Source organism: Cornus florida, unplaced genomic scaffold (genome assembly GCF_030987335.1).
Source record: "Cornus florida cultivar Cherokee Brave unplaced genomic scaffold, ASM3098733v1 CherokeeBrave_3.0.0_Hap2_Chr08, whole genome shotgun sequence".
NCBI lineage: Eukaryota > Viridiplantae > Streptophyta > Magnoliopsida > Cornales > Cornaceae > Cornus > Cornus florida.
The window spans coordinates 57,701,801-57,773,889 of record NW_026775578.1 but is presented as its reverse complement, the minus strand read 5'-3'; the positions used below and the strand labels follow the sequence as shown (position 1 = coordinate 57,773,889).

Here is a 72,089-nt window from a genome sequence, read left to right as displayed (position 1 = left end):
AGTACTTAAAAGATACCGTGAAACAAACCTTGTTCTTAGTTGGGAAAAGAGCCATTTCATGGTTCAAGAGGGAATTGTTTTGGGTCACATCATATCTAGAAGAGGAATTAAGGTAGATAAGGCGAAAGTTGAACTCATCTCTGAACTACCCCCACCTTCAACGGTGAGGGAAGTTCGCTCTTTTCTAGGTCATGCCGGCTTCTATTGCCGCTTCATCAAGGACTTTAGCAAAATCGCTAGACCTTTGTGCAATCTTCTTGCCAAGGATACTCCTTTCGTCTTTGATCAAGCATGCCTAGACACCTTTCATAAATTGCGCACTTCATTGTCATCTGCTCCTATCATGCAACCTCATAATTGGTCTTTGTCCTTTGAAATTATGTGTGATGCTTCTGACTATGCCATGGGGGCAGTTTTAGGCCAACGAGTAGGTAAGCTCCCTTGTGCCATATACTATGCAAGCAAAACCTTCTCAGGAGCTCAATTGAATTACTCCACTACCGAGAAGGAATTACTTGCTGTAGTATATGATCTTGATAAGTTCCGCTCTTATTTGCTAGGATCTAAGGTTGTTGTTTACTCTGATCATGCTGCATTGAGACATCTTTTAACAAAAAGGGAAACAAAACCTAGATTAATTAGATGGATTTTACTCCTCCAGGAATTCGATTTTGAAATCAAGGACAAAAAGGGCACCGAAAATGTGGTTGCTGATCATCTTTCTAGATTACAAATAGAGCCTTTCCCTAGTCCTCCAATTCATGATTCCTTCCCGGATGAACAACTTTTTCAAGTCTCAAATGGAATAATGCCTTGGTTTGCTGATATTGTGAATTATTTGGCAATAGGCAAGCTTCCAACCTCTTGGTCAAAGAACGACAAAAATCGTTTCTTTGCCAACATCCGGAATTACTATTGGGAAGACCCTGTTTTATACCGCTATTGTCCCGATCAAATTGTGAGAAGATGCATTCCGGAGAGTGAAATCCCAAGTGTCCTAGTGTTTTGCCACACACTTGCATGTGGTGGGCATTTTAGTGCAAAGAAGACCGCCCTAAAGGTTCTTCAAAGTGGGCTCTTTTGGCCCACTATTCATAGAGATGCCTACAACTTTTGCAAGTCGTGTGAGAGGTGTCAAAAGATGGGAACAATGTCTAAAAGAGATATGATGCCATTAACCAATATATTGGTTGTTGAAATTTTTGATATTTGGGGCATTGATTTCATGAGTCCATTTCCTATGTCATATGGTTATCAATACATTCTTCTTGCCGTTTATTATGTTTCTAAGTGGGTTGAGGCTTGTGCTACCAAAACAAATGATCACTCCGTGGTCATTCAATTCATTAAATCCAATATCTTTGCTCGTTTTGGTATGCCAAGGGCTATGATAAGTGATGGAAGAAAGCATTTTTGCAATCAATTCTTGAGGCAATTATTTCTTAAGTACTCCGTCACTCACAAAGTAGCCACTCCCTACCATCCTCAAACAAGTGGACAAGTTGAAGTGTCTAACCGGGAAATTAAGCATATCCTTGAGAAAACGGTTAACACCACCCGGAAAGATTGGTCAAGAAAGCTAAATGATGCTTTGTGGGCTTACCGGACGGCATATAAGACTCCCATTGGCATGTCCCCTTATAGAATTGTTTATGGGAAGCCTTGCCATCTTCCGGTTGAGCTAGAACACAAAGCCTTTTGGGTAGTTAAAAAGCTCAATTTTGACCTAGCCAAAGCCGGAGAGAATAGGCTACTTCAATTGAGTGAATTGGAAGAGCTAAGGCATAATGCTTATGATAATGCCAAGCTCTACAAAGAAAGAACCAAAGCCTTCCATGATAAGCATATTGTGAAGAAGTCCTTAGAACCCGGTCAAAAAGCTTGGCTTTTCAACTCTAGGTTAAAACTCTTTCCCGGCAAATTGAGAACCAAGTGGGAAGGTCCCTATGAAATTATCTCGGTTGCACCGCATGGAGCGGTAGAGATACAAGACTTGAAGAAGTGGAACATCTTCAAGGTGAATGGGCAAAGATTGAAACCATACATAGAGGGTCAAGTCTTTCAAAGACATTTAGAGGCTGCAAATCTTATTGACCCGGTGTATGAACATATTGATGACGATTTTGATAAGAACTTAAAAACATCTTTTGAGTTAAATCCAACAAGTTCTTCCAAGAACCATTTGTTGGGTGGAACTCAAAACATTTCTCAACCCAAAAAGGAGGGGATGCATTGCAAGATCTTTGATCCGGGTTAAAAGAACCCTAGGTCTTGCTAGAGACGTTAAAGACTAGCACTGAAACTCGTAGGATGTCAAAACCCTATTCCTCCCTCATTTCTATCTTGCATTTGATTCTTGCGAAGTCTAGATACTGTTTTTGTGGTTCATATACATTGGAAGGAACTGAGTAAGGGATTGCATGAGCATTCAAGTCATTTTGAGCATTTAGGCATAATTTCGATCTCCAAGTTTTGGTTTGATCGATCGAACATTAGTTCGATCGATCCAACTATGGACTCGATCGATCCAGCTCTCATTTTGCACCCAACACTTAGAAAAATTTTGGACCTGCATCCAAATTCCAAAATGCATGCTCTCGGGATCTCCAAATTTTCAAAAGTTCGATCGATCGTAAACCATTTTGATCGATTGAACTACCTTTTGATCGATCCAACATGTGGTTCGATCGATCATGAGTCCCAACACTTAGAAAAATTTTGGACCTGCATCCAAATTCCAAAATGCATGCTCTCGGGATCTTCAAATTTTCAAAAGTTCGATCGATCGATCGTAAACCATTTCGATCGATCGTAAACCATTTCGATCGATCGAACTACCTTTCGATCGATCCAACATGTGGTTCGATCGATCATGAGTCCCAACACTTAGAAAAATTTTCAGGCCTCATCCATTTTTTCAAAAATGTATGCTCTCAGGACTTTTCAAAATTTTTCATGTTCGATCGATCGAATTCCAAATTCGATCGATCCAAGGTTCCAACACGTGTCAACTCTTAAGCCCTTAAACTTGTACATTCTTTATCCTCTTCGATCAATCAAAATCTTTCTTCGATCGATCGAAATTTGCATCTCATTAATTTAATTTCCTTTGATTTTTGATAATTCAAAAAAAAAAAAAAAATTTTAGATTGGAGACCTAGGTTCGATCGATCGAACTCTGCATATCGTGTTTTTAAAATAAGGTCCAGCTTCTATGGGAGGAGTGACTGGAAGAAGAGCTACAATGCTCTTATTCGGAGTCTTCAGGAGTCAGCTATAGAGGTAGCAGCTGAACTAGAGGAGGACGTAGCAGCCATGCGAGCCGACATCACTGCCCACCGAGCTGAGTTCACCTCTTTCAGGGCAGATGTCATGGCTTGCTTTGCCGATCTCTCCAGCCGACTCCCTGCACCTGCATCCGTACCTGCACCTCCAGCCACTGCAGATCTTCACGATCAGGCCTTCTGAGACTCCACTTCCAGTTGTTCTATGCTTTCATTTCTTTTATTCTGGATCTGTATTATACTGTCACTGTTACTGTATTATACTTTGCGGTCGGTCTGTCGGCTTTATTATTTTATTGATGTACCTGCACTTTATATTCTCTATATATTACTTTTTGATTATGGATGTCTCTTAGTATCTCATATTTGTATGTTTAACTCTATCAGGTACATCACAGTGACTTCAGTGAGAGAGTGCTGCCCAATTTTTCAGGACCACTCTTACACCTCTCTCTCTATTCTCTATTTATCCCATTTTACACTTGCATGTCCACTGTGCACTGATTATCCTACTTTGTTATCTAATGAGTTTATCTGAGTGCAAACTTTTCAGGACCACAGTTTATCCCAAGTTTGGGGGGGCCATGCCACCCACTTTGCATACTTCTATCCCGATCATTCATGTCTAAAGCACTGGTATACTCTTTCCTTTGTTCTCTTCACACATTGAGGACAATGTGCAGTTTAAGTTTGGGGGTATTGGTGTATATTTCAATGTTGCTTTAAAATTCAAATTTTGAGCATGTCTTGTGTATTTGAGAGATATTTCTATACTTGGTCCATTTCTAGCTATGATTTTGGTCTTTTGAGGACTATATTGCTTAAAATTTAAAAATTGCTTGACTTGAGAGTCTAATACTCCTTGTATGCCTTGAGGATGCCATTTAGGAGTAAATTTTTCAAAAAATTGATATCTTGCTTACATTTGTGGTCCACATCATCCTGAATTTGTGATTGTTTTGAGATTCATTCTAGAATTCTACACTAGCACCAGCGCACGCTAGCATTCAATTGTGGGGTACATGCTTTGTTGATTATTGAAGTGGTTATATCCCAATTGGGTTAGTAGTGCATTGAAAGCTTTCATTCTTGATAAAGGTGAATAACAACCCCTTTTCATTGAGTAGCTGGGATTCTTGCCTTATTAAGCAGTGAACTTCTCACGCCGAAAGGTGGAGGGCCCAAACTCTAGGTTAATAATTGAAAAAAAAAAAAAAAAAAAAAAAAAGAGAAGTTGCAAAAGCAATAAAAGTGAGGACTTCTCCCAAAAGGTGAGAAGTGGGAAATGATTAGATGGTTGTTGTCTTGATTTGTAGCCTAGTTGATTTGAGTTTGTAAGTCCGTTAGGGTGTCTTAACACCTAATGCCCTAAAGCCATCTAGTTTGGGAGTCATTGACCTAAAGCTCGCTACATGAATCTTCTAGAAAGCTTAAGAGATCAACACATTGCACAATATTTCCATCTTTGATCCTCAATGAAAAAAAAAAAAGAAAAAAAAAGAAAAAGAAAATGAGTGAAAAGAATAAGCGCACTTAGAACAATAAAGTTTTAATAAAAGGTCCACTCTCTTATCTTGATGATCGGTACTAGATTTGTGTGCTAGTTTGAGGATAAGGATGTGATTAGTTCTCTAGTTGGCTAAGATAGCAACACACTTGATGCCGGACCTCTCACATGGATTCTAGACTTGTTTCGATTTTCATGATCATTTTCTTGATATGTGGAGGACCATACTTGCTTGCTTGATATTGAAATTTTGGGAGATTGCTTAGAAACGGTTGAAAAATTGCATACTTGAGGTAGTTTTCTCCCAATGCTTGTTTGCAATATTGGTGCCTCTTTTGAAAGAATGAGCTTAATGTTTGTGGGTACCATTTTTGGAAACCCTCACGAGACTTTACTCGTCCACTAGGGGTAACTTAGGGGTTTAAAAGGCTTGTTGCATATGCCAAATGCAATCGCGTTCCCTACGAAAATGGTGTTATCATTTTACTTGCTTTCCAGTTTATACTTGTATAGTTGTTTATTTCATTCCTTTACTTCTTAGTTCATTGCTAGGGACTAGCAATATTTAAGTTTGGGGGTGTGATGAGCACTGAAAAGTGCGCATTTAAACCCGTTAAGCTTAAGCATTCTAGTACCTTTATCTATCTTACTTTGCCGTTTTAGACTTATTACGTGTTATTTATATTTTCAGGCACTAATCCCAAAATTGAGCTAACTCAGCCAAATAAGAGCTTAATTGAAGCAATCCTGAGATAAACCAAAGGAGGGAGCAAAGTGGAGAAAGAAAGGAGTAAAAAGGAATCAAGTTGTGCAGCTGAAAAGTTCGATCGATCCAACTTAGAGTTCGATAGATCGAACATCTATGATCGATCACAGTACTTCTCGATAGATCCAACCTTGGCCTTTGCTGAAATTCCAAGTTCGATCGATTGAACATCACCTTCGATCGATCGAACCCTATTTTATCCTATTCAAATGATTGATCTTATCCACAGCTGTACGCCTACCAACCACTTTTGTCTTTTTCCCCATAAATATCTTGAAAATATCCCAGCCTTGTCATTATCCGGAGGAGTCAGACCACTTCGATCGATCCAAGATGCAGTTCGATCGATCGAACCCATTTTCGATCGATCCAAGTTAAGGTTCGATCGATCGAACTTCCTTCAGCGAGAAAAAGTTAAAGTCCAGCTCATTTATTCCGTCCTTCATCCAATCATTGGAGAATATGCCTTGCACGACCACAGCTCATCATGGGGTGTATTTGACCTACCTATATAAGGAATATGATACACTTTTTGAGGGGGTCTCTTGTCACACATTGAAAATCATCTTGGAGGCTATTCTTGGAGAGGAAGAAGGGAGAAAGCTAGAGCAACCTTTGGAGGAGACCTTCACCAACAAGGAGCAGATTTTCACCATGGATTTAGCCCTTAAGGGTTGGAGCTTCATCATCATGAGTGGTTAGACATCCTCTTGGGGCTAGAGTTAGCCCCAAACATGCTTTCTTTACCTAATCTTGTGTAATTTTGAGGGATTTGTGTTGTAATGCATATTTTGACTCTTGAACTTATGAAGATCTTGATTATTCATTGAGTTCTATGGACTAATACTTCTAATTGATCCTTTTCTCTATCTATATGTCTATGTATGCTAGAGTAGATGCTCACCTCTAGATTTAATGTTATTGATGCATGTCTATATGTATTAATGCCTTTAATCTTGAGATTGTCAAAATATGAAGTTCTTAATGTAATGCTCTTGTTATGTCTCTAGATGGTTCATACTTATTCCTTGATGGATTGTGCTTCTCTTTTAACTAGTGTAGTGTTAGTTGGGGAAACAATTCATGCTTGTTCTTTGATGTTCCATGCTTTTGAATGCAAGAAGCATATGCTCTAATATTGTGGTGCAATGGAATTTTGAGCTTAATGAAGGATTAATGACTAGTTATGATATGTTGTATCTTTCACATGTGTTTAGACAATTTATTCCTCTCCCAATAAATATTTTGTACCTCTCACATGATGTTTAGATAATGCATATTTAACTAAGTCATCCTTATGGATTGCTTGGACTATGAGCTTAATGAAAGGTTCAATGACTTGAATTGTTATTTTGTTATCTTCACATGATATTTAGACAATCTATTCCTCTACCAATAGATGTATTGTGGCCTCACACATGTTGATTGAGACAATTTGCACTTGTTGAGTCACCCTTACCAATTGAATGTCTTTTACACACACAACATTGTTGCAACACATTCATTTCCCTCATTAGTCACTTGATTATGGTTTGGAATAGTATTGTTTGGTGGTGATCTCTACACCCCAAGACCTTTCCTTCTTACTTACTCTTTATCTTATTGCATTGCTTTATTATAGTTTAGCTCATTTAGTATAATCAACCAATCAATCAACAATTGTGTGATCATTCGACCTACTAACCCTAATTATCATAGTTTCACAATTTGATACACCATCTAATCCCTTGGGACGATCCCTACTCGCCCTATCTATATTTTATATAGAGAAAGGTAGTAGTGGCTTTCTATAAATGTAAAACTTGGCCACCTCTTAAATTCACAACTCTTCAAGCTTGACTTGGTATCGCGACCCTTGTAAACGACCGGTCAGTTTTTGATGCAGAGTTTGATCGATCGAACATTAAACCCAAAAATAGACACCAAAAAAATACAATGAGTCAGGAATAACAAATTTTCTCTTAACATTCAATCTAGAGATGCAACATTAGTTTCTACACCCTGCAAATCTTAAGAGTTTGTGAATATAGTATATTAACCATTTTTCAATGCACCAGAAGCAATCGCATATCTATTCAATTTTATAAAACCAGTTTTACTAAATAACAACATAGTTTTTATAAACCACAAGTGAAACAAGAATTAGATAGCGTCTAACTTCTGTGCATAAAGATAGTTCTCTAATACTAATATCCTCATACTCTCTAATTTCAGATGTAATACTCCCACTGACTTAGCTACAACCTTGTCATCCGGTCAAGTACAAATATATTCCATATCATCGAGGCTTCTGGATTCTTGAAATCCTTGCAACGAATTGCAAACATGTTTAGTGGCTCCAGAATCTATTCATCAGGAATTAATAGATACAACCACATAACATGGCTCAATGATTAAATATATATTTTCCTATGCCACGTCATTGCTTAGACAGTTGGTCCTTGAGTGTCATAGTTAGCGGCAAAAGAAACAATTTCCTTCACCCTCAACATACACTGCCTTATTCCCTTTAACCTTTTTGAATACCCATGTTTTGTGCTAGCCTAGTCCTACTATTATCTTTCTTCTTTGCTTTGCCCGTCCACTTGGGCCTAGAAGAAGATGATATAGACTAGGTTAAATTGATAGGAACGCCCATACTCTTGATTATCCCTTCATCTGTTACCAATTCTATAAGAATATCAGCGAGTGTGAACTCAAACTGATTCCTTATTTAGTTCACTCTAACAGAGTCGAACGAGTTTGGTAACAAGGCAATAATCATATCAACTTGAAACTTACCACCCAAGTCAGCCCTATTGATCTCCAGCTAATTTTTAAATTATAAATAATCATTTTCCGAAATTCGATTTCATACTAGAGTTCCTTAGGCTATCTTGATGCTATTCAAGTCTGACATAGTACTTTGGCATACTCTCTATCTAATCTTACCAAAACATCTTATTGAATTTTAACATGATGCTTGAAGAAAATAAAATAATGTAAATGTTAGCTTTGGAGCGTATTCGAGGTAAACTCTAGAATATTGCACCAAGTCATCTCATTTGCCTTATTTCACTTATTCAAAGCATTAATATTCTATTGGGTATCTTAAAGTAAAAGGATTAGGTTTAGGAGTAGTACATACATTTGTACCCTTACATTGTGAATAAAATATCTAAGTTCCTTTCTCAGTCAATATTAATGAGATCCAGTTACATTGAATATGTAAGCAAGCAGATAAACTGGATTAGACATAATTAATCTGAATATAAATGCATTCATACAATATGCAAGGTGAATTATTAATACTGTTATGCATATTTAAAATTAAAATGAGCTTGTTAACCCCATAATACAATAAATCTCAATCGAACAAGAGATCATTATCATTATTGGTGAACAATCCCTTTTAATTAATGCGGGTCCCTCAACTCTGTAGCATAATAAATCAACTAATCAATATGTCAATAACTTATCCTGTTGGAGGAGTTCATTATTACTATTATTGAGATTCATTTACTATTAGGCGAGCACTTCCATTAAAATAGTATGTGGGTCCCTTAACCACTGCATGAAAAATCGAATAACCAATACGCCAATAACTTATTCGGTTGGCGAAGTTCATTATTGCTATTGGCGGACAAATCCCATCATTTTCATATCTCTTAAGACAATGCCTTGTCTATCTATATGAAATGATTCCCTATTGTGTTTAGCCTTTCTAAAATCACCTAGTATAGACCACTCCGTTGGGGAGCTAACACTATTGATTTTAGATTGAGTGTATAACGTTATTAATTCTCTAATGAAAAATAAAACATTAAATATCTTGTCATTATAATCTAGACTCTTTAAATCATGCGTAGGGCCTTATTTTTAAATATCTAATTACAATGAACATTTAATATTATTATTTTCATGAGATAACCATTCTTGTAACATTAAGACTCTTCAAATCATGCGTGGGGCCTTATTTTTGAAGACCTAATTACAATGGTATTAATAACGAAGGCTATGGGGCAATGTATAAAAATCCCCGCTCCCACTCAATTTTTAATCATTCATAATTAGGGTTTTCATTTTATTCATTTACATGATATAATGCATGCAAAACATCTTGATTTTAATCTAATTAAATTTAGAAAATATTTGGACTTTAAACGATTCACTAATATTTAATTTGAAGCACACTTTAAAAATAATTTACAAAAAATAATTTTGCGTTTCCCAATAAGTGCCCTCAAATTAATTAGTAATCAGATCCACTTAATTTTCATAATTTAATTAATATAAATCAAGTCATTTAATTAAATATCATGGATCCAATTCATGAATAATAACTAATTAACAATTATCTATTCCATGCATTTCATACATCGCATAATTAAATAAATGACAAATAAAGCAAATAAAATGGCCAATGGAATCAACTTTTAACATTTAATTGCTCTAAGTATTGTGCGAGGGTCCACCACCGACTTGTAAACACCTGTGTAGAGCTGGTACGCGCTTGCGGAGGCAAAACAGCACTTGGAACGCGCCCGGAGGGCCCCACACGCCCTTACACGCGCCTGGGGCATGCATCAGGTGAAGGCACGCGCCCCCACACGCTGGCATGCGCTTGGGGCGCGTGGGACGCGCCCCCACGCGCAGGCACGCGCCTACACGCGCGTGGAGGTAATACAACTTTGGCTGGCGCGTGCAATGCACGCGCCAACATGTGATGCAAATGCCACCTCCTGGCGCGTGTTCCTCATAAGCCAGGCTCACCCTCTATGCACCATATCTGATTCCAGCCTCCTCCGACGCCTCTTTTCGCCGCCGGCGATGCTCCGGCCATCGGAAAAACGTCGAAAAATTCCAGAAAAATCAGAAGAATTCCCAGAAAATTAAATTAAGCCTCAAAAAATTCCAGAAAAATTTTAGAAAATTACTGAAGCATAATTTAACCCTTTTGGACCTTCTTGAAACTTCATAGCATTCTTTGATGAATATTACATGGCTTTAAAAATATTTACAACTTGAGATATAATGGAAAAAAATTAAATTACATCATTGAACTTTCAAACGGCTAAATCAAAGCCTTAATTACATTCATCCAAAGATAAAATTACATTCAATTATCCTATAAGCTTCATCCATGGCCCAAACACACATCATCATCCATTCACAATTATACATACATCAATATATATCAATATATTAATTCATACATCAACATACATTAATAAATAAATATATATGCATATCAAAATTGGATCCATGAATGATGAATTTTGATAAAAACATGATCTCTAGTAATGAATCAAACCATGCTCTGATACCACTGTTGGAAAACGTGCTAGTTTTAAAAACTTTTTGAAGGATTTTTAATTCATAGATCTTGATTCATCACATAGAGACAAGTTTTATGCAAAAATAAAACATGATGTATCATTCAATTAACAGATTGAATACTTACATCAAAGGTCTGAGTAAACCTTTAAAACTTTCCTCTAACGGTGAATGTTCTCACTTATTGTAGATCCCTTAGCAAGATGCCTTCTCCTTAGATCTCCATCTTCTTGGTAATTGTTTTGCCTTTAGGAATTACTCATATATCTCCATGAATGACCTTAGAAAAATAGGCTTGTGGGAGCCTCCATTAGATGAGAACATAAACCCTAATTTTCTAGAGAGAAAAAATAGCTTCCTTTTTTCCTTCTTCCAAAAATCACAACCCAAATATACATAAACCATGTATATTTATAGGCAATATAAAAATAAAGAAAAGGAAACAACAAATCATTCTCAATCTCTAATTTATATGTCTCAAATCTAATATGATTCCAATATCAAGTTGGGCTATGAGTGAGAATCCATTGGGCCTATTATTTTATTGGCTACAATGAATTAATAATTGGCCCGATCCATAAACCCAATTCAATTAATTCATAAATTAATTTCTACTCCACTATAAAAAATTAATTGAACTCCAATTAAATAATAAATAACCTCTAAGTCAATATTGCACTTTGACCCCTCTATGCTTAATTAGTTATCGGATAAATAAAGCCATCAATCCGACTACTTAACTAATATATTTATTTTGGTACCATTGATTATTTCTGACTCGATCACAATAAAACATTTGTTTGACAAAAATAATAATTTAAATAAATAAATATATAATAAATCATTTTGTCTAAAAACACACGAAGGCCTTCGAATTTACTTTGTGATCAACCATAATCAATACAAAATAAATACAAGTAGTAATGATGCAAATATTGAAAATATAACCCTCTAACTATTAATTACATAACTACCCCAAGTGTCGGCCTAAGGATCCCGAAGAATCCGCCGAACAAATCAAAGTAATTATTAATTAATAAAAGAGTTTATACTTTCTCATGCTTAAGAGTCAAATGCCATGACAGTGATAGGAAGCAATTGCATACGATAGCTTTCGTAATATATCTAAACCTAACGCGGATCCAGTTCAAATCTTAATTAATTATGAATCCATCCATAATTACCGACTATGAACTATTTATGATTACTATTTATATATCATGTATTGATTGCCATCACATACATATATATAAATATCTCTTGTAATCAAATGGACACTATCAATTCTATAATGAATCGAAACATAATACATTGAATTCACCAATTGTATAAAACATAAATATTTCAAAAACTTTAGGAACATATGTCACTTTAATCCAAACAAGAATTTGCTATGACAGGGCATATAAATCCCAACACCATCTTCCAACGAGCCCCTTAACCACCCACTCTTGCCCTGCTTCTCCAACCAAAAGTTCTAGACCAGTCCCATCACTCTAGCCCCTCCACCTACTGATTAAAATTCTCTCCATTTAACTATTCATTAACTTCTGTTAACGTTACATACCAAATTTCCCCAAACCCAAATTCGGTCCCTTCCAAACAACCGCCAAAACCAAATTTCCCCAATTCCCGCCAATTCAAAGTGTTGTGTATTTCAAAATTTTGGATTTATGCTATGTTTTATCTAATTACACTCATCTACAGAGCCATAAGCAAATAAAGATAGGTATTTATTCCCCCGTCTTTTCTTTCACGCTTTCATCCTTAAATATAAACACTAATTTTTTATTCTTAACGTGCTTGATGGGTTGAAAATTACATTCCGTTACTGTAGAGTTACCTGTGGGTTTGTATTGGAAATCCAATGTGTAAAACTGACCATAAATTTGATAGCCCTATGCAATGACATTTTTATGATTTAACAAAGTAAACTATAATGATTATATACCAGGAATAGTGAGATTCGTTGTCATATTGGCCTTTTCTAAAACAATGTTATTCCTACTGCAAAAATCTAAGCTCATGCCAACGTGACATAATTTATTAAAATTATTTAGAAATTATTCAAGTAGAAAATACCCAATGTATATTTTGCATAGTATTTTTACTCCTATTTGAAAAAGTGTACTAAAAATACTCATTTTCCTTTAAAATTGTGCAAAAATACCTTTGAATTAGTAATGTGACAAAGTAATATTATAATACCCGTTTTGTCTTTTTACTTTCAAAAAAATGCGCAACTGGATGTGCATGCTAATAATCTCATAGTATAAGGAATTGTTAGACCTACTCTTTTAATTGCAATGAATTGATAGACCTACTCTTTTAATTGGTCAATTATGCAACAAATAAGGAAATTGAGCCCTCCACTTAGTTAATTTTTGGTATAAATAGCTAATTAAAAATTATTCGATTAAGCAATTCACTCAAGTGTTCGGTGTAAGTATCATTATTCATTATTATAATTGGCTTCACAGGGACAGAGTCAGAAATTTTTTTGAGGGGCACATTGTACACTAAATGCATATAAATTAGTGATTATGAAGTATATATACATAAAGAGACATATGTGGATATATATAGAGATTGGTATTTTTGAGATAAGGTAAATTAATAAATTACCTATATAGAATATAATGGAACAATTTAAGAAAAAATATTTAAGAAAACTTACGGTAGTATAAATTGGAGAGAATTGTTAATTGGCTACAAGAGAAGGAGAAATTTCAAGGGAACATGTTTACATGATTAGTGATACTCACACCTAACACTAGTAGTAAATTGTTAATTGGCTATTTATACAAAATACAATTAAGTGGAGAGTTTTACTTTCTTATTTGTTATATAATTGATCAATTAAAAGAGTATGTCTAGTATTTTTTTTTTTTTCTCCTAGTTGTTACTCACACACACATGCTTCTACTGAGACTCAAACACCTAACCCTCCTTTGAAAAGTAAGGACCTGATACCACTAGGTCCCTGGCGTGTTAATTAAGTTTAACCATTCACTGTAACTATTTGGTAGAAGATTCATTTCCCTTTTACATATTTGCAAAAAATATATATATACATATTATAAGAAATTAAATATATATATATATATAGCTATAATAAGGGAAGAAAAAAAATCCAAGGGGTGGGGGGCATGCCCCTCGTTCCTATACGGCTCGGTCGCAGGGCTTGACAGTGGTGTGGTTGATGGTGTCAATTGATGAACCAGATTCAGTCCTTTCCCTTCTCCTTCTTCCACCAACTAGGCCCACTATTAATTAAGTCATCCCCATTTTGTCTTAAAGAAAAAATGGCTTAATTAAGTCTAACATTTCATATTATTCAATGTTGACCGACTCTAAAGTCTTCTCATGAAAGGGACTCCTTTAAATTTATCTTCTTTTGCTTGACTTTGATTTTTCAGAGGACTAACACTTAAAACCTGCCAGAATATATATATGTACAATAATAATTAAGAATAGGATATTAGCACTCCACTTTTTTCAATTACATTTTTCTTACGTTTGACAAAAAGATCCTTCAATTCATTAATATATCATCCCTTATTTTATAATGTCATAATTATTCTATATAAAATTTTAACCTTATTTTACTTTATTTACTTCCTTTACTATTTTTTTTTTCTGTACTCTACTTTTTTTTTTTTTCCTTTTTTCGTAGGTCCTCTAAAAAAAGATAATTTATTATATATAGATAATTTTATTTTTGACAGTTAAAAGAGATAAGTTATTCAATATTATTATTTTTATATATTTTTTACAATCTATCATTTATTCAACAAAATTAAATATTTTTTAGGTATTTTTTTTTGAGAAGTAACCTTTTTTTTTTAATAATTTTTTATAGATCTTGGCAAAAGAAATAATTTATTCAATAGAATTAACTTCCCTTTTTGTCTAATCAAAAGACATAATTTATTCAAAAAAAGATAATTTTTTTAAAACTTCTTTATTTTCGTACTTTATTATTTTTTTTTTTATCTTGATGAAAGATATAATTTCTTTAATAAAGTTTTTTTTTTGTCCCGTCAAAAGAGACAATTTATTCAACACAATATTTTGGATACCTTTTTTTTTTTTATCATGTAAAAAAAAATGAAAAAAAAAAATTTATTCTTGTAAAAAGAAACTTAAAATATTAAAGATTAGAGATTAAGAGAGCAAATATGAAAGAGGTTGTTGCAGTTAAAAAAAAAAAAAAAAAAAAAAAAAAAAAAAAAAAAAGAATTATTTAAATATTTTTTTTTACAAGGTAAAACGTGTTAAATGTTAAATTAATAAGGGTCAAAGCCTATCACTCTAAAATCACTAAAGGCACTAACCCATCTGCATATTATTTAGTTGTAAAGTTGGTTTTAAAATAACCATTCTTATTAAAATTGGAGTGAAAATTTAGAAAGTAAACTCTCCCTATTAATCATAATAAATAAATACTCATGCTTCTTCCCTCCTTCCTCTGTTTCTTTGTCATTACTGTCTACAGGACTTTTAGTTTTAAGTCATCCTTGTTTGCTTTCAGTACTTTTGATTTTTTTAGGGAACTACTTAGCATACAATGTGTGTGTATATATATATATATATATATATATATATATATATAAACTTATAAATCAAAAGTATATCAATTACCGTGTGGTCCTGTAATAATTTAAAGTAAATCAATTACCGTGTGGTCCTGTAATAATTTAGTTACATGTCAATTACCTTTCCCTCGTGCTTTTTATATCTTTATTAATATTAACCCCACGAACAAGTGATTCCAACTCATTCTAAGATTAATTTATATTTTTCATTAAAAAGGGTAATGTAATTAATGAGGTCTGTTGGTTTGTCTGAATCATTAAGAAAGCATATTTCAAGCTTCAGCTCTACTAATTCGGCAAGTCTAACCAATTTCAAGGCTAAGCTGAAGCTCAACTAGAGCTCCAGATAAAAATTGACAAGGCTATATATTAATTATAATTTATAAGTCAAACGAGGCAAGTTTGCAAGTCTTGACTAGTTGTTTCACCACCATTTTCGCAAGTCTAACCAAACCGTGTTGTTGCCAGATTTTTAAGGTTTGACAACATAATTAAGATCTTTCTTCTAACAACATTAAATTAAACATTTCAAGCAGTCATGGAAACTGACATAAAAAAGAAAAAGAAGAATTATTAAAGATCCACTGGATTGTTACAAAAATACCATACTTATTGACGAATAAAACATATTGTGCACCTAACATTAACCAGAAGAGAGAGATAAAAAAATGTGCTCTTAATTTCATTCTGAAATAATTGCCAACTCTCTATTGAAAGCTCTTGCAGGCTTAATTGAACTTGTGTTCGTTTCTGTTGCAGAAGCGAAAGGATTTGGTGGTATAGTCAAGTTGTTTCTTCTTTTTCCAACATTTAAACCACAATTTTCATGGAAGGCCGATCCACAGTGTACCACTGAATGCACCAGAACCCAACAATAGCTAATTTCTCTACTATCTTAGCATGTTCCTCTTTCTCGATGCTGACCATACCTAGCTCTTCTCCTTGATATAAACGATTATAAATCCACTCTGGAAAGTATGTTTGGCTAGTGTTCTCTACTTTAACATCAATATTTTTCCTCCCACCAACCATTTCAAGCAACAACATTCCAAAGCTATATACATCTAATTTATATGACACATTCCCGAAATTCCTAGAAAAGACTTATGGGGCAATGTACCCTACGGTACCTCTTGCAGCAGTCATAGAGACGACACTTTGTTCCTTGGAACACAACTTTGCTAGGCCAAAATCAAAAACCTTTGGATTGAAATTGTGGTCCAACAATATATTATGAGGTTTAATATCAAAATGAAAGATTCTTTGATCACACCCTTGATGAAGATATTCAATTCCTTTGGCTATGCCTAGAGCGATATCTTAGAGCTTCTCCCAACCGAGGAAATGGTTCTCCTGATCTTCTAAAAAGATGAATTTTTCTAAAGAATCATTAGGGCAAAACTCGTAAACAAGAGCTCGTCTAGATCCATCAGCACAGAATCCCACCAAGCGAACCACATTCACATGGTGGATTCTGCCCATTGTTCCCACTTCATTGATGAACTTTTCTCCATTTCCTATTGAATCCTTGAGGACCTTAATAGCTACAAAAATCTCATTGGAAAGTTTCCTTTGAAAACTGTCCTATAACCGCCTTCCCCAGTTTGTCCTTGAATTGATTTGTGATCTTTTTGATATCAGCATAAGAGTATCTTAAGGGCTTGAGTGCTCTGTAGTCATACAAAAACTTTTCAACCTTTACTTCATCTTCTTTCAACATTTTGTTTGAGCTATAGACACGATAGAGCACAAGAAGTACTAGAGCAAGAATGAAGAGAAGTGGGATCACGATAGCTGCAATAAAACAAACAATTTCAACCAAAAATAGAAAATTCAAAAAACCCTTTTCCAGTCCCTGATAATAATAAACTACCTAAAGGTGATCAATAGACAACTTTACCTGTCACAACTAGTTTTCTTGATGGACCTGTAAATTAGGATCCAAGTATTAGTTTCTCATATATGCTTATGAGATAAGAACATCTGACTAGTATATATATATCTATATATATATATATTTTTTGTTTCAATTTTCCTAATGACGATATGATAAAGAGAAGTACCTTTAGTTGTTTTAGGCATGTGTAAACATTGAATATCATCATGTCCCACGGAATGAGTCTTGCTTTGTGGATCGCATATCCGAGACTTTGGTTCCAACCAATATAATACAAGATCATCTCCCTCAAATATATTATAAGGAAGTGATGAAGTGAAGTTACGAATCTTTGTGCAGGAAGTCGGGGAATAAGTTTTCCCGGAAGTGACAGCATAAATTTGATATCCCGAAATAGTACTAAAGCAAGGAATGGAGTGATATAAATCTCTAACTTGTTTAGAACAATTGTACAAAGCATACTTTATGAAAAAGCTGATTCATTATCATAGTGAAAAGAAGGCAGATAAAGTGAGGTTTATAAGCTGTCTAGGAAGGCAGCCTTCGTACAGCTGAACGGATTGAGACGTGTAATTAATCTTCTTGACAAGCAGATATACTGAATTTGGGAGCTCCAGCACTGTTTGATTTCTCTTGTCGCAAGTTAGCTCAAACTCCAGATAGCGGAGGTGGCCGGGCAGGGACACCGGCTAGCTGCCGTTTTTAAGCCAGAAGGGGAAACAGATGGGTGGACCATTCTCCATACACCTCGAAACCTTGTACTCATCATGACCTTCTCCTTGCCTTGCAAACAATATCAAAAATAGCAAAAGCAAGGGAAATTTGGCCATTTCAGAGTAACCACCTAGGCTTGAGATATATGGTACATGTCTGTATATTAGAGAGAAAAGGAGTACAGAAAAATGTAGGAGGAATGGTAGCGTTTTGAAAGGAAGAGAGAAGGGAAAAAGTGAGGGAATGAGAAATAAGAAGTGTGGATTCAACTCTCTCAAGTACGTGCAATTGAAATTGAAGGTGGTGGCGTCACTTTCCATCTAAAGCCCAAAAGTAGTGTGTGTGACCCAATTGTTATGAGATAGATGATTATGCAATTGGTTCATCACCCCTCTCAACAAAATAAATAAATAAATAATAAAGTAAAACTTAAAATTATTTAAAAATGGAAAAGCTCATGTTAAAGGAAGCTTCCAAGAAAAATTAGAATGGACAAGTAGACAAGAAATGAGAAACGGCCAGTGTTATGTATTTCATCTTTATTTATATGGTAATACAAGGGTATTATTTCAATAATTAAAATGTGTATATATATATATATATATATATATATATATATATATATATATATTATAATACAATAAAATAAAATAAAATAATTTAATAAAATAATAATTCGAAACTTGTTTAAATCCAAATGAAACGCAACCACCTAAAATAAAACATGTTTATACTTCAACTTTATAAGAGTGTATAATGGTAAGAATCATTCTCTAAATTTTCTAGATAATTATTTATTTAGATTTTTTTTTATTATTCTCGAATTTTTTTTTTATTATTTAGAATATTTTCCTTTTACATATTTTAAAATATATATATATACTTATTATAAGAAATTAAATATATATATAATAAGGGAAGAAAAAAAATCCAAGGGGTGGGGGATGTGCCCCTCGTTCCTGTACGGCTCGGTCCCAGGGCTTGACTGTGGTGTGGTTTGATGGTGTCAATAGATGAACCAGATTCAATCCTTTCCCTTCTCCTTCTTCCACCAACTAGGCCCACATTAATTAAGTCATCCCCATTCTGTCTCAAAGAAAAAATGGCTTCCATTTTGAGACGACTTTAAATTACAGTCATTGAATAGAAAAAAAAACTTCCATGTTCATGACAATTCATAGTATTTAATGTTGACTGACTCTAGAGTCTTCATCTTTTGCTTACTTGAATGACTTTGATTTTTTAAAAGATTACTTTAAATGAAGATATCTTAAAATGCCCCACACTCATGAAAAGGACTCCTTTAAATTTATCTCCTTTTGCTTTTAATTTATCTTCTTTTGCTTGACTTTGATTTTTCAGAGGACTACCACTTGGAAGCTGGCAAAATATATATATGTACAATAATAATTAAGAAGAGGATATTAGCACTTCACTTTTTTCAATTGCATTTCACTTATGTTTGACAAAAAGATCCTTCAATTCATTAATATATCATCCCTTATTTTATAATGTCATAATTATTCTATATATAATTTTAACCTTATTTTACTTTATTTACTTCTTTTACTTTTGTCTTTTTTTTTTTTTTTTTCCTTTTTCCGAAGGTCCTCTAAAAAAAGATAATTTATTATATATAGATAATTTTATTTTTGACCGTCAAAAGAGATAAGTTATTCAATATTATTATTTTTATATATTTTTTACAATCTATCATTTATTCAACAAAATTAAATATTTTTAGGTATTTTTTTAGAGAGGTAACCTTTTTTTTTTGTTTTTATAATTTTTTTATAGATCCTGCCAAAAGAAATAATTTATTTAATATAATTAACTTCTCTTTTTGTCTAATCAAAAGACATAATTTATTCAAAAAAGATAATTTTTTTAAAACTTCTTTATTTTCTTACCTTTTTTTTTTTTTTTTTGATCTTGGTGAAAGAGATAATTTTTTTAATAAAGATTTTTTTTTTTGTCCCGTCAAAAGAGGCAATTTATTCAATATAATATTTTTATTATTCTGGATACCTTTTTTTTTATCATGTAAAAAAATATATATATATTCTTGTCAAAAGAAACTTAAAATATTAAAGATCAGAGATTAAGAGAGCAAATATGAAAAAGGTTGTTGCAGTTAAAAAAAAGAAAAAGTATTATTTAAATTATTTTTTTTTACAAGGTAAAAAGTGTTAATAGTTAAATTAGTAAGAGTCAAAGTCTGTCACTCTAAAATCACTAAAGGCTCTAACCCATCTGCATATTATTTAGTTGTAAAGTTAGTTTTAAAATAACCATTTTTATTAAAATTGGAGTGAAAACTTTGAAAAGTAAACTCTCCCTATTAATTATAATAAATAAAAACTCATGCTTCTCCCCTCCTTCCTCTGTTTCTTTGTCAGTACTATCTACCGAACTTTTAGTTTTAAGTCATCCTTGTTTGCTTTCATTACTTTTTGATTTTTTTAGAGAACTACTTAGCATACAATATATATATATATATATATATATATATATATATATATATATATATATATAGCTGAAAGATAAGCAATGAAATATATATAGCGGAATTTCATTGCTTATCTTTCAGAGATATATATATATATATATATATATATATATATGTAAAAAATTATAAGATCTATCTGTCCCATGCACATCTTTAATAAATCAGTTTCGTTCTCTCTGGAATTTCATTGCTTATCTTTCAGCTTTTAAACTGTACCTTTCAAATCAAAATAAACTTATAAGAGCTTGTTGAATGTTGACTCAAGTCTCCGAGACGCGTTTAGGTAATTAGGTACGTAATTGCTTAAGCCCCACAAAGTAAAATAATATATTCCCTCCATCCCAAAATAAGTGTTATGCTTTCAGTTTTTGTCTGTCCCAAAATAAGTGTCCACTTTCCTTTTTCAAACAATATATTTCACATCATTTCAAAAATATCCTTTGAGTTTAAATTTCAAACTTCAATATTCAAAACTTAAAAGGGCAACTTAGCAATTTTTCAGGCAGACAATATATGGTCCCACATGTCCCCTTAAAAATTACCACTCCCCATAAGTGACACTTATATTGGGACGGAGGGTGTATGAATTTAAAACATATATTTTGAAGTTGGCTAAGCTAAGGAATTGAAAAAGTAGCAATAAATTGCCCACATGGAAATTTATTTTCTCGGAAAGGGTCATCAGCCCAAGACTTTACGAGATTGCAGTCTGATTTGCCCATTTCCCTTTTATTTTCTCGACAAGACTTTTTAAAGTCCAAGTCGATGTGTGCATGCAATGAAGTTGTAATGATCCAGTCATTTCCTTCATTTCTTTTTTTTTTTCGGTGATTTCTTTTTTTTGTCCTTTTCCCTATTTTGTCTTTTTCCCGTTTATCGTTTTTCCTTACATAACCTCATTTTTCGTGCTCGGATTTGATTCTAACTTTGCATGCATCCATAATATTTAAATTTCATGATATTGTATTTTTACTTTTGTAAAAAAATACATTCTAGTTGCTTACTTTTTCGTAAAGGATATGGATGCATACCTTTTTGGAATTATTCTTGATTTTGGGGTTTTAGTGTAATTATGTAAAATAATTATTTTTCATCTTGGGGATCATTTTGTAATTTAATTTGGAAGATATTCTGGAAAGAGACCTTTTTGCAATTTTTAAAAAATGTGACAAGTGTCACATTCTCATGGAGTCACTTGTTGGCATTGGGGTAGAGAGATTTGGATGCATCATCTTGTGACATTTAAAGGGTGGAGATTCACCCACTTGTTGGCTTTGAAGGTTGATAAGTGTAGGTTTAGGATTAAGCCCAGGAAAGAGTCATGGATTTGTGACAAGTGTAGGCTCACATTTTAGTCTTGCATTGTGTGTGTGTGTGTGTGAGGTAATGTAAGAGCACATAGTGAGTAGAGGAATACTAGATCCTCCACTCACCATTTTTCACTTTATCCTTTTCATTTCACTTATTCTCAAAACCCTAAACCTGTCCACCATTGATGAAAAGCTTGGTTTAGAGCTTCTTACTTCATTTTGGCTTCCTTCCACTCATCTTAGACCATAAACATTGGGAGACAAAAGTTTCCTCTCACTCTCCTCTTCATAACCTTAGAATTGTTTTCCATTTTAAGCTTGGTTGCTTTAGATTATAGAGATTCAATTCTCTATTGAGGTAGGGGTGGTAGTATGTTTATACTCCAAGTGTTTTAAGTCCTTTGGGGTTTAATATATATTGTGTACATACTTTTTAATATGATAGTCTTGCCTATTATAGAAAACCCTCACTTTTTGATTTAGGGTTTATTGATATAAGCATGTATAATATGTATGTACCTTGTGTAGAAGAGTTATATGATTTAGTAGTATGCTACATTATAGTATTTTCACAACTCTTGTAAAATTATTAATGCTATATACAATTTCTATTGACTTAAATTGTTATATTCATGGTGGTTATAATTCTATGTTATTGTTAAGGACTAATTGTGATTATTTTAAAAGCTTATTGCTAAAATGTTAATAATTAATATATGAAGCTTATTGTTGAGACATGAACTAAATCAATAAGTTAGTGATATTGTTTTGTATATTATATCATGATGAAGACTTGTCATTTATTATTCCATTCTAGACTTGGAACCCTAAGACATGGTTTGTGTAGTTTCAAAATACTTGTGCATGGAAGGTGATATATATATATATATATATATATATATATATATATATACCTTAATATTGTGTATAAGTTTTGAACTTGCTATATTTTGGATTCACTTGGGACATTGTTACAAGTGACATGGCTAAAGTTTGGCTCTAGTACGGGAGGTATGAGTTCTCCCCATTTATAGTGCGCACTAGGGTGGTATTCCCAACGGGTTAATGCCCAGAATAACCGTTTAGTTCTTGGCCTTATCCAAGATTTGATGTCCAAGTATTCCACTAATTGATTTCGCATTCATTTCCAAGTTGGCAACCAATGCTTAATTGTGACTTGTGATTTTGGTTATTGGCGAATTAATGTTGTTAAGTACATTGATATTGTTATTGTGTTATGATGGAATCATTGCATTAGTTTAAGATGATCCCTTAGAATACCTTGAATATAGACGTTAAGTGGAATACTCCCTTGTATTCGTCTATATTGATCTTACAATGATATTGAAACTTTAGGGTATACGCATATGCTTCTTCCTACGAGTAACTTGATTACTCACCCTAGTGGTTTGGGTTGTTTTATAGGTAAAGAGATTATGTTCTTGGATGCTCATTATCCTTAGGGGCTTATGAGCAATTTGAAACATTTTTGTATATTGACATGCAAATGTTTAGTATACTTTACTTTTCATGATATATTTTGTATACCATGGGTGTATGGTATTTTAGAAGCCAATGTAACTTCCTTGATGTGTAATGATACTTAAGTACTCACTTTTGACACTACAATCATGTATGTAATGAGGACAAGGGCCAAACATGTTTACTTTTGCACTTGTGCTCATTTGGCACCATATTTTGCTTTAAAAATGTATTTTAACCAACTTTGGAGGTTTGGCATATGAAATTCTTATAATTGACATGTATAAGGCCATGAGCCATTGTTTTACATTCAAATATTCATATTAGGTTTGTTGACATGTTCACACACTCATATCTCCTTGAAAAATCAGCTTTTAACCTTTGTTGTTGAACCAATTCATGATGAGATTTGAGGCTTGGGTTAAAACTCAATGTTTTTGGTGTTTAGCAGGTCTTATAATAACTTTTCGAGTCATTTCGGCCGACCGAAATGTCATTTCGGTCGACCGATGGCTTTTGGGAATTTCATTGCACAGTAAAACACACATTCTAGTAGCCATTTTCACTATTTGGGTTTATTTCGGTCGACCGATGCCTTATTTCGGTCTACTAAAGTGACCTCCCCTCAAAAAACCAGCTTTCAGGAAAGTTTATGTTCATTTTGGTCGACTGAAATAGCACACATGCACAGTTGCTTCCAGATTTTGTTTCAGCATTGTTGTTACAACTTCAAACGGTCATAACTTCTTCATTTCTAATCCAAATGGTGTGATTCTTGAGCCTAAACTCAAGGATTTTGAGTCAAATTTCCAATGATACCAATATCATTCTTAGATTCAAATCATAGTGGGAGTTATTCATATTTTAGTGAGGTAGTGTCAGTTTTTGCTTAAACCGGGAATGGACGTTTTTGTGGGATTCTTGACCAAAGTTCTTAGAACCTCTTGGAATGTTGTGAAATGATTAGTTTAGGTTGTATAGACCTCATTTGACTTGCTTAGAGTCAAATTTTCCTTCTTAATTATAAATTGACCATTTAGCCCTTTGGCTTACGAATTTTGCCCGTTTTGACTCTCGTTTGGTCTTTTGCTCTCTTTAAGTTCCGTAACCTCATGGAAGGTTACATTGGTGTCTTAGGAATGACTTCTATCTCTAGAGACCTTGATTTATTTTTTGCTTTCGCATTTCGAACCCGTTACCTGGTTAACTTTCCGGTCATCAATGACGTACCGGGTTGAAAAACTTGGGCCGTCACAAAAGTAACACTTTAAACTGATAACTAGACTAATAATAGAGCTTGTTGAATGTTGACTCAAGTCTCCAGGACGCGTTTAAGTAATTAGGTACCTAATTGTTTAAGGCCCATAAAGTAAAATAATATATGAATTTAAAACATATATTTTGAAGTCGGCTAAGTTAAGGAATTGTAATAATAAATTGCCCACACGGAAATTAATTTTCTCGAAAAGGTTCATCAGCCCAAGACTTTCCGAGATTGTAGTCTGATTTGCCCTTTCATTTTCTCGACAAGACTTTTTAAAGCCCAAGTGGAGGTGTGCATGCAACGAAGTACTGGTAACTATGAAAAGAAAGAGAAAGGAAAAAGATTGAGGGGTTTATCAGTTGGCAGCTATGAAAAAGTAGTAAGAAATAAACAAACCACAATACATTGGCATTATTTTAATTCTCAAGCTGTGGACCATTAAAGCTAGTGGGGACAACCCACCGACTCTGCAAGCTGTGGACCATTAATCAAAATTGACTGACTTTTAAGTCTTTCTCTTTGTTTGCGTGCATGACTTTGATTATAATATGTTATTATATAATATAAAGACCAAAATTGACTTACTTTTAAGTCTTCCTTTAAAAGCATGCAAACAAGTATGAGAGACCAAGAAACAGAGGAAAAAGCATACTAACAAGTTCATATTTAAAGTAAAACTAGGTTAAACCAATTTTTGCTAACTTTTCTTTCTTTTTTTTTTTTTCTTTTTTCTTTTATAATATTATGATTTATGAAATACTAGTGTTACATTCATATTTTGTTAAAGTCTTACAAATTAGTGTCAGATTTTGCAATGGCATATAACCTTATAATTGAAAACATCTATTTAAAAAGAGAGATGAACATTTAATAACTTTAAAATTAGATTAGATATAGGCCAAATGAGATACAACATGGGCTACAAGTTTTAGATGTAATAAATGGACAATCTAAGAGGACAAACAGAATTATAAACCCAAGAGGTGTGATGTAAATGTAGTGGTAGTGACATGGGCCTACTGGGCCTAATTCATTGGGTTACCTTTCGTAACTAATTGCTATTAGTTAGATATGGTACAATATAGGCTTGGTTAGCCGACGCCTCATGTTTCTGAGTCTAAACCTTAACATATATGAAGAATGTACATTTTACAATTTTTTTTAATTATTTTAAACATTATACATTTTACAATTTTTTTTTAATTTTTTTTATTATTTTAAACGTTGAGGAAATACACACCAAATTACAACTTTTTGTATGTATACGTCTTTGTGATGTTTAGTAGGTCTTACAGCAGCTTTTCGAATCATTTCGGCCGACCGAAATGTCATTTCGGTCGACCGATGGCTTTTGGGAGTTTCATTGCACAGTAAAACACACATTCCAGTAGCCATTTTCACTGTTTAGGTTCATTTCGGTCGACCGATGCCTTATTTCGGTCTACCGAAGTGACCTCCCCTCAAAAAACTAGCTTTTAGGAAAGTTTCTGTTCATTTTGGTTGTCTGAAATGCCATTTCGGTTGACCGAAATAGCACACATGCACAGCTGCTTCAAGATTTTGTTTCAGCATTGTTGTTCCAACTTCAAATGGTCATAACTTCTTAATTTCTAATCCAAATGGGCTGATTCTTGAGCCTAAACTCAAAGATTTTGAGTCAGATTTCCAATCATATCAATTCCAATCTCAGATTCAAATCACAATGAGAGTTATTTATGTTTTAGTGAGGTAGTGTCAGTTTTTGCTTAAACCCTTAATGGGCGTTTTCGTGGGATTCTTGGCCAAAGTTCTTAGAACCTCTTGGAATGTTGTGAAATGATTAGTTTAGATTGTATAGACCTCATTTGACTTGCTTAGATTTAAATTTTCCTTCTTAATTATAAATTGACCATTTTACCATTTGGCTCACGAATTTTGTCCGTTTTGACTCTCGTTTGGTATTTTGCTCTCTTTAGGTTCCGTAACCTCATGGAAGGTTACATTGGTGTCTTAGGAATGACTTCTATCTCTAGAGACCTTGGTTTATCTTTCGCTTCGGCATTTCGGCCCCGTTACCTGGTCAACTTTTCGGTCATCATTGACGCACCGGGTTGAAAAACTTGGGCCGTCACAGAAGTAACACTTTGAACTGGTAACTAGACTAATAGTAGAACTTGTTGAATGTTGACTCAAGTTTCTGGGACACGTTTAGGTAATTAGGTACCTAATTGCTTAAGCCCTACAAAGTAAAATAATATAAGAATTTAAAACATATATTTTGAAGTTGGCTAAGCTAAGGAATTGAAAAAGTAGTAATAAATTGCCCACACGAAAATTTATTTTCTCGGAAAAGGTCATCAGCCCAAGACTTTCTGAGATTGCAGTCTGATTTGCCCTTTTATTTTCTCGACAAGACTTTTTAAAGCCCAAGTGGACGTGTGCATGCAACGAAGTACTAGTGACTATGAAAAGAAAGAGAAAGGAAAAAGATTGAGGGGTTCGTTAGTTGGCAGCTATGAAAAAGTAGCAAGAAACAAACAAACCAAAATACATCGACATTATTTTCTTTCTCAAGCTGTGGACCATTAAAGCTAGTGGGGACAACCCACTGACTCTGCAAGCGTTGGACCATTAATCAAAATTAACTGACTTTTAAGTTTTTCTCTTTGTTTGCGTGCATGTCTTTGATTATAATATGTTATTATATAATATAAAGACCAAAATTGACTGACTTTTAAGTCTTCCTTTAGAAGCATGCTAACAAGTATGAGAGACCAAGAAACAAAGGAAGAAGCATGCTAGCAAGTTCATATTTCAAGTAAAGCTAGGTTAAACCAATTTTCGCTAACTTTTTTTAAATTTTATTTTATATTATTATGATTTATGAAAGACTAGTGTTACATTCATATTTTGTCAAAGTCTTACAAATTAGTGTTAGATTTTGTAATGGCATATAACTTTATAATTGAAAACATCTATTTAAAAAGAGCGATGAATATTTAATAAATTTAAAATTAGATCAGATATGGGCAAATGAGATACAACATGGGCTACAAGTTTTAGATGTAATAAAAGGACAATTTAAGAGGACAAACAGAATTATAAACACAAGAGGTGTGACGTAAATGTAGTGGTAGTGACATAGGCTTAATGGGCCTAATTCATTGGGTTATCTTTTGTAACTAATTGTTATTAGTTAGATATGGTACAATATGGGCTTGGTTAGCCTACGCCTCATGTTTTTGAGTCCAAACCTTAACATATATGAAGAATGTACATTTTACAATTTTTTTTTTTTTTATTTTTTTATTGTTTTAAACATTGTACATTTTACAATTTTTGTTTTTTAATTGTTTTAAACATTGACCAGATGCATACCAAACTACTACTTTTTGTATGCATATGACTTTTTGGTATTTAGCAGGTCTTATAGCAGCTTTTCGAGTCATTTCGGTCGACCGATGGCTTTTGTGAATTTCATTGCACAATAAAACACACATTTTAGTAGCCATTTTTGCTGTTTGGGTTCATTTCGGTCAACCGATGTCGTACTTCGGTTTACCGAAGTGACCTCCCCTCAAAAAACCAACTTTTAGGTAAGTTTCTGTTCATTTTGGTCGTCCGAAATGCCATTTCGGTCGACCGAAATAGCACACAAGCACAGCTATATCCAGATTTTGTTTCAGCATTGTTGTTCCAACTTCAAATGGTCATAACTTCTTCATTTCTAATCCAAATGGAGTGATTCTTAAGCCTAAACTCATTAATTTTGAGTCAGATTTCCAATGATACAATTTTTATTCCCAGATTCAAATCACAATGGGAGTTATTCATATTTAAGTGAGAAAATGTTAGTTTTTGCTTAAACAAGGAATGGGCGTTTTGTGGGATTCTTGGTCAAATTTCTTAGAATCTCCTGGAATATTGTGAAATGATTATTTTAGGTTGTATAGACCTCATTTGACTTACTTAGAGTCAAATTTCCCTTCTTAATTATAAATTGACCATTTTGCCCTTTGGCTTACAGATTTTGCTCATTTTGACTCTCGTTTGGTCTTTTACTCTCTTTAAGTTCCGTAACCTCATGGAAGGTTACATTGGTGTCTTAAGGATGACTTTTATCTTTAGAGACCTTGGTTTATCTTTCGATTCCAAATTTCAGACCCGTTACCGAGTCAATTTTTCGGTCATCACTGACGCACCGGGTTGAAAAACTTGGGCCGTCACAGAAGCAACACTTTGAACTGGTAACAAGACTAATAATAGAGCTTGTTGAATGTTGACTAAAGTCTCCGAGACGCGTTTAGGTAATTAACTACGTAATTGCTTAAGCCCCACAAAGTAAAATAATATATGAATTTAAAACATATATTTTGAAGTTAGCTAAGATAAGGAATTGAAAAAGTAGCAATAAATTGCCCACACGGTAATTTATTATCTCGAAAAGGGTCATCAGCTCAAGACTTTCCGAGATTGCAGTCTGATTCACCCTTCTATTTTCTCGACAAGTCTTTTTAAAGCCCAAGTGGATGTGTGCATGCAACGAAGTGTTGGTAACTATGAAAAAAAAGAGAAAGGAAAAAGATTGAGGGGTTCATCAATTGGCAGTTATGAAAAAGTAGCAACAAACAAACAAACCACAATACATTGGCATTTTTCTTTCTCAAGCTGTGGACCATTAAAGCTAGCGAGGACAACCAACCGACTCTGCAAGCTGTGGACCATTAATCAAAATTGACCGACTTTTAAGTCTTTCTCTTTGTTTGCGTGCATGACTTTGATTATAATATGTTATTATATAATATAAAGACCAAAATAGACTGACTTTTAAGTCTTCCTTTAGAAGCATGCTAACAAGTATGAGAGACCAAGAAACAAAGGAAAAAGCATGTTAGCAAGTTCATATTTCAAGTAAAACTAGGTTAAACCAATTTTCGCTAACTTTTTTTTTTTTTTCTTTTTTCTTTTATAATATTATGATTTATGAAAGACTAGTGTTACATTCATATTTTGTCAAAGTCTTACAAATTAGTGTCAGATTTTGCAATGGCATATAACCTTATAATTGAAAACATCTATTTAAAAAGAGAGATGAACATTTAATAAATTTAAAATTAGATCAGATATGGGCCAAATGAGATACAACATGGGTTATAAGTTTTAGATGTAATAAATGGACAATTTAAGAGGACAAACAGAATTATAAACCCAAGAAGTGTGACGTAAATGTAGTGGTAGTGACATAGGCCGAATGGGCCTAATTCATTGGGTTACCTTTTGTAACTAATTGCCATTAGTTAGATATGGTACAATATAGGCTTGGTTAGTCCACGCCTCAAGTTTCGGAGTCTAGACCTTAACATATATGAAGAATGTACATTTTACAATATTTTTTTTTTAATTTTTTTTTTTTTGTTTTAAACATTGTACATTTTACAATTTTTTTTATTTTTTTTTTTTAATTAAACATTGACCAGATACACACCAAACTACGACTTTTTGTATGTATATGACTTTTTGGTGTTTAGTAGGTCTTACAACAGCTTTTCGAGTCATTTCGGTCGACCGAAGTGTCATTTCAGTCGACCGATGGCTTTTAGGAATTTCATTGCACAGTAAAAGACATATTCCAGTAGTTATTTTCACTATTTGGGTTCATTCTGGTCGACCGATGCCTTATTTCGGTACTGACCTTCCCTTAAAAAACCAGCTTTTAGGAAAGTTTATGTTCATTTCGGTCGTCTGAAATGCCATTTCGGTCGACCAAAATAGCACACATGCACAGCTGCTTCTAGATTTTGTTTCAGCATTGTTGTTCCAACTTTAAATGGTCATAACTTCTTCATTTCTAATCGAAATGGGGTGATTCTTGAGCCTAAACTCAAGGATTTTGTGTCAGATTTCCAATGATACCAATTCAATTCTCAGATTCAAATCACAGTGGGAGTTATTCATATTTTAGTGAGGTAGTGTCAGTTTTTGCTTAAACCGGGAAGGGAAATTTTTATGGGATTCTTGGCCAAAGTTCTTAGAACCTCTTGGAATGTTGTAAAATGATTAGTTTAGGTTGTATAGACCTCATTTGACTTGCTTAGAGTCAAATTTCCCTTCTTAATAATAAATTGACCATTTTGCCCTTTGGCTAACGAATTTTGCCCGTTTTGACTCTCGTTTAATCTTTTGCTCTCTTTAAATTCTGTAACCTTATGGAAGGTTATATTGGTGTCTTAGGGATGACTTCTATCTCTAGAGACCTTGGTTTATCTTTCGCTTCCGCATTTCAGACCCGTTACCGGGTCAACTTTCCGTTCATCACTGACTCACCGGGTTGAAAAACTTAAGCAGTCACAGAAGTAACACTTTGAACTGGTAATTAGACTAATGATAGAGCTTGTTGAATGTTGGCTCAAGTCTCCGAGACGCGTTTAGGTAATTAGGTACCTAATTGATTAAGCCCCACAAAGTAAAATAGTATATGAATTTAAAACATATATTTTGAAGTTGGCTAAGCTAAGGAATTGAAAAAGTAGTAATAAATTGCCCACACGGAAATTTATTTTCTCGGAAAGGGTCATCAGCACAAAACTTTCCGAGATTGCAGTCTGATTTGCCCTTTTATTTTCTCGACATGACTTTTTAAAGCCCAAGTCGATGTGTGCATGCAACGAAGTACTGGTAACTATGAAAAGAAAGAGAAAGGAAAAAGATTGAGTGGTTCGTTAGTTGGCAGCTATGAAAAAGTAGCAAGAAATAAACAAACCACAATACATTGGCATTATTTTCTTTCTCAAGCTGTGGACCATTAAAGCTAGTGAGGACAACCCACCGACTCTACAAGCTATGGACCATTAATCAAAATTTACTGACTTTTAAGTCTTTCTCTTTGTTTGGGTGCTTGACTTTGATTATAATATGTTATTATATAATATAAAGACCAAAATTTACTGACTTTTAAGTCTTTCTTTAGAAGCATGCTAACAAGTATGAGAAACCAAGAAACAGAGGAAAAAGCATATTAGCAAGTTCATATTTAAAGTAAAACTAGGTTAAACCAATTTTCACTAACTTTTTTTTCTTTTTTCTTTTATAATATTATGATTTATGAAAGACAAGTGTTACATTCATATTTTGTCAAAATCTTATAAATTAGTGTCAGATTTTGCAATGGCATATAACCTTATAATTGAAAACATCTGTTTAAAAAGAGAGATGAGTATTTATTAACTTTAAAATTAGATCCGAAATGGGCCAAATGAGATGCAACATGGGCTACAAGTTTTAGATGTAATAAATGGACATTATAAGAGGACAAACAGAATTATAAACCCAAGAGGTGTGATGTAAATGTAGTGGTAGTGACATGGGCCAAATTCATTGGGTTACCTTTTGTAACTAATTCCCATAAGTTAGATATGGTACAATATGGGCTTGGTTAGCCCACGCCTCATGTTTCTGAGGCCAAACCTTAACATATATGAAGAATGTACATTTTACAATTTTTTTTATAATTTTTTTTTTTTTATTGTTTTAAACATTGTACATTTTACAATTTTTTTTTTCTCAAATTTTTTTTACTGTTTTAAACATTGACCAGATATACACCAAACTACGACTTTTTGTATGTATACGACTTTTTGGTGTTTAGCAGGTCTTATAATAGCTTTTTGAGTCATTTCGACCAACCGAAATGTCATTTCGGTCGACCGATGACTTTTAGGAATTTCATTGCATAGTAAAACACAAATTCCAGTAGCAATTTTCACTGTTTGGGTTCGTTTCGGTCGACCGATGCCTTATTTCGGTTTACCGAAATGACCTCCCCTAAAAAAAACCAACTTTTAGGAAAGTTCCTGTTCATTTCGGTCGTCCGAAATGCCATTTCGGTTGACCGAAATAGCACACATGCACAACTGCTTCCAGATTTTGTTTCAGCATTGTTGTTCCAACTTCAAATGGTCATAACTTCTTCATTTATAATCCAAATGGGTGATTCTTGAGCCTAAACTCAAGGATTTTGAGTCAAATTTCCAATGATACCAATTCCATTCTCAGATTCAAATCATAATGGGAGTTATTCATATTTTAGTGAGGTAGTGTCAGGTTTTGCTTAAACTGGGAATGGGCGTTTTTGTGGGATTCTTGGCCAAAGTTCTTAGAACCTCTTGGAATGTTGTGAAATGTTTAGTTTAGGTTGTATAGACCTCATTTGAATTGCTTAGAGTCAAATTTCCCTTCCTAATTATAAATTGACCATTTTGCCCGTTTTGACTTTCTTTTGGTCTTTTGCTCTCTTTAAGTTCCATAACCTCATGGAAGGTTACATTGGTATCTTAGGGATGACTTCTATCTCTAGAGACCTTGGTTTATTTTTCACTTTCGTATTTCAGACCCATTACCTGGTCAACTTTCCGTTCATCACTGACGCACCGAGTTGAAAAACTTGGGCCGTCACAGAAGTAACACTTTGAACTGGTAACTAGACTAATAATAGAGCTTGTTGAATGTTAACTCAAGTCTCTGGGACGTGTTTAGGTAATTAGGTACCTAATTGCTTAAGTCCCACAAAGTAAAATAATATATGAATTTAAAACATATATTTTGAAGTTGGCTAAGCTAAGGAATTGAAAAAGTAGTAATAAATTGCCTACACAGAAATTTATTTTCTCGGAAAGGGTCATCAGCCCAAGACTTTTTGAGATTGCAGTCTGATTTGCCCTTTTATTTTCTCGACAAGACTTTTTAAAGCCCAAGTGGATGTGTGCATGCAACAAAGTACTAGTAACTATGAAAAGAAAAAGAAAGGAAAAAGATTGAGGGGTTCGTCAGTTGGCAGCTATGAAAAAGTAGCAAGAAACAAACAAACCACAATACATTGGCATTATTTTCTTTCTCAAGCTGTGGACCATTAAAGCTAGTGAGGACAACCCACCGACTCTGCAAGCTGTGGACCATTAATCCAAATTGACTGACTTTTAAGTCTTTCTCTTTGTTTGGGTGCATGACTTTGATTATAATATGTTATTATATAATATAAAGACCAAAATTTACTGACTTTTAAGTCTTTCTTTAGAAGCATGCTAACAAGTATGAGAGACCAAGAAACAAAGGAAGAAGTATGCTAGCAAGTTCATATTTCAAGTAAAACTAGGTTAAACTAATTTTCGCTAATTTTTTTTTCTTTTTTCTTTTTTCTTTTATTATATTATGATTTATGAAAGACTAGTGTTACATTCATATTTTGTCAAAGTCTTACAAATTAGTGTCAGATTTTGCAATGGAATGTAACCTTATAATTGAAAACATCTATTTAAAAAGAGAAGTAAATATTTAATAACTTTAAAATTAGATCAGATATGGGCCAAATGAGATACAACATGGGCTACAAGTTTTAGATGTAATAAATGGACAATCTAAAAGGACAAACAAAATTATAAACCCAAGAGGTGTGATGTAAATGTAGTGGTAGTGACATGGGCCTAATTCGTTAGGTTACCTTTTGTAACTAACTGCCATTAGTGAGATATGGTACAATATGGGCTTAGTTAGCTCAAGCCTCATGTTTCTAAGTCGAGACCCTAGCGTATATGAAGAATGTACATTTTACATTTTTTTTTATAATTTTTTTTATTGTTTTAAACATTGTACATTTTACAGTTTTTTTTTTTTTTTTTTTTAAACATTGACCAGATACACGCCAAACTACGACTTTTGTATGTATACGACTTTTTGGTGTTTAGTAGGTCTTACAACAGCTTTTCGAGTCATTTTGGCCAACCGAAATGTCATTTCGGTCGACTGATGGCTTTTAGGAATTTCATTGCATAGTAAAACTCACATTCTAGTAGCCATTTTCACTGTTTGGGTTCGTTTCGGTCGACCGATGCCTTATTTTGGTCTACCGAAATGACCTCCCCTAAAAAAAAAACCCAACTTTTAGGAAAGTTTCTGTTCATTTCGGTCGACCGAAATAGCACACATGCACAACTGCTTCCAGATTTTGTTTCAGCATTGTTGTTCCAACTTCAAATGGTCATAACTTCTTCATTTATAATCCAAATGGATGATTCTTGAGCCTAAACTCAAGGATTTTGAGTCAGATTTCCAATGATACCAATTCCATTCTTAGATTCAAATCACAGTGGGAGTTATTCATATTTTAGTGAGGTAGTGTCAGTTTTTGCTTAAACTGGGAATGGGCGTTTTTATGGGATTCATGGCCAAAGTTCTTAGAACTTTTTAGAATGTTGTGAAATGATTAGTTTATGTTGTATAGACCTCATTTGACTTGCTTAGAGTCAAATTTCCATTCTTAATTATAAATTGACCATTTTGCCCTTTGGCTCACGAATTTTGCCCATTTTGACTCTCGTTTGGTCTTTTGCTCTCTTTAAGTTCCGTAACCTCATGGAAGGTCACATTGGTGTCTTAGGGATGACTTCTATCTCTAGAGACCTTGGTTTATCTTTCGCTTCCGCATTTTGGACTCGTTATCGAGTCAATTTTTGGGTCATCACTGATGTACTGGGTTGAAAAACTTGGGCCGTCACAAGTGGTATCAGAGCTCCTAGGTTTGAATACCTTGGACGATGGGTTTTGGGTATGTATCATGCTTTTGTTGATCTAATTTGATACATTCACATGCCTTTGGTAACATGTTTTGGTGCTGTAACATTTTTATGTGTTTCTTGATAACACTCTTGGTATTATGACATGTCCTTATGCTTATGTGCCTATGTGGTTAGAAGCATCTTTATTTGACATATATGCTTATTTGCTTAAGTGCTTAACTGATTATACAACTTTCTTTGACTACTTTAGCATGACTGTATGCTGCATACCTTGTCTTGCTTCGTGTTTTTATTCATTCATAGTATGAGTTGCATTCGGTCATAATAACTTGTGTTATTATTGACCTCTTTCCTTTCGTGCGTTTAGCATTATGGTTGTCACGCGTGGAGAGTCTTCACGTCAGGGCATTGAGGAATAGGTGGCTGACACCAAGTTCACGAGGGGTCCGGGAAGGCCCAGGATTCCAGTACGTGGCGTGGATGCTAATCTGCCATGGGCCTCAACTTATGAGGAGTGAGTGGCTCAGGGAATTAATCAAGGAATCGCTGAGTCCCTATAGGAATTGATACGCAGGCAGGTGGTGGGGATACAGATTCTGGCACCGGCACCGGCACCGATAGTCAATTAGGCAATGGAGTATTTCATGCGACTACAGAGGGTTAAGATTGATCCATTTGCTGGGAGTTCAGATCCGCTAGTCTCAAAAGCTTGGTTGGACCTTATAGTTCGCAAGTTAGATGATATAGCGGTACCCACGGACAGGTTGAGGATTTCTCTGACAGCCTCTTATGTTTATGGGAAATACAGATATCTGGTGGAGGTCTATGGCTAATGTCCACAATGTTGAGTTAATGACTTAGAATGAGTTCAGAGATTAATTCTTCGAGCACTTCTTTCCAAGGGCTATGAGGCAGGAGATGAGGATACAGTTCACAGGACTTTACCAGGGCACTATGAGTGTCATTAAGTATGAGACACGATTTACTTCACTCTCCGTTATGCCGAGGATATGGTAGCGACAGATGAGGTAAGGCAATGAAGTTTCAGGATGGGCTACATCTTGACATCAGGCCACGGGTCTCAATTCTAGATTTAAGGACTTACAGAGAGGTGGTCCAGAGGGCTATGCTAGCTGAGGCAGAGGAACGGGATCAGTTACGGATCAGGGGTTCACACAAGTAGCCTCGCGGTGACACTCCATCATCTTCTGGAAGTCAGTGAAAGAAGGCTAAGGCAGGGAATAGTACACACTCATAAGGGGCTCCATAGTAGATTCATTCTGCACCCACTGTTCCTGTATCTTCGGGATCAGCTCGGGGTGTGATTTGTCACCATTGTCAGCAATCGGGGTATATCAAGCCTCGCTGCCAACACCTTCGACCACAGGCCAGTTAGACTCCAGCTTTTACGAAAACAGGGTATGGAGCTTACTTCTATTGTAGGCAACCAAGTCATCTCAAGAAAGATTGTCCAAAGTTATTTAATAAGCCACGTAGTGGTGTAGATTCACATATGGTACCAGCACAGTCTGCAGTGGTTCAGTCTGGTTTCAGAGTTCCTCAGGCACCATAGCCAGTGGTGCTAGTTAGCACTTATCCAGCCAAGGGTTCTACACCTACTACTTTTACACGTTAGTCGGACTATCATGACAATTCACAGCAGGGCTCAGGGACTCAAGGACGAGCCTGCGCTCTTCCACAAGCGGATGCTTCCACAGGCACCTCTTCAGTTCAATGTATCTTTCCAATTTTCAGTTCTTGGGCATGGGTTCTTGTTGACACGGGTGCATCACATTCCTTTATTTCTGCATCATTTGCACATTTATTGGGTCTAGAGGTCACACTTCGGGACAGTCTTCTCTGTATTGACATACCAGTTGGGGGTCCAGTATCTTTGGATTATGTTTATTGGGGTTGTACTATTGAGATAGCTGGGCGGACCTTAGAGTTCGATTTCGTTGTTCTCAACATGACAGGCTTTGACGTCATTCTCGGGATGGATTGGTTGTCATTCTTTGGAGCTAAGATTGATTGCTTCCGCGGGAGGGTGTCCATTTGTACTCCCAATGGAGATTGTTTTCATTTTGTGGGAGATCAGAGCGATTCCCACCAGATGATGGTTTTCAGCATTGGTGACTGGAGTCGTCACAGATCCTAGTTAGCTAGTTTGTTAGTTAACGAGGATAACAGTTTGGGCTGTGTTCTTCCAGCAGTTGTTGAGGATTTTGTTGATGTCTTTCCAGAGGAACTGACAGAGTTACCTCCTTTAAGGAAAGTTATTTTTGCCATTGATGTCATTCCCGATACAACACCTATCTCTATGGCACCGTACCGTATGGAATCGACAGAGCTTGATGAGTTAAAAGGCCAGTTGGATGATTTGAAAGCGAAGGGCTTTATTCATCTTAGTGCTTCACTATGGGGAGCAACGGTTCTTTTTGCGAAGAAGAAGGATGGGTCTTTGAGACTTTGCATCGATTATCGTAAGTTGAATCACGCTACGATCAAGAACAGGTATCCTTTGCCTAAGATTAACGACTTGTTTGATCAATTGAAAGAAGCGACATGCTTTTTGAAGATTGATTTAAGATCAGGTTACTATCAGTTGAGGGTTAAGGATGAGGATATATCTAAGACCGCTTTCCATACACGGTATGGCCATTATGAGTTTCTGGTGATGCCATTTGGTTTGATCAATGCTCCAGCAACTTTCATGGACTTGATGAACCGTGTATTCAGTGACTATTTTGACAGATTTGTGGTGGTGTTTGTTGATGACATTCTTGTGTACTCAGCTTTGGTAGAGGAGCATGAGTATCATTTAAGGACAGTGTTGCAGATCCTTAGGGATAACCGATTATATGCCAAGTTCAAGAAATGCGAATTTTGGTTACCGGAAGTGAAGTTCCTTGGACATATCATGTCGAGGGGCGGTGTTGTAGTGGATCCATCGAAGATTGAGTTTGTGATGGATTGGGAACATCCGAGGATAGTGTTTGAGGTTCGAAGCTTTCTTGGCCTAACCGGCTATTACAGGAGATTTGTTCGGAATTTCTCTCGTCTAGCGGCACCTATGACTCAACTTACTTGCAAGGGAGTCAAGTTCATATGGAATGAGGTTTATAATTTTGCTTTTCAGGAGTTGAAGATCAGGTTGACATCAGCTCCAGTTTTGATCATACCTGAACGTGGTTTAGGTTACGTGGTCTATTATGATGCTTCACGAGAAGGTTTAGGGTGTGTTCTGATACAGACTGAACGGGTGGTAGTTTATAGGTCTCGACAGTTAAAGACTCACGAGTTAAACTATCCAACATATGATTTAGAGTTGGCAGCAATTATCTTCACCCTGAAAGGGTGGAGACATTATTTGTACGGGGAGAAGTTTGAGGTTTTCTCCGATTATAAGAGTCTCAAATATCTCTTCTCTTAGAAGGATCTGAATTTGAGACAGCGCAGATGGGTTGAGTTCATGGAGGACTACGACTTTGAGTTGTAGTAACATCCGAGAAAGGCTAATGTAGTGGCCGATGCATTGAGTAGGAAGTCCCGGGGTACTCTTGCTAGCATTTCCGTTCATAGATGGAAGATGCTAGAAGAGCTTGCAGACCTTGGTTTGCAGTTGTATGAGGATGTTTCACCGGTTATCTTGTTTAGCCTTGTGGCTCAACCGGCTCTTGTTAGCAGAGTTATTGAGCCACAGTAGGAGGATGAGGAGATGAAGTCCATCCCCGATTGGATTTCAGGCTACAAGAATATAGAGCGTTGGACCTTGTATTCAGACAGTGGTCTCAGGTATAGAGGGAAGATGTTTTTTCCTTTGTCTTGTCGTGACGTTGTTCTTTAGGATTTTCACAATTCTCGACTCGCAGTTTATCCTGGTGGTACGAAGATGTATCACAATTTGCGAAGATAGTTTTGGTGGAAAGGCATGAAATAAGATGTTTTTCAGTTCGTGGCTAAATGCCTTACTTGTTAACAAGTGAAGGCAGAGCATTAGAGACTGACAGGGTTGTTGCAACCACTACCAGTGCCAGAATGGAAGTGAGAGCACATCACTATGGATTTCGTGACGAGACTTCCGAGATCCAAGGCAGGGAATGATGTCGTTTGTGTCATTATTGACAGATTGACTAAAATGGCTCACTTTTTGCCTATGGCAGTTACAGATGATGTAGAGAGACTTAGTGGATTGTATGTGGGGCAGATTGTCAGGCTTCACGGGGTTCCGATATCCATTGTTTCGGATAGGGATCCCAAATTCACGTCTCACTTTTGGCAGAGTTTTCAGGAGGCTCTTGACACGGGGCTTCATTTCAGCATGGCATTCCATCCTCAGACTGATGGTCAGTCGGAGCGTACCATTTAGATGTTGGAGGATATGCTACGGGCTTGCATTTTGGATTTTTGGGGTAGTTGGGAAGACTACTTACCCTTGATTAAGTTTGCCTACAACAATAGTTACCAGACTAGTATTGGCATGGCACCTTTTGAGGCGTTATATGGCAGACCTTGCAGATATCCAGTTTGTTGGACTAAGGTAGGTGATGTAGTAGCCTTGGGTCCCGATATTGTCTTTGAGACTATAGAGAAGATTAAGTTGATTCGGTGGCGGTTGGCTACAGCTTAGAGTAGGCAGAATAGTTATGTTGACAGGAGGAGGAGATCCTTGTCTTTTGAGGTAAGGGACCACGTCTTTCTCAAGATTTCTCCACAGAAGGGACTTCAGAGATTTCGGTAGACGGGCAAGTTGTCTCCTAGGTTCATTGGACCATTTCAGATTTTGGAGTGCATCGGTGAAGTTGCTTATCGTTTGGCATTGCCACTAGACCTGGATAGGGTTTACGACATCTTTCATGTCTCTATGTTAAGGAAGTACGAGCTGGACCCATCGCTTGTTTTACGGTGAATAGATATTGTTGTTGATGAGGACGTGACTTACGAGGAAGGTCCAGTCTAGATTCTTAATTCACGGGAGCAGATTTTGCTGACCAAGACCATTCCATTGGTTAAGGTCTTGTGGAGACATCACAGTGTTGAGCAGGCTACCTGGGAGCTCGAACAGGAGGTTCACTCTCGGTATCCCAGTTTGTTCTCTCTTTCAGGTACAACTTGATTTCAGGGACGAAATCCTTTTAAAGAAGGTAGGTTATAATGACTCGGTCATTTTCCTTGCTTTCCTTTTTTTTTCCGGTGATTTCTTTTTTTCGTCCTTTTCCTTATTTTGTCTTTTTTCCGTTTATTATTTTTCCTTGCATAACCTCATTTTTTGTGCTTGGATTTGATTCCGACTTTGCATGCATCCATAATATTTAAATTCCATGATATTGTATTTTTACTTTTGTAGAAAAATACATTCTAGTTGCTTACTTTTTCGTAAAAGGCATGGATGCATACCTTTTTTGAATTATTCTTGATTTTGGGGTTTTAGTGTAATTATGTAAAATAATTATTTTTCGTCTTGGGGACCATTTTGTAATTTAATTTGGAAGATATTTTGGAAAAGGACCTTTCTATAATTTTTGGAAAATGTGATAAGCGTCACATTCTCATGGAGCCATGATAAGCACTGAAAAGTGCGCATTTAAACCCCTTAAGCTTGAGTATTGTAGGACCTTTATCTATCTTATTTTCCCGTTTTAGACTAATTTTATGTTATTTTCCTTTTCAGACGCTTCTCCCCAAAATAAGTCAATTTAGCCAAATTAGAGCATAAAAGAAGCAATCTGAAGCTGAATGGAAGAAATGAGCAAAGTGGAAGCAAAGTGGTGGAAAACAGCAAGCTTCGATCGATTAGACATATTTTCGATCATTCTCATAGTGATCGATCCAGCCCTGCCAAGATGGATCAAACCCCTTGTCCCTATCCTCAAGAATTTTCATCTTCGATCGATCCAACTTTTCTCTAGATCGATCGAACTTCCTTGATCTTATCCCTACCTACCACTTTTGTCTTTTTTCCAAAATATCCCAAAAATATCTCAGAGATTTGTCGTATTCCGAAAAGGAGCCGCGAAAAATTGATCGATCTGGCCATACTTCGATGGATCTGGCCATAGTTTGATTGATCTCATCTGAATTCGATTGATCGAACCTCCTCAAATTCGAAATAAAATAGAGTCCAACTCATTAAAAGATGGCTCGTGGTGCAATCATTGAAAGGGCCCTAGTGTGAGAGACCTGACCATTGGGTGCGACACTTGAGCAACCTATATAAGGATTTTGAGCCATTTTATACATAGAGAATGATATAGAACTTTAGACTTTGACACAATCTTAGAGAGGAGGCTAGAGATTAGAGAGACATACACCATTTGGGTGTTCCGGTTTCCATCAAGGAGAAGATACTTCCTACCATGGAGATGGCCCTTGAGGGTTGGATGACTACATCAATGAGTGGCTAAACATCTTCTTGGGGCTAGAGTTAGCCCTAATCATGCCTTATAGATCTTGATATTTTGTATTTTAAGGTGATTTGTGTTGTAATCTTGTCTTGACATTTGATTTATATATGAATCTTGTTTTTACAATGATTTGTATTGTTTAATACTTCCAATTGATCATTTCATTCTATTCATATGTCTATGCATGCTAGAATAGATGTTCATGTGTTATTGATGCATGTCTATATGTGTTGATGCTATGAATCTAGAGATTGTCAAGGCATAATGCTTTAATGGAATACTCTTGTGGTTTGTTTGATGGTTCATACTCATTTCTTGATGGATTGTGCATCTACCTTAGTTTAATTAGTTTAATTTTCATGTCCTTAGCTTAGATGTAGTGTAGTTGCTTTACTTTCTAAGATGTGAGGACAATCCATACTTGTTGTTTGATGTTCCATGCTTATGAATGCAAGTAGTATAATTGTTTAACTTGTTAATATGTTGATTGTGAGCTTAAAGGAAGGAATAATGACTTAGTTTGATATATTGTGCTATTCACTAGGTTGTCTAGACAATGTATACTTAATTAGTTATCTATGGTTGTTGATTCAATCAATTACACCTCTTTGTATTACAACACATATTTCCCCGCATTCATTACACATTGAGTATCTTGAACGGTGATGTTTAGTCGTGACCTCGAAATCCTAAGACCTCTCACTCTTGTTCTCTACCATTTATTTATTTTAATTGCTTTGTATTGAATTTATTTACATTGTAGTTTAATAAACTAATCAAAACTTCTTTTGATCACTCGACCTACTAACCCTACCTTGTTTCCATTTCAAACACGCATCCGATCCTTTGGGACGATCCCTACTCACCCTAGCTATATTAGTAGTTAGAGGTAGTAGTGGCACTTTATAAATTTAAATTTGGCCACACTTTTCATTGCAATTTGGGGTACATCGAAGCAAGCACACACCAAGTTTTGGCACCGTTGCCGGGGATTTGGCAACGTCGTGTTTTGGAAACAATTAGGAATTAGTACTCTTTTGATCGTGTTTTTACTTTATTTTATTTTGGTTACTTATTGTATTTGTTCTTGATTGGCTAGGTGAATTGAGCAAGGAAGCGAAGCAAAAGAGAATTGAAAGGCAAGGAGATAAGCTAAGCATAAAAAGGCTAAAATCTAGAAAATTACAAAGCTAAGCGAAAATTGAAAAATGAATTGAAGTTGCTTAAGGACCCTTTGTGAGCTTTTTCTAAACTCAATCTCTAGTTAAATTGTCGGCCCGCGTGGTGGCAAGTTTTTAAATTCTTAGATAAATCATGAGCTCGCGTGGAGGCAATTTACTTTTCTTTGCATATTGTTGAAAGCATGGGAGTATGAGATCATCATATGTGGAGGATGTTTGATTATTGATTTGTTGTGGAGGTGAAGTGATTGTTACTTGCTTGTTTCTTGTTCTTGTTTTGTTTGTGCATGCATGGTCGTAGGTCATTAAATCCTACTCTTGTCCCTCCTAATTTGAATCTTGAATCCATTGTTCATAATCCTAGGGGAAGGGGTAACTCTCATCACTCCATTTTACCAATGGAGGAGCAACATGACGACCATGTAGAGGAACTTGGTCACATAGACCAACAAGGAATCCTTCACCCTAATGTGCATCATGACAACATCCGAGTACCATTAGCCATGCCAAGACCTTTTATTCCACAACAAGGCCAATCCGTTGGGAATGCCTTGGCCAATTTTTGCTCCACAACCTCCCATTATGCAAGGCCATCAAGGTGTTCGTGTAGCACCACCAATTGTGAATCCTCCCATTGCTTTGTGTGATCATTATGTGCCTAATGAATATAATGCACCTACATGCATTCAATTGCCCCCATTTAGAGCATATCACTATGAAATCAAACCACAAACCATTCAAATGCTTCCTAACTATCATGGACTTCTAAGTGAAGAACCTTACAAGCATTTGGATGAGTTTCTTGAAGTGTGTTCCACTGTGAAATACACAAACATTCCAGAAGAAGTGTTAAGACTCAAACTTTTTCCTTTTACCCTTAAATACAAGGCAAAATATTGGTTTAACAATCTTAGGCCTTTTTTCGATAACTTCTTACGTAGAAATGCAACAAGAGTTCTTGAAAAAGTACTATCCAGTATCAAAGACCAATGCTATGAGAACTTCCATTCATGAATTTTCTCAAGGGGATGGGGAATTGTTTCATGAGGCATGGGAAAGATTTAATGACTTGCTTAGGAAGTGTCCACATCTGACATTCCTAAGTGGCAATTAGTCCAATACTACTTTAAAAGTTAGCCGAATAATTAAAAAGGAATGGTAGATGCATTTATGGGTGGTTCTTATCTTAATAAACATGAAAATGATGTTTGGCAATTGTATGAAAGTATGAGTCAAAATTCCATGCATAGATCCTTGTCTTCCAAAAATGGTAGAATTCTAGGTAGAAGGAAGAATATCGGCTTGTATCAAGTTGACAATTCCAATGACATAGCCGCCGAGGTGAAATCCTTAACTCAAAGGTTTGATCGATTTTTGACCAAAACTCGGCGAATCAAGTACCTTCCTCCCCTAATCATGTTCATCATGCATCTAATGAATCTTGCATGACTTGTTCTAGTATCTTACATTCTACTTCCAATTGTCCCCATAGATATGTGCAAAGTGAGAACCATGAATAAGCAAATGCCGTCTTTGTCAACCAAGGGAATAATCCCTATGGCTCATATTACAATCCCGGGTGGATGAACCATCCAAACTTCTCTTCGAAAAGCCAAGGGAAAGGTTTAAACCTTCCCCAATGTGGTTTTCAATGAAAGTATGTTCCACCCCCAATGCAAGGTCAAGGTTCCTAAGGTTATAGATCTTCTTTTCAATCATCAAATGGAAACCAATTTTCAAATTCTCATTTTCCTAATCAATCATCTTATTCTCAAGGAAATTCTAGGAGTCCCGCTTTTGAAGAAAAAGTGTTGACTGCTTTGGGTAATCTAGAGGCAAACACTCAATTACTTCATTCTCATTCCCAATCCATTGCTAAGCTAGAAACCCAAGTCGGCAAATAGCTTGTACTTTGAATGCTAGAGAGAAAGGGAAGATGTCTCTAAATGCCCCACCCAAGCAATCGGAGGTCACACAATTGAACATGTCAATGCGATGACAACCTTGAGGAGTGGAAAAATTTTTGACAACCAAGTTGGAGAATCCAATGAAGAGAGTGAACCGATGCAACCAAAAGTTGACAACTGTCCCGTTTCACATCATATTCCTCCTTCATTGTATGTGCATAAGCTATTTGTTGAAAAAGTTTTGAAAGATGATTTGAAAACTTCTTGTATTGAAAGTAATTCAAAGAAAGATTTAGAAATTTTTTTTGAACCTAAAGCTCCATTTCTGGATGCCTTGAAAGGATCCATTGCTATTGAAAAACAAAAAAACCAAAGTAAATGAAATCATTGAAGTGTTTAGGCAAGTGAAGATCAATCTTCCGCTCTTGGATGCAATCAAACAAATTCCGGCTTATACCAAATTCTTGAAAGATCTTTGAACCCAAAAGAGGAAGAGCAAAAGCCAATCACCAAAGAAAGTGGTCTTAATCGAGCAAGTAAGCTCCATTTTGTAACATAACACTCTCCCAAAATTTAAGGACCGCGGTTCACCTAGTACTTCTTTCATCATTGGTGACCATGTCATCAATCGGGCTCTTCTTGATTTAGGAGCAAGTGTTAACCTTCTTCCATACTCGGTATATGTTAAATTAGGCTTAGTAGACTTGAAACCGACATCGGTAGTTTTGCAACTTGCCGACCGATCCATCAACAAGCCCTGGGGTATTGTTAAGAATGTATTGATTAAGATTGATAAGTTCTTCTTCCCTGTTGACTTCGTTGTCATAGACACGGAACCGATTCCGAATCCCAAGAGCCAAATTCCCGTTATCCTTGGTCGTTCCTTCTTGGCAACGGCTAATGCCAACATAAATTGTAGGACGGGATAATAAAAATCTCATCTGGCCACATGAAAGTGAAGTTAAACATCTTTAACCCAGCCCCAAATTCAATAGACAAGCATGAAGAAGCATGTGTTGTGGAAAAGTGTATTGACAATGAACTTGAAAAACATGAGTCTTTGCTTGAAAATGGAATTTCTAAAAGTCCTTCTTCCAATTTGATTTTCAAGAAAGTTGTTTCAAAAACAAAGTTTGATAGGGCATGGAAGCCCAAAAATTATATAGACCAAGGACCGTCAATCTCTTTTGAGTCAAATCCAATAAGTTCTTCAGCGAACAATTTGTTGGGTGGGATTCAAAGTGCCTTTCACCCCGTTAAGGAGGGGATGCACAACAAGATTTTTGATCTGGGCTAAAAGAGCCCAACTTCTTGTTAGAGACATTACAGACGAGTGTTTCGTAGGGTTTACAACCCTATTCCTCCCTTATTTCTATTTCACCTTTCATTTCTTGCATCGTCTAGATATATTCTGGGTTCATACACATTGTTAGGAACTTTAATTGGGAATGCGTTCACTGTCATTTTCAAATTAAGCATTTTGTGCCTTTTCGATCGATCTCAAAATAGGTTTAATCGATCGAACATCCTCTCTGCATCCAATCACCTCTCTGTTCCATTCTGCGAAATATTCCTGTATATTTCAGCTCTTTGATTATAATGCGAACTTCATTCTCGATCGATCTGAAATTCCAAGATCGATCTAGTTTTCCCTTGGATCGATTTTCATTCCATACTTAGAAAAAATTTTGAACCCATGAAAAATCACCTCTCTGTGTATCGATCGAACATGTCTGCAGGTTTTCACCTTTTGGATCGATTGAGATTCGATCGATCGATCTATGTTCGATCGATCTATGCTCCAAATCTTTGACTTTGACTTCTTTTTTAATTTCAAATTTCAATTTCATTTTTAAAAAAAAAAAAAAAAATCCAAAAATTTTGATTATTTTAACTTTTTATTTTCTAAAAATCCAAAAATATTTTATTTTAAAAAATTCAAAAATTTTCAAAAATACTATGTCGTTTTGTGAACCAGATCGATCTGAGTTCCTTCATGATCGATCTGAGTTCGATCGATCTGATTTCCAAGTGATCAATCGAATTTGTCGGAGATCGTTTTTAAAAATATGACCCAAGGGTCATTTGGATCGATTCTATCATTGATCTCAGACCCTTCTCTCTCTCCCACCACGGTTCATCATCTCTCCCACCTCCGGCGACTTCTCCAACTCTTTCAATCTCTCTCTCGCTTCAGATCTCATTTTCCTCTCTCTCGGTCCTCACTTTTCTCTCTTGATTTGGTAAGTTTCGATCTTGTGTTTCATTTTCGAGCCTTAATCTAGTAATTTCCATGATTTCCATGTTTAAATCTAAAGTTTCCACATTCCATTGTTGCCATTTTTGACTTTTAAAGCATGTGTATATATTTTGTATATATTTTGTTCCAATTTCAATCTGGGGGTCACGTGCCAATTTAAGTGACCAATCTTGACTTGTTGAGGTGTAGAGGCACCCACGAACTTGCTCGGGCACCCCCCGTGTTGTCTAAGTCACAGATCTGTGACTGTTCATGTTTTTTACAGAGTTCGATCGATCTGAGTTGTGCTCAGATCGATCAGAGCAAGATCGATCTCACCATGTTCTAATCGATCCAACTTGGATTGATCTTATCTTTTTCTTGATCGATCGAATTTCAACACTTTGCATTTTCATATATCTGCACCCTCCATAGTGTTCATGCTAGTTTATTTATGCCCAATGCCTGTGTTTTCCACATTGGATGCATTTTATACTTATATTGTTTCACTTAGTCACTGTTTACCTCACTGCATTATCACTTGCATATATTCATGTGATTTGTTCTAAGTTGTCTATCCTAACTTGACAAACATGTTTCTATTTGTGTGCTTTCAATTCTATTTTTCATGAGATATACCTGTTACTAACTCTAATTGCAAGTGTTCTTTCTTTTGCAGGCCATGGCTCGAGTCAAGACTGTTGCCCGCCGATAGTATGAGCGTAGAGTGTGATAGCGTGTAGAGGAGTATAAGGAGCCAGCTCCAGCTCAGTCCCAGCACTCTGCCTCTCCTGCTTTTGTATCTTCATCTTTTTCATCAGCCGATGAGGCTGAGCATGTACCGTCTCCTTCACCACCCCCAACACAGCCTAGCCAGGTCCGAGATAGACATCTCAGGAGATATTCATGCCTTACAGTGGCGCACGAGTCTATCTTTGACATTGTTTTCTTCTCCCGATCGATTTTGACCAGGGCAGCTTTTGATGATATTGATCGCCATGGCATTTCAGCTATTCTGGCCCCGGTGACCTACCCGGTTTACCCGCGGCTCCTCTGGTTATTCTACCAGAACCTCTGACCGGCCCCGAGTAATCTATCAGAGTTACAGACTACTATTGATGGCCATCTCATCCGTATCATTGTTAAGACATTGGCCACAGCTTCTTGATGCCCGCACGTCTGCCCTCCCGGCCTTCATTATCATATTCTCCGGAGGCCATCTTATGCGGATATGGTCGTTGCTCTAATAGGCCCTTACAGTGATGGCGAGACATTCACCACCCGGACTTATTTGCCTGATGATTTATGGTTCTTTGATTCGGTTCTATACTGAAATGTATTTATAGCGGGCCATAAGATCTAAAGGCGTTCAAATTTTTTAGCCGCCCTCTATGCCTTCTATATAGGCCATTGGTTTTCTATTTCAGCACTCTATCGGAGTGTTATGATGCGACTTTATGAGAGCTACATCAGCAAGGCCAAGCCCAGGTGCGCCACCTTCCTTCCCTTCGGACATTTGATTACCCAGATTCTCCAGGACCAGCAATATCCTTTTCACCCGGACGAGCATCCTGAGTCAGGGGCTTGCTACTATGGCAAGAAGGACTGGAACAAGAGTAGGTCATTTTAGCAGCTGAGGAGGCAGAGTTAGCAGATGATCCAGCAAACCACAGGTGGTTACGGATGCATATATGAATATAGATATGGAGCGAGAGCCTCCAGCAGAGTCACCACATCACTCTCCAGCAGGGTTGCCATTACATTCTCAGGAGCAGAGTCAGGATGTACCTCAGTTTCATGATCCAGTCATCCCTGACACTCCAGTTTAGACATCTAGCTTAGGAGAGCGTATCCAAACCTTGGAGGATGCAGTTGTCTCTCTCCGAGCAGACGTGACATCTCTCCGCTCAGACATAATGACTGCGTTGCAGGGTATTTCCAAAGATATCCGAGGATCACGCCTCGCCAGACCGATCTCATCTGCTTGATCTCCATATCTCACATTTTATCATTTTATATATCTTTGATACTTGCCTGATCTTTTGATACTGTTACTATATTTTTACGGCCCGTTTATTAGCCCAGATCCTGTGTTGTACTTTATACTGTTTTTATTTTTTTTATCCTATGCATGATATTTTTGGATGTCTAGTTATTATATTGATATATCTATCTGTGATTGACTCCATTATCAAGTGCATCCCAGTGACTTCAGTGAGAGAGTGCTGCCCAAAATTTTCAGGACTGATGAGCACTGAAAAGTGCGCATTTAAATCCCTTAAGCTTAGGTATTCTAGAACCTTTATCTATCTTATTTTCCCGCTTTGTATTGATTTCGTGTTATTTCCGTTTTTAGGTACTTATCCCTAAAATAAGCTAACTCAGCCAAATAAGAGCAGAAATGAAGCAATTATGGGATGAATCAAAGAAATGAGCAAAGTAGAGCAAAAGGAAGCAAAGGGTGGAATTTCAGCAACTTCGATCGATCTCAAGAAAAGTTTAATCAATCCAACTTTCATCGATCTCAGCACTTCAAGATGGATCTGAGTCATGTTTGTCCCTATTCAGAGATCTCAAAGTTCGATCGATCCAACTTGATTCTCTAATCGATCAAACTTTCTTATCCTTATCCACATACTAGATCTTATCCAGCTGTACCACCCTATCAACCACTTTTGTTCTTTTCCCAAAAATATCTCAGACTTGTCCTTATTCAAAAAGGCGCCGCGATCGTGGATCGATCCAACGTAAGTTCGATAGATCTCAGCCATGTTCGATCGATCCAAGTCCAAGGTTCGATCGATCGAACTTCCTCTAGTGCGAAAAAGTTAAATTGCCAGCTCATAAAAATTTGTCCTCTATCCAATCATTGGGAGGAATATTAGTGTACGAACCCAGCTCATTTGGGTGACATTTTACCTACCTATATAACAAATAAGAGGCATCTTTTTGATATACAATACAATACAATACAATACAATATACAAGAAAATAGAGACTTGGAGGCTAGAGAATTCTTAGTGAGGAAACAAAGGAGAGAGGAGGCTAGAAACACCATTAGAGGTTCTTCATCAACCAAGAAGCAGATTTCTTCCATAGAGCTTGCCCTTGAGGGTTGGAAGACATCATCCATGAGTGGTTAGACATCCTCTTGGGGCTAGAGTTAGCCCTAAGCATGCTTTCTACATCTTGATTTATGTATTATTCAGGGATTTGTATTGTGATACATGTTTTGACATTTATTTAAACACAGATCTTATTTATTCAATGATTTGTGTGGTTTAATGCTTCCAATTGACCATTTCATTCTATCCATATGTTTATGTATGTTAGAATAGATGTTCATGTGTTTATCTCTATATTTTATGTTATTGATGCATGTCTATGTGTGTTGATATTATGAATCTAGAGATTGTCAAGACATAGTACTTAATAGAATGCTCTTGTGGTTTATTTGATGGTTCATACTCATTTCTTGATGGATTGTGCCTCCCCCTTAGTTTAATTAGTTTAATTTCATGTCCTTAGCTTAGTTGTAGTGTAGTTGTAGTTTAGATGTTAAATGGAAGGACAATCCATGCTTGTTGTTTGATGTTCCATGCTTATGAATGCAAGTAGCATATATCTCTAACCTTGTGATGTGTTTGGATTGTGAGCTTAAAGGAAGGATTAATGACTTAGTTTGATATATTGTACTTTTAATTTTGTTGCTTAGACAATATATGCTTAATTGGTCATCCATGCTTGTTGAAACAACCACACACACACACTATTGTTGCAATACATGTTTTCCCCTCATTAATCATTCATTAAGGGTGTAGAAAAGCTATGCTTAGTGGTGATCTCTAAACCCCAAGATCTCTTTCTCTCTCTTTTACTCTCTCTATTACATCTTATTATTACTTTAATTTAAATTGCACATTAGTATAATTCAATCACTAACCAAACTTTTGATCACTCGACCTACTAACCCTAATCTCGATTCCACAACCCAATACGACCCACCAATCCCTTGAGACGATCCCTACTTGCCCTATCTATATTTTGCAGTTAAAGGTAGTAGTGGCATATTATAAATGTAAAACTTGGCCACATTGTACACACCTTCTTAGCACACTCTTAAGCGTTGGTGCGACGACACACCATCAAGGACCATCCTTATTCCTCTCTCCTTCATTCATTTATTATCCCATTTACACTTGCACAACCACTGTGCACTGTTATTATCATCTTTGTTATTTGATAAGCTTTTCTCCCAGTGCCATTTTTTCAGGACCACAATCAATCCCAAGTTTAGGGGGGTTATATCACCTACTTTGGATATTTATGTCCCAGCTATTCTTTGCCATAGCTGCACTGGTATACTCTTTCCTTCGTTCTCTGTGTACATTGAGGACATTGTGCCATTTAAGTTTGGGGGTAATGGGTGTTATTTGCATTGTTTGTTTTTAATTCAAAATTTTGAGCATGACTTGTGTATTTAAGGGATTTTTTATGATTGGTCCATGACTAGCTATGATTTTAATCTTTTGAGGACTATATTTCTTAGAATTTAAAAAATTGCTTGACTTGAGAGTCCAATACTCCTTGTATGCCTTGTGGATGCCATTTAGGAGTAAATTTTTTTGAAAAATTGATATCTTGCTCGCACTTGTGGTCCACATCATCCTGATTTTGTGATTATTTTAAGATTTACTCTAGGATTCTAGACTAGCACAGGCGCACACTAGCATTCATTTGTGGGGTACATACTTTGTTAATTATTAAATTGGTTATATCCCAATTGGGCTAGTAGTGCATTGAAAGCTTTCATCTTGGCAAAAGTGGATAACAAACCCTTTTCATTGAGTAGCCGGGATTCTAACCTCATCAAGCACTGAATTTCTCGCGCCGAAAGGTGGAGGGCCCAAACTCTAGGTTAATAATTGAACTTGCTAAAAAAAAAAAAAAAAAAGTGAGGACTTCTCTCAAAAGGTGAGAAGTGGAAAATAATTAGATGGAGGTTCTTTTGATTTGTACCCTAGTTGATTTGAGCTTGTAAATCCTTAGGGGTGTTTAAACACCTAATGCCCTAAAGCCGTCTAGTTTAGGAGTCATTGGCCTAACGCTCGACCTAATGGATCGTTAGAAAGCTTAATAGATCAACACATTACACTATGCTTCCATTTTTTATCCTTAAGGATAGGAAAAAAATCGAGTGAAAAGAATAAGAGTAACTAGATCAATAAAGCTTTCCACTCTTTGTCTTGATGATCAGTACTAGATTTGTGTGCTAATTTGAGGGTAATGATGTGATCATTTCTTTAGTTGGCTTAGATAACAACATATTTGATGCCGGTCCACTCAAAAAGGATTATAGAGTTGTTTTGATTTACATGATCATTTTCTTGATGTGTAGAGGACCATACTTGCTTGCTTGATGTTGAAATTTTGGGAGATTGCTTGAAAATTGTTAAAAAAATTGCATACTTGAGGTAGTTTTCTCCCAATGCTTGTTTACAATATTGGTGCCTCTTTTTTGAGAATGAGCTTAATGTTTGTGGGTATCATTTCTGGAAACCCTCATGAGAATTCACTCGTCCACTAGGGGTAATCTAGGGGTTTAAAAGGCTTGTTGCATGCGCTGAATGCAATCGTGCTCCCTACGAAAGTGGCGTTATCCTTTTATTGCTTTCTAGTTTATAGTTGTATAGTTGTTCATTTCATTCCTTTACTTTGTAGTCCATTGCTAACGACTAGCAATATTTAAGTTTGGGGGTGTGATGAGTGCTGAAAAGTGCGTATTTAAAACCCTTAAGCTTAAATATTCTAGGACCTTTATCTATCTTATTTTCCCGTTTTAGACTAATTTCATGTTATCGCCATTTTCAGGCGCTTATCCCCAAAATAAGTTAATTCAGACAAATTAAAGCATAAAAGAAGCAATCTCAAGCTGAATGGAAGAAATGAGCAAAGTGGAAGCAAAGTGGTGGAAAACAGCAAGCTTCGATCGATCAGACATATTTTTGATCGATCTCGCAGTGTTCGATCCAGCCCTACCATGATAGACCAAACCCCTTGTCCTTATCCTTAAGAATTTCCATCTTCGATCGATCCAACTTTTCTCCAGATCGATCAAACTTCCTTTATCTTATCCCCACCTACCACTTTTGTCTTTTTCCCAAAATATCTCAAAAATATCTCAGAGATTTGTCGTATTCCAAAAAGGCGCCACCAAGGATTGATCGATCTGGCCATACTTTGATGGATCTAGCCACAATTCGATCGATCTCATTTGAATTTGATCGATCGAACCTCTTTAAATTCGAAATAAAACAGAGTCCAGCTTATTAAAAAATGACTCGTGGTGCAATCATTGAAAGGGCCCTAGTGCACGAGACCTGACCATTGGGTGTGACACTTGAGCTACCTATGTAAGAATTTTGAGCCATTTTACTCATAGAGAATGATATAGAACTTTAGACTTTGACACAATCTTGGAGAGGAGGCTAGAGATTAGAGAGACATACACCATTTGGGAGTTCCTCCATTCATCTAGGGTATCCATCAAGGAGAAGATACTTCATACCATAGAGATGGCCCTTGAGGGTTGGATGACTACATCAATGAGTGGCTAAACATCTTTTTAGGGCTAGATTTAGCCCTAAGCATGCCTTCTAGATCTTGATGTTTTGTATTTTGAGGGGATTTGTGTTCTAATTTTGTCCTGACATTTGATTTATATATGAATCTTGTTTTTACAATGATTTGTGTTGTTTAATACTTCCAATTGATCATTTCATTCTATTCATATGTCTATGTATGCTAGAATAGATGTTCATGTGGTTATCTCTAGGTTTTATGTTATTGATGCATGTCTATGTGTGTTGATGCTATGAATCTAGAGATTATCAAGGCATAGTGTTTTAATGGAATACTCTTGTGGTTTGTTTGATGTTTTATACTCATTTCTTGATGGATTATGCCTCTACCTTAGTTTAATTACTTTAATTTTCATGTCTTTCGCTCAGATGTAGTGTAGTTGATTTACTTTCTAAGATGTGAGGACAATCCATACTTGTTTGATATTCCATGCTTATGAAATTCTCTAACTTGTTAATGTGTTGATTGTGAGCTTAAAGGAAAAATAATGACTTAGTTTGATATATTGTGCTAGTCACTAGCTTGTCTAGACAATGTATACTTAATTTGTAATGACCCGTTCAATTACCTTCCTTTCTTTTTTTCTGAAATTTTACGGATAAATTTTTTCTATTTAATTTTCTTTTCCGAGTTCTATTTCTCGTCACTGGGTGTCATCTCAAGTGCTTGGAAATGGTTTCTGAGACTCTTTCGTTTGGATTGAAAACTTCCTTTAAGGACTGAGTCATTTCCATATTTTTATTTTTTCGACTCTATTCACTTTTCGTCCCTTTCCTTATTTCGTCTTTTTCCCGTTTGTCACTTTTTGGGCACAACCTCACTTTTCATGCTCGGAGTTGGTTTTTGACTTCACGTGCCTTCATTCTAAGTGGTTTCCATAAAATATGTATCTTTACTTTTGTAGAAAAGTACTCTGGTTGCTCTCGGTGTCCATAGGGGCATGGATGCACAGTTTTTCAGAATCTTTTTCTTTTCTTGGGGTGTTTTTCATAAATATCTTTTGAAGATATTTTATTTCAGGGGTTTTTAAGAAAATATTTTTGGAAGATATTTTCATTCTGAGTCATTAGTGCAGTTAACCCTTTTTGGAGAGGTCATTGTGCAATTAACGAAAGTTATTGCAAAAATGTCTTGTTTTGAGCCTGGATCCTCATACGGGATTCATTTTCACATTTTTTCGAGTTGTGTACTCTTAGAATTCAATCCTAGTCGTTTTCCCCAGTTTTAGGGATTTCTAACCCTAGTTGCCGCCAAACTTGTTCAGAGCATATCTCTCTGCTCGAGACTTAATTTTTGATGCCGTTTCTTCTATTATTCATATTTTCTCATTTTGAATCTTTTTCATTCATGGAGTTTTTCCGTTTGAGCGCGTCTGCTCAAATTCTACTTTTTCGGACCCCGCGGGGCCCTTCCGGGACACTTTTAGGGTTTTTCTATAAATAGGGCAACTTAAGAAGAAAAATCAGATTTTTTTCTTCTTCTTCCTCTCTTGGCTAGCAGCCATGGATGCCCATGGGGCTGCCACCTTCTTTCTCCTCCTTTGAAGCTCTTCCCTCGTGGTAAATGCCATAGTGCCTTAGTGTTTTATGTTCCCCTTGACGTACTCTACATTTCCCCCTTATTAGAACTCGTTTCTGACCATTTTTTGAGTTTGGGTTTGAAGTCAAGTTGTGATTTTCATGGAGCTTTCTTGGGATTCTTGTTCACCATGTTGTCCTCGACAAAATCCCGCGGTATCGTTCGATTCGGAGCATTTTTCTTTCGGTGGGGATTTAAGACTTCATCTCAAATAGAGGTAGGGGGTGTTATAGTTTATATTCTTGTTATATTGCATGTTGTTGATGCTTATACAACTCATTTACATGTATTTGTATCAAACCTAGAAACTTTAATTAATTATTTCTTTGTGTAAGATTTAATTTTCCCGGTTGCTCATAGCTTGGTTTAAACATGTGGCATAATATTATATTACCCCTTGATATGGTTATAGACATATATTAAATTGAGAGCATTTGAACAAGTATTGAAGATTTTATTTAATATTTTTCTTGAATAAAAGATTAATTCATGTGGCCTTAACTAGCTTGAAATAAACATGTGTTGTCATATTATATTAGGCCCTAGCATGCTCTTCAACGTAGGTAAATTTGAGAGTAATCGGAAATATTTTGAAATCTAGTAATATTTAATTAATTTGATTAATTAATTTATTCAGTATGCACTATTCACTCCATTGGAATTCCGACTTGATTTTATTGATGTTCTTGTCATATACTTTCACATATGTTAAATCTAGAATATTTGATTATGTTTTGAAACCTTTCATTTATTATTTTTCTAGTATTAAAATTTAATACACATGGCCGTATCTTGCTTAGAATTCACTTGTATTATGTTTTTAAATCAAGTCTTGACATATTGTATAACATATATTAATTTGAGATCATTTGGATGAATTTCAAAATCTAAAGATTTTAATTAAAATCCATTCAATGGTTCCATGAGTTTGATTAAGTTTCTAACTTGGTATTCATGTTTTCCTTGACAAGGTCCTTCACGTGTATCAATTTGAGAATAATCGGATAAGTTTTGAAACTTATATTTAATAATTTTCTTTGTATGGAATTTAATTTACATAGTTGTGTCTTGTATGAAATGAACTTGTAACTTGATATTGAACTTGCCCTTGACATGATCCTTGACATGCCTTGTTCGTAGAACATTAGGACTTGCCTTGTAATCTTGATAATTTAATCGTTTAAGTAGATTAAATTCTTTTTTTATGCTTCCACCGATTTAATCATGACCCCTTGTATCTTGACTTCATTAATGTGCTTAATGAACTTGCACAATTGCCTTAGAATGGTTTAATTACACATGTGTTGTTTAGTAAGTAATTGAATCATGTATCATATATTTGTGGTATATTTACTTCAATGGATTTCTTGTGCGATATATCTTAGTTCTAGTCTATATAAATGAACACTATGATTTCTTGACATTTCACATGCCATTATAGTTGAGAACTTAGGGCATGACTTGTATGTTCCAAAATCTTGGTTGTGTATGAAACGTGGTTAATGCATTTCTTGTATTTTGATACAATCTTAACTTGCACAACTTGTTGATTTTGAGACTTGGGATATCAATCAAGAATTGACATGGCTAGGACTTGGTTCTAGTACGGGAGATAGAGAGCTCCCTATACTATACTGCGCACTAGAGGAAGGTACCCATGGGTTAGTAGCCCTAAAGTATCCTAAGAGTACGGTTTTAATCCAGGTGATATCCAAGTTTTCACATTGGTTGATTTCACTCTTTAAATTTCAAGTTGTTATTCCTTGAAGATTTAAAACTTGTCGTGTTATGTGAAATGCTCCAATCTTGTTTCATTGCATAGATTTTATGTTTCATCTTGATTTCACCCCTTAAGTTTCAAGTGTCCATTCCTTGAAGACTTAAGAACCTTTTCGTGTTATTTGGAATACCTCAACCTTGTTTTATTGCATAGATATTATGCATTATTCTTGATTTCATATATTTTTCTTGTCTTGTTAATTGGAGTGTTCCAATCATGTTAATTACATTATCAATGTAATTCTTGTTAATTCATATTCAAGTATCCTTCTTGTTGTATTCCTTAGATTATTCCAATCTTGTTCAATTACATTGATAATGTGATTCACGTTAAATTGTAAACTTGTCGTGTTCTTTGGATTTTCCCAACCTTGATTCATTTCATATATGTATATATATATCATGATTCTTGTTAATATTACTATAAGGTAGCTTAGGATGCTCCCTGAGTCTCACATTTGACATGGACATTAGGTGGCATGATCCTTTTGAACTATTTTATGTTAATCTAAAAATCTAAAAGAAATCGAGTCTATGCATGCTCATTCTCTACGAGTAAACTTGTTTACTCACCCCGAAGTTACTGGGGGATTTGTTCAGGTACAGGATTCAAGAATTGGAGATTTGCACTTGCCATGGGTGGTTTGGAGATTTGAATTTTCTTTTATTGTGTTCTTGTTCACATGCAAGTGTTAGCATGTTTAAGTTTTACTTTTGATGTTGTAATACATAGTTAGGTTCATTATGCCATTTTTGCCTAATGTTATGTAAAGTGTACTTAGATACACTATTTGAAACCTATTTGATATGTATGACAAGAGGTCAAGGGCCAAGTATGTTTATATTTACACTTGTACTCATTTGGCTCCACTTTTTGTTTAAAAATGTAATTTTTCCAACTTTAGTGGTTTGGTATGTCAAATCTTGTAAATGGAATGTAATGAGGCCGTAGGCCATTATATTATATTAAAAATGTCATATTACACTTGAGTACATGTTCACATCATTACATATTTGCATATAACGTAAATTGATCATGCCATGGGGGATTCATATGAAACTTAGGAACTCTTTTCAGCCTTGGTGCATAGGAGGCCCGATTTCCTCATTTTTGACCTGTTTCGGTCGACCGGTTCTTGGTTCAATTCATTTGAACAGTAAAAACACTCATTCTAGTAGCCAAAATCACTGTTTGAGCTCAGTTAGGTCGACCGATGCCTTATTTCGGTCTACCAAAGCAACCTTTCCTAAAAAAACAAGCATTTAGCGAAATTTCAGTGAGTTTTGGTCGTCCGAAACTCTATTTTGGTTGACCGAAATAGCCCACATTCAGCTGCCCTCCAGATTTTGTAACAGCACTGTTGTTCCGACTTCAAACAGCCATATATTCCTCATTTCTAATCCAAATGGGGTGATTCTTGAGCCTAAATTCATGGATTTTGAGTCAGATTTCCAATGGTACCTATGCCATTCTCAGATTAAAATCACAATGAGATTTATTCAAAGGTTTAGTGAAGTAGTGTTGGGATTTGGTTGAAGCGGGAAAGGGCGTTTTGTGAGATTCTTGTCCAATGTTCTTGGAACCTCTTGGAATGTTATGAAATAACTAGATTAGGTTGTGTGGACCTCATTTGACTTGGTTAGAGTCAAGTTTCTCCTTTTATTTGTGAATTGACCATTTTGCCCCTTGGTTAATGGATTTTGCCCATTTTGACCTTTGTTTCCGTTTTCGTTTCCTTTGGGTTCTGTGACCTCATGGAAGATCATCTTAGGGTCATAGAGGTGTGTTATGCCTTGGGAGACCATTGTCCTGTTTCTTGCTTCCGCGTCTGGATCCGTTAATGGGTCAATCTTCGGTTCATCACTGACGCACCGAGTTGACTAAAAACCTGGGTTGTTACATAATTAGTCATCCATGCTTGTTGATTCAATCAATTACACCTCTTTGTATTGCAACACATATTTCCCCTCATTCATTACACATTAAGTATCTAGAATAATGATGTTTAGTGGTGACCTCTAAATCCCAAGACCTCTCATTCTTGTTCTCTATCCTTTATTTATTTTAATTGCTTTGTATTGAATTTGTTTACATTGTAGTTTAATTAACCAATCAAAACTTCTTTTGATCACTCGACCTACTAACCCTATCTTGTTTCCATTTCAAACACGCATCCGATCCCTTGGGACGAACCCTACTCACCCTAGCTATATTAGTAGTTAGAGGTAGTAGTGGCACTTTATAAATTTAAACTTGGCCACACTTTTCATTGTAATTTGGGGTGCATCGCGACAGGCATGCACGAAGCCACTTGTTAGCATTGGGGTGGAGAGACTTGGATGCATCATCTTGTGACATTTGGAAGGTGGAGATTCACCCATTTGTTGGCTTATGATTGGTGCACTTGTTGGCTTTAATGGTTGACAAGTGTAGGCTTAGGATTAAGCCTAAGAAGGAGTCATGGATTTGTGACAAGTGTAGGCTCACATTTTAGTCTTGCATTGTGTATGTGTGAGAGGTAGAGTAAGAGCACATAATGAGTGGAGGAATACTAGATCCTCCACTCACCATTTTTCACTTTATCCTTTTCATTTCACTTGTTCTCAAAACCCTAAACCTAGCTACCATTGATGAAAAGTTTGGCTTAGAGCTTCTTGCTTCATTTTGGCTTCCTTCCACTCACCTTAGACCATAAACCTTAGGAGACAAAAGTTTCCTCTCACTCTTTTCTTCATAACCCTAGAATTGTTTTCCATTTTGAGCTTGGTTGCTTTGGATTATAGAGATTCAATTCTCTATTGAGGTAGTGGTGGTAATATGTTTATACTCCAAGTGTTTTAAGTCCTTTGGGGTTTAATATATATTGTGTACATGCTTTTTAATATGATAGTCTTGCATATTATAGGAAACCCTCACTTTTTGACTTAGGGTTTATTGATATAAACATGTATAATATGTATGTACCTTGTATAGAAGAGTTATATGATTTAGTAATATGCTAAATTCTAGTATTTTCACATGTGGTAGTGATATAGAACTCTTGTAGAATTATTAATGCTATATACAATTTTTATTGACTTAAATTGTTATATTCATGGTGGTGATAATTTTATATTATTGTTGAGGACTAATTGTGATTATTTTAAAAGCTTATTGCTAAAATGTTAAGGATTAGTATATGAATCTTATTGTTGAGGCATGAACTAAATTGATAAGTTGGTGATATTGTTTTGTACATTATATTATGATGAAGACTTGTCATTTATTATGTCATTCTAGACTTAGAATCCTAAGACATGGTTTGTGTGGTTTCAAAATATTTGTGCATGGAAGGTGATATATATATATGCCTTAATATTGTGTATAAGTTTTGAACTTGCTATATTTTGGATTCTTTTGTTACATTGTTACAAATGACATGGCTAGAGTTTGGCTCTAGTGTGGGAGGTATAAGTTCTCCTCATTTATAGTGTGCACTAGAGTGGTATTCCCAGCGGGTTAATGCCCGGAAGAACCATTTAGTTCTTGGCCTTATCCAAGATTTGATGTCCAAGTATTCCACTAATTGATTTCGCATTCATTTCCAATTTGGCAACTAATGCTTAATTGTGACTTGTGATTTTGGTTATTGACGAATTAATGTTGTTAAGTACATTGATATTGTTATTGTGTTATGATGGAATCATTGTATTAGTTTAAGATAATCCCTTGGAACACCTTGAACATAGATGTTAAGTGGAATGCTCCCTTGTATTCGTCTATATTGATCTTACAATGATATTGAAACTTTAGGGTATACGCATATGCTTCTTCCTATGAGTAACTTGATTACTCACCCTAGTGGTTTGGGTTGTTTTACAGGTAAAAAGACTGTGTTCTTGGATGCTCATCATTCTTAGGGGCTTATGAGCAATTTGAAGCATTTTTGTATATTGACATGCAAATGTTTAGCATGTTTTACTTTTCATGATATATTTTGTATACCATGGGTGTATGGTATTTTAGAAACCAATGTAGCTTTCTTGATGTATAATGATACTTAAGTACTCACTTTTGACACTACTATCATGTAATGAAGCCAAGGGCCAAACATGTTTACTTTTGCACTTGTGCTCATTTGGTACCATATTTTGCTTTAAAAATGTATTTTAACCAACTTTGGAGGTTTGGAATATAAAATTCTTGTAATTGACATGTATGAGGCCATGAGCCATTGTTTTACCTTCAAATATTTATATTTGGTTTGTTGACATGTTCACATGTCTTTGAAAAATCAGCTTTAACCTTTGTTTTTGAACCAATTCATGATGGGATTTGAGGCTTGGGTTAAACCTTAATGTTCTCAGTGTTTAGCAGGTCTTACAGTAGCTTTTCAAGTCATGTCGGCCGACTGAAATGTCATTTCGGTAGACCGATGGCTTTTGGGAATTTCATTACACAGTAAAACACACATTCTAGTAGCCATTTTCACTGTTTGGGTTCATTTTGGTTGATCGATGCCTTATTTCAATCTACCGAAGTGATCTCCCCTCCAAAATCCAGCATTTAGGAAAGTTTATGTTCATTTCGGTCATCCAAAATGCCATTTCGGTCGACCGAAATAGCACACATGCACAACTGCTTCCAAATTTTGTTTCAGCATTGTTGTTCCAACTTCAAATGGTCATAGCATCTTCATTTCTAATCCAAATGGGGGTGATTTTTGCACCTAAACTCGAAGATTTTGAGTCAGATTTCCAACAATACCAATTCCATTCTCAGATTCAAATCACAGTGGGAGTTATTCATATTTTAGTGAGGTAGTGTAAGTTTTTGCTTAAACCGGGAATGAGCGTTTTTGTGGGATTCTTCGCCAAAGTTCTTAGAACCTCTTGAAATATTGTGAAATGATTAGTTTAGGTTGTATAGACCTCATTTGACTTGCTTAGAGTCAAATTTCCCTTCTTAATTATAAATTAACCATTTTGCCCTTTGGCTCACGAATTTTGCCCGTTTTGACTCTCGTTTGGTCTTTTGCACTCTTTAAGTTCCATAACCTCATAGAAGGTTACATTGGTGTCTTAGGGATAACTTCTATCTCTAGAGACCTTGGTTTATCTTTCGGTTCTGTATTTTAGACCCGTTACTAGGTCAACTTTCGGGTTATCATTGACGCACCGGGTTGAAAAACTTAGGCCGTCACAGAAGTAACACTTTGAACTGGTAACTAGACTAATAATAGAGCTTGTTGAATGTTGACTCAAGTCTCCGGGACGCGTTTAGGTAATTAGGTACATAATTGCTTAAGCCCCACAAAGTAAAATAATATATGAACTTAAAACATATATTTTGAAGTTGGCTAAGCTAAGGAATTGAAAATGTAGTAATAAATTGCCCACACGGAAATTTATTTTCTCGGAAAGGGTAATCAGCCCAAGACTTTCCGAGATTGCAGTCTGGTTTGCCCTTTTATTTTCTCGACAAGACTTTTTAAAGCCCAAGTGGATGTGTGCATGCAATGAAGTACTGGTAACTATTAAAAGAAAAAGAAAGGAAAAAGATTGAGGGGTTCGTCAGTTGGCAGCTATGACAAAGTAGCAAGAAACAAACAAACCACAATACATTGGCATTATTTTCTTTCTTAAGCTGTGGACCATTAAAGCTAGTGGGGACAACCCACCAACTCTACAAGCTGTGGACCATTAATCAAAATTGACTAACTTTTAAGTCTTTCTCTTTGTTTGCGTGCATGACTTTAATTATAATATGTTATTATATAATATAAAGACCAAAATTGACTGACTTTTAAGTCTTCCTTTAGAAGCATGCTAACAAGTATGAGAGACCAAGAAACAGAGGCAGAAACATGCTAGCAAGTTCATATTTCAAGTAAAACTAGGTTAAACCAATTTTCGCTCACTTTTCTTTTCTTTTCTTTTTTTTCTTTTTTCTTTTATAATATTATGATTTATGAAAGACTAGTGTTACATTCATATTTTGTCAAAGTCTTACAAATTAGTGTCAGATTTTGCAATGGCAGATAACCTTATAATTGAAAACATCTATTTAAAAAGAGAGATGAACATTTAAAAACTTTAAAATTAGATCAGATATGGGCCAAATGAGATACAACATGAGCTACAAGTTTTAGATGTAATAAATGGACAATCTAAGAGGACAAACAGAATTATAAACCCAAGAGGTGTGATGTAAATGTAGTGGTAGTGACATGGGTCTAATTCATTGGGTTACCTTTTGTAACTAATTGCTATTAATTAGATATGGTACAATATGGGCTTGGTTAGCCCACGCCTCATGTTTCTGAGTCCAGACCTTATTATATATGAAGAATGTACATTTTACAATTTTTTTTTATTTTTTTTATTGTTTTAAACATTGTACATTTTACATTTTTTTTTTTTTAAATTTTTTTTATTGTTTTAAAAATTGACCAAATACACACCAAACTACGACTTTTTGTATGTATATTAGTAAATTACTCTAACCTCCTTTCAAATTTGTCCAAATTATTCGTTACTGAAATTAGGTGAAATTAAGAGTCCAGTGAATTACTTTCTAAATGTCAAAATTACTCACTCCCACCCAATCCTTTTCTTTCACTCTCCCTATTTTTTCCTTCTCTCTCTCATTCTGGTTATATAAAGTATTTTCTCTCACACACACATTGTCTCCTCTACCAATCTAATCAAGCTTACCCTTTTCCTTGTTTCTCTCTCCCAACCGATTATCATCACATTTTTTTTTAAAAAAATATCTATTTTCTCAGTACCAATTAAGCCACCCACAGTATTCGACCTTTTTTTCTTTTTTTTTGGCAAATTTTTATTTTTGATTTCATAGAAGAAGACCCAAAACCTGACCTCCCTCTTGTTCTAGAACTTTGATAAGGAGACTTCACCTATGATTTTGACCGTCACACAAGTCTGTAAATCAGGATAAACTCCACTATATTAGATAAAAATAAGAAGTACTTTCCCCTTTCTGTGTTAGAGATGTAGGAGGTATAATACTCCTTCTTTAATGTAACTTGACACCCCTATAAAGAGGGCGTTCGAGTCAACATAAAAGGTACGACACAAATCGCTAAGAGAGTCTTTTAACCTTCTTTCCACCCTTCTGATCTAGTACTGACTTGATCGTCGGAAGTTCTTAGGCCGGTACCGCACCGATATTACAATCACTTTTTTCCTCCTTTTTCAGGTACGACGTCGCTTCGGGTCATCGCGGAATCCTGCATCGTCAAACTTAATCTTTACTTTCTTTGTCTATATTTTTTGATCCACTGTTCTTTAATATCCTTCACTATTGATTGTTTTTTCACATATTTTTCTTCCAATCTTATATTTAGTCCTGTTACGAAAAATGCAGCAAACCCAAGCCAAGCAACAATTATGAAACATGACAGAAAAATAAACATACCACACACAAATAATACAAGATTTATATGTGGTTCGGCAAAGCCTATGTTCATGGAGGAAATTCGGCGAAAGTCCTCAATATGTGTAAAATCATAGATTACAAGTTCTAGTCCTTTACTCTCTTTTTTGTACAATTTTTAGTGTCTCTCTCTTCCCACTCCAAACCCTAAACACCCTTTTTTATTGGGTTACAAGAGAGTACTAATTAGGGTTCACGACAAGTAACGCGAAAGCGGGTCGCAACGTGAAAACGGGTCACGTGCCAAATTAGGGACACAACATCACTAAGTCCTAAAAGCATAAAACCCAAAAAAAAAGTTTCTGGAGCTAAATTTATGTGTGACATTAGTTATTCGATACTATATGAATACCTTGTGTTTAAGGGTGAATGGCGAGGGAGTAAGCTACTTTGTGTAATTACCGCATCCAAATACGGTCTCAATGGCACTTAAACAAATAAGGACGTGGACAAATGTAAGTCAATTAATGTGTAACACATGGGACAGCAAGGCAAAATGACTTTAGAGGATTCGCGCCCCTAACTAGATAGCCTAATGGGAAAAAATGTCATATAACAAGCTGATGGTCGGGAGTTCGAATTCCTTTGAAATCACCTCCACTACTTTTTTTTTTTTTGGTAATTTAGTGATGTGGAACAAGGACCCACTGAATTTTTTCAATAGTTGTTCGGTGCACATGGGATGAATGGGACTAGTGGACTACATGTGTGCGTCCGGTAATGAATTATGGGATATTTTAATAGGCCGGACAACACCATCATCGACACACACAAAATTGAGTTGAGTTGTAAGAGAAATGGCCCCGCCCCCAACTTCAGTTGAAGATCTTTTCTAAAGATAATATATGGAAATAATGAAACTAAATAAATTAGATTAATAAAATAATATGAGCATAATATGAAATGGAAAAAAATAAAATGCCTGACCCCGTTGAATTTTCCAGATAATTGTCGTGTACATGAGAGCCCGATGATAAATTATGAGATGCTCGAGGACAAATAGCACCAACGTTGATGCACGCACACAAGAGAAACATTCCCTCCCCCAAGTTCAGTTGAATCTTGAAAAAATGAAACTAATTAATTTAGATTAATAAAATTATATGTGCATAATATGAAATGGGAAAAAAAAAAAAAAATGTAGGACTATATTGAATGTTTTCGGTAATTATTCGATGCATGTATGTGCTTAATATTAAGTTATAACTCTAAGAAGTCCAACACTACTATAGTCAACACACACAAAAAATTGAGTTAGTGTTACTGTGACATAGAAACATCTCCTCCCCCAACTTTAGTTGAAGATCTTTTCTGAACTATAACATATGAAAATAATGATGATATAGATTAATAAAATCATGTGTGCATAATATGATATGGGAAAGAAAAAAAAATGTGAGACCCCAACTCACCGATTGTGTTGTGGTTCCTACACCCACTCAGCAATGAGTAGTGTTTATATGAAATTTTGTATAATTTTGCTCCCAACTCTCTCCGTTTAGAATAAATACATATCCAAAATGAGCCTAACTTAAAGATAAATAGTGAAATTTATTATTTATTATTATTATTATTTTTTTGTCATTAGCAAGAAACTCATACATACCCACTTTGCTTCTTTAGGTATTCGAACCATCACAATCCACTTTAGAAGGTAAATGAGATATCACTGAACTTGATAGTAAAATAATTTTTCAACCATAAAAGAAATTTTATACGTATAAAAAAATTTTAAATTCTCAAATAAAACTTAGAGATTTAATGTTATGGTGGGATTATCATAACAATAAATTAATATTCTCAAATAACAATAGTAAAAAATAACGAAATACATTATAGCTTAGCAACATTTCCAAGTTTTATTTGAGAATTTAAAAGCATGTGTGCATAATATGATATGGGGAAAAGAAAAAAAAAATTTGTCAAGACCCCAAGTCACTGATTATGTTGTGGTCCTTACACCCCTCGGCCAATGAGTATGAAACCCTTTAGAATAAATACCCCTTCAAAACTATTTTTTTAATCTTATTAAGACAGTGAAATAATTTTTTTTTTATCATTCACTTTGGAAGATAGAGGAGAAACCACTAGGCCACAAAACTTTAGTAGTGAAATAATTTTTCAATCATAATAATAATTTCTTCTTTTTATGCATATAGAAAAAATTTCAAATTCTCAAATAAAACGTAGAAATTTAATATTATGGTGGGATTATCATAATAATAAATTAATATTCTCAAATAACAATAATAAAAAATAACGAAATGCTTTATAATTTAATGTAACGGATGGACGCTTATCCATTTATCCAATCACTTTCCTATTAGGATTCGATGTGGGATAAATGACCCTTGTTACATTTTTCCCCACTCGAATTCACGCAACGCCCTCATTGCGGTTGTACCACCCTACCTGCCCGGGATGAAAAACCTGAACACCATCCTGGACGGGAGCTTGGCGTGACACCGGATAAAAAATTGGGTCTGATTTTGATACTAATTGTAATGAATAGACACTTATCTATTTACTCAATCACTTTTCCATCTAGATCCAACATGGCTTAGCAACATTTCCTCGTAGTAAGCAGTCAAATCTTAAAAGGGGTGAATCGTTGCATGAATTTCCTGTGTACCACGATTGAGGAGTTGTAATGGTTTGCCAAGTGCATTTTTCCAATAAAAAAGAAATAGAAAAATCAAAGATTTCAGTTTATTATAACCACCAAACCCTCATTCTTCAATAGACATTTTGATTGCACATCAACCCTTTAATAGACGTTGAGAGGATGATCAGTCTCTCTCTTCCCTCTTCCGCCAAATTGATCCCGCCATCGCTCAAACCCATAAAGTATCGTCCATCCAATCCTTGAAGAACCCCAACTTCGAACCTCTCAAGAACCGTTTGATTCGTCTGGCCAATGTGGGCCACCTCCACCAAGCAATCTCCACCCTTGATCTCATGACCCAACATGAACTCGCCCCAGACCTCATCACCTACTCGGTCCTCCTCAAATCCTGCATCAGAACACGAAACTTTGAACTTGGAAAGCTTGTTCACAGCAAATTGTCCGAGTCAGGACTCGAACTTGACTCGGTTGTGCTTAATTCACAGATCAGCTTGTATTCTAAATGTGGGGATTGGGTAACTGCTAATTCTATCTTTGAGACAATGGGTGAGAGTAGAGACTTGGTTTCATGGAGTGCGATGATCTCATGCTTTGCACATAATGGTATGAATTCAAAAGCAATATCTACATTCTTTGAAATGCTTGAATTTGGAGAGAACCCAAATCAATTTTATTTTTCGGCTGTGATTCAAGCTTGTTCGAACGTTAATAATGCTTCGATTGGGAAAGTAATTTTTGGGTCTGTAAAAAAACTGGGTATTTTGAGTCTGATGTGTGCGTTGGGTGTGCATTGATTGATATGTTTGCAAAGGGTTGTAGTGACTTGAACTCTGCAAAGAAGGTGTTTGATAAAATGCCTGAGAAGAATGAAGTTACGTGGACTTTGATGCTAACAAGATATTCCCAACTGGGTCATGCAAGAAATGCCATTGACTTGTTGTGGTATTGAGTGGATTTAAACCGGACCGCTTTACTTATAGCAGTGTCATTTCCAGTTGTTCAGAATTAGAATTGTTATCAATTGGACAGCAATTACATTCTCAGGTGATTAAGTCTGGATTGGCTATGGATATTTGTGTTGGGTGCAGTTTGGTGGACATGTATACATAGTGTGTTGGTGATGGATCTGTGAATGATTCAAGGAAGGTATTTGATCGGATGCTTGATCATAATGTCATGTCTTGGACTGCAATTATCCCGGGGTATGTGCAAAGCGGAGGTCACGGTAAGGAAAGGGAAGGGAAGGTGATAGAGGGTGTTTAAAAAATTGTGTTTGGCTAAAATGGGTGGAAGGAAAGAAAATGTGAGGAAAGGCTTTGGAAGGTTATGTATAGTATCATCCTAAAAATGGGAGGAAATGGAAGGAAAGGGAATGCAAAGGCTGATGGATGAGTTGTGATGCCAATTTTACCTTCAAGATTACACAAGTTTGCAAAACAATATATATACAAGTTAGCAGTTGCAGAGAGAATGAGAGACGGCGGCCAACGGCTGAAGCTTGCGAACGGCGAACCCGAACTGGAACAGCGGCGATGGAAACTGAAAGATATGGGTTTTGATTTTCTAAACAATCTGAAATGATATACCAGAGATGCGTACAAATAGATAAACTGAAATATATGGGTTTTGAACTTCTGATTCTTATAATGCAGAGAGACGGAGAGAGGGCGAGATTGGGTAGGCTGAAATAATTTGTCCAAATTTTTTTTTTTCTTTTCTTGTGGCCCATCTGTACAGGAGACTATATATATATATATAATAGAGATGGAGGCCAGATTGGGCAGGCTGAAATGATTTGCCCTAATTTTTTTTTGTTTTTTTCTTTTCTTGTGACCCATCTGTATAGGAGACTATATATATATATATATAATAGAGATGGAGGCGAGATTGGGCAGGCTAAAATGATTTTGCCCTATTTTTTCTTTTTCTTTTCTTGTGCAGGTATGAGACTATATATATATATATAAATATAAAATAGTATAATAGTTATTTTATTAAAATAATTCTCTTTCTTTTCTCAAACATGATTATTATCATTCCCTTTCATTTCCTTTATTAATCAAACAAACACAATAGGAGCTTAAAATTATTCTTCTCTTTCCTTTCTTTCCCTTTTCTTCATAATTAATGTTATCATTTCCCTTCAAATCCACCGTACCAAACATAGTCTTAACTATTCATTAACTTTCGTTAACGTTACATACCAAATTTCCCCAAACCCAAATTCGGTCCCTTCCAAATAACCGCCAAAACCAAATTTCCCCAATTCCCGCCAATTCAAAGTGTTGTGTATTTCAAAAAATTGGATTTATGCAGTGTTTTATCTAATTACACTCGTCTACAGAGCCATAAACAAATAAAGATAGGTATTTATGCCCCATCTTTTCTTTCATGCTTTGATCCTTAAATATAAACACTTATTTTTTATTCTTTAACGTGATTGATGGGTTGAAAATTACATTCCGTTACAGTAGAGTTACGTGTGGGTTTGTATTGGAATTCCAATGTGTAAAACTGACCATAAATTTGATAGCCCTGTGCAATGACATTTATATGGTTTAACAAAGTAAACTATAATGATTATATACCAGGAAGGTGTCATGCATTCTGTATATCCATCAGATCTGTCGTTATGCATAGTGAGATTCGTTGTCATATTAACCTTTTCTAAAACAAAGTTATTCCAACTGTAAAAATCTAAGCGCCTCATGCCCACGTGACATAGTTTATAAAAATTATTTAGAAATTATTCAAGTAGAAAATACATATTTTGCATAGTATTTTTATTCTTATTTGAAAAAGTGTGATAAAAACACTCATACTCTTTTGAAATTGTGTAAAAATTCCTCCCAATTAGTAATGTGACGTAAAATAATATTATAATACCCGTTTTGTCTTTTTACTTTTTCAAAAATGCGCAAGTGAATATGTATGCTAATAATCTCATAGTATAAGGAATTGTTAGACCTACTCTTTTAATTTCAGTGAATTGTTAGACCTGCTCTTTTAATTAGTCAATTATGTAACAAATAAAAAAATAGAGCCATCCACTTAGTTAATTTTTGGTACAAATAACTAATTAAAAATTATTCGATTAGACAATTCACTCAAGTATTCGGTGTAAGTATCACTACTCATTATTATAATTGACTTCATAGGGACGGAGTCAAGAATTTTTTCAGCTGCACATTGTATACTAAATACATAATAAATTAGTGATTATGGAATATATATACATAAAGAAACATAAGTGGATATATATAGAGATTGATATTTTTGAGATGAGATAAATTAATAAATTACATATATAGAATATAATGGAACAATTTAAGAAAAAATATTTAAGTAAACATATGGTAGTATAAATTGGAGTGAATTGTTAATTGGCTACAAGAGAGGAGAAATTTCAAGGGAACATTTTTATATGATTAGTGATACTCACATTTAACACTAACAGTTAATTATTAATTGACTATTTATACCAGATATAAATTAATTTCAATTGATGTTTCATGTACTGTCACATATTCTCCATTCGTGCACGTTGGAGGATTATGGGATACTCTTCTTAAGAGGTTTACATGTGAACACTAAAATATATATATATATATATATATATATATATATATATATATATATATATAATAACAGAAAGAGGAGGAACAAAAATTGTTCCTTAGACGTGGTCACATGGGGTGGGCTTGGTTAGTTGCCAAATGCCAAGTATGGGCCTCACTCTGTCCAGTATGGAAAGAGATCTGTAACAACTCACATGGTTGGGCTTACCTAGTTGCCTAATATGGGCCTCACTCTATCCAACTAACTAACTTTAGCAGCATTGCCAGTCTGGAAAGAGCTCATGGAAACTAGTCCCATGTGCTAGTCTTCTTGAAGACAATATGACTTTTTAAAGTTAATTGAGATGATGAGTATATGGATATAGATATAGAGAGAGAATTAAGGGGAGGGAGAGAGGATTAGAGTAATTAATATAGAATAAATTACCCATATGATGAGGTAAGAGAAGAGAGGGGGTTTGGAGAGAGAGGAATTAACATGTCTCCTGTACCCTTATCCGAGAGCACGAATCTTCTCAGAAGATACAAGGCCAATAACAAAATGCCACGTAGGAAAATTTTGTTCTAATCATGCAAAGATCTCGTCCACATTATTAATAGAAATAACCTGTAGTAGAATATTGGGTAGTTCAGATATTAATACCGACTCTTAGCTCCATAATAAGAATACAAATTTATAGTAATGAGTTTCATGTTTCAACAACTTCGTAGCTTCCTTCTGCTTTCTTTCCTCTTCTTTTCCTTTAATTTTGTTCATATATTCAACACGCATATCCATAATTAGTTAATTAGATAAGTGTGTGTGTGTGTGTGTGTGTATATATATATATATATATATATATATATATACCGTACAATCACGTTTTTGTGAACCCCATTTGGATTAATAGGGCTTGCCAGTGACTAATTTATATCCATATTTGCAAATAAATATCCTCCAAAAATTGTTCTCATTTTGGAATTTTCTTTCAGCTTAATTAAGCAGTGGTTGTATGTTCTTGGTCTTACATATGGTGTAGTACAGAGCATAATAAAACTCACGGAGTACACAAAGAACGAAGTACTTTCTTTAATGTTTTTTTTGACTTTTTAAAGTTGGCATTGGTTAGAGGAGACCACCCATTATCCTCATCCTCTCAATTAATGAACCAGATTCAGTCCTTTGCCTTCTCCTCCTTCCACCAACTAGGCCTACTATTAATTAAGTCATCCCCATTCTGTCTCAAAGAAAAATGGCTTCCATTTTTTTCTGAATAGAAAAAAAACTTCATTCCATGTTCATGACAATTTATACCATTCAATGTTGACTGACTCTAAAGTTTTCATCTTTTGCTTACTTGAATGACTTTGATTTTTCAAAAGATTACTTTAAATGAAGCCATCTTAAAATGCCCCACACTCATGAAAAGGACTCCTTTATATATAAAATAAGGGAAGAAAAAAAATCCAAGGGGTGGGGGGCGTGCCCCTCGTTCCTGTACGGCTCGGTCCCAAGGCTTGCCTATGGTGTGGTTTGATGGTGT

General features: G+C 35.3%; 2 pseudogenes; one reads left to right on the top strand and one right to left on the bottom strand.

Annotated features, from left to right (window-relative positions):
* Nucleotides 1-16,061: 16,061 nt before the first annotated feature.
* Nucleotides 16,062-18,311, bottom strand: LOC132271790 (rust resistance kinase Lr10-like; annotated as a pseudogene).
* A 30,317-nt stretch (nucleotides 18,312-48,628) lies between these two features.
* Nucleotides 48,629-68,792, top strand: LOC132270325 (pentatricopeptide repeat-containing protein At3g49170, chloroplastic-like; annotated as a pseudogene).
* Nucleotides 68,793-72,089: the final 3,297 nt, after the last annotated feature.